This window comes from Amphibalanus amphitrite, unplaced genomic scaffold (genome assembly GCF_019059575.1).
Source record: "Amphibalanus amphitrite isolate SeventyFive unplaced genomic scaffold, NRLGWU_Aamphi_draft 000765F_arrow, whole genome shotgun sequence".
Classification (NCBI taxonomy): domain Eukaryota; kingdom Metazoa; phylum Arthropoda; class Thecostraca; order Balanomorpha; family Balanidae; genus Amphibalanus; species Amphibalanus amphitrite.
Window position 1 is genome coordinate 126,273 of NW_024882259.1, and position 70,928 is coordinate 197,200.

Genomic DNA, 70,928 nt, shown 5'->3' on the forward strand with positions numbered 1-70,928 from the left:
AGTGAGGAGACATGTTTGTGGCGGCATTTCGATGTTGCCGGCGAGGAGTTTTTGCCTAGGTGACTGTTCAGAATTCCAGCTTTTTTGACCCGATCATTGTAAACAGTATGTGACAGTGACTGCATTGCATAGTGTGAAGGTAGCACCAAGATTACGAGTAGCACGACGCCAGGTGACAATATGGGATACGGACTGCGGTCATCCGGAAATATACTGAGCTGGTTGTTAACGTCACCTGAGCGCATCCATGTCAATCTATTTATATATCTAATCTGCCTTATGCTTCTAAATATAACCACCACAGCTGCTCGAAGTGACGACATTATTTATACCCGTTAAGTCCGAGAATTCACGCTTCTCTGCCCTTATCGCGTCAAATCAGTCGCTCCGTCCCTGCAAGGTCGCTGCGGAAGCACCGGGTCGTGACCATTCTGTGACGCACGGAGCGATGCCGAGAAAAAGGTGCTTCTGGTTTTGGTGAACTGGGTCATCTCTGGCTCGGCCGGTCAGCTCGGTGAGGAGGGAGGGGGCGGGGCGGGGTCACCGTTAGCCCGCCGCCGCCGTGCGCGCCGCGGCGGCGCCGCCGGTGCGGTGCGAGCTGGTCACCACCGGCGCCGCCAGCACTCAGTCCTGTCGTGTCGGCCGACGGAAGAGGACGCGCCCGCTCCCGAGCGACTGACTCACACTCTGCACCGGACAGACTCCAGTGGACACACACCGAGATGACTCGCTCAGGTGAGAGACGCTCGTGGTGTAGGGATTGGGTGGATGTGGTGTGTGGAACTATTTGTAAAATGTGGATATCAGATAACGATCCACGTGACACCTGTCACAGCCATGTGAGTGACACGTGTCATGGCTTTTGTACCGATCTTACGTCAAATGTGTGATTTGGTCACGGAGCGTCTCCCAGCAATGCCTGCGAAATGAAAGATAGAAGCACTAAGTGATTAATAATTGCTTAGTGTAATTAGATATGGGTAGGTAAATTATAGACCATTACTGGATGATTTGACTTAATCGCTTATAAATCAAATCCGATTGTTCATGTCAAGTGATTGATTATTCACTAACTAGTGACTTATCAATGAGATTATCGGTCGTCACGTTTATCATTTCGGGAAAGCGGAATTCTTATAAGGCATGGTGCAGCCTTATATTATATCACATTGTTATTGACCATATCTGTGGCTGATTCTCCGTTACTGTCAAGCTATTCACGTTCTTACGGTCTATCCACTAACCCAGGGTGTGTAGCTGACCCAAAAATATCCTCTCCGACGTAAAACGTCAACTCATCAAGAGCGCGGTCTCCACTTAGAGCTGATGCATTATTCATCCCCGCCTATCCTGGTCGGGTCATATTTCCACCGCGTCTCCGCCTATCGATCCCATCTTGGAGACATGTGACCGGAGATGGCACGGTGTCACCGTGACTATCACAGGGGGATGGCAGAGTGACACTGCTGTCAGCTCGCGGCCCTCCGCAGACCGGACGGACGGGGAGGTCCCATGAACAGCGAGTACCATGAAACAAATACCTTCGCGGGGACACTACCGTCTCATCGCTAACCGGGCACTAGCGCCTCTCCTGGTCCTTTTGCGAAGCCAGACCGGTCTTCTGATTTTCCATGGAGCATACAGACCCTGGGTAATGTCGCCTCAATGGGTAGTGTCCCGCGTCCGTGCCCCGTCACCTTCACAAGTCCTGACGCTCGTCCGGACCAATAGCCTCCCCAGCGGTCGACCAGGTCATTGCACCGACAAGGGGTTGCGCCATGCGTTCCGAACGCGATGCATTTCATTTGCGGGCACGTGACAGGCGTTTGACGAGGGCACGGCACCTCAGCAGCGAATACATTATTCATAGGAAACGCCTAGTGCATTGGTGCTTGCATATAGAGGATCGGCAAAATGGCTCGCTCTGAGAAATGACGACTGGAAGTCATGATACCTTTCGGTGTTGAGTACCGCTGAGGGGCACGATGCGTCTTTCGTGTGATAAAATTTAATTGGATAAGCTGTTATTTAAACAGGAGCAATGAGCTGTCAATTTTTATGTCAGGTTTGATGGTGAGATAAGAATGATTTATCGTTATGGATTCATCATTTAGTCGGAATGAGTCATATTTGTGGCATGCACTTACTGGAGTGCTGAATAAGTTCTCTGCCTAACTGCTACGGGGGCATCTTACGACCTTGACTGGGTTTTTATCAGATCGAGTTGGCCCCGGCCCCGTGACACATAAATACGATACGATAGCTGTTATGAATGGTGTCCCGATATTCCAACACTCAGCGGGCGAGAAGGCCATCAGTTACTTATTGTCAATCACTCAACCGTACAATCAGATCTCAGGAGGCGTCTCCATCAAACGTTGTCACCCTTTCTTTATAGCGCTGCGACCTTGCGTTAGAGGTCCAGAAAGGTGGCAGTCCTTTGAATGTTTAACTTCAAAGAATTCGCTCGTACCAAACATAACAATATCATGATAACAGTGCTATATGTGTCCGATCATACGTTCGTCAACGCTGAACGCCGAGTCGTTCTCGGTTTGACTGACCGCCGTGTCTCCCTGTTCCAGCTGTCACTGTTGTGGTGGTGCTGGCGGTGGTGATGTCCTCGCTGCTTCACCAGGGTGATGGTGCCGTCATCAAACCGTCCACAGAGAAAGCCACGAGGTGAGTTGGATATCGAAGAAGAATGGTAGCCGAGACTTGCAGAGAAACGAAGACTTTTAGGGAGAACAGGGCCTAACCTCGGCTATAGCATAACCGGGGAAACAAAAAGGCGTAAATGGAAATCATGAACTAAAGTTTCTTGATCGATGGTGAACTATCTCTTTGTGAACTAAATCTTATTGCCAAAGTATGCCGTATTTTTGCTTTGTGCTATCGAATATATTGTAATATTGCCGTCAGTTCTTGTCTTGCCCGTCTTTTGCTCACATTCCTTCTCCTTCTCTCGCAGCTCGTCCAGCACCACAACTCCTGCGAAACAGACTACCAAAGCGGCCACCTCGACCACTGCCAGGACTGTCAGCAGCAGTTCGACGGAGAAGGGAGCGTCAGCGAGCGCCAGCGGGCAGACCGGGGCGCCCAAGAAACCCACCACCACCACCACCACGACACCGTCTCCCCTGGCCGACTTCGAGGCCGATGAGTTGATCCCCTTCAACGGCCATCTGTCAGCGTAGCCGTGGAGGTTATGAGATGGGTTGGCGCTTGATTGGAGTTGTTTTAGTGCAGCTCAGTTTCAACTCGGCTGGGGGACCGTTTGGCTGAGGGAATCGCTTTGTCGGGATCGTGAAAAATTCCGAACGGCGTCCTAAACGGTCGATGTGATCGTTCGGTCAACTGGTCGATGTGACCTCAAGACCTCGCCCACCAAGCATTACGAACGAATGAAGTTCACAGGGTTCCTGGATCGTAGAAGTTACGGTCCTTGAAATTTCCAGAACATCTTGAAAGAAACTGGTCATCTTTATATGATACCATGAACTATGGTTCTAGTATTATACTTCTTGACTGGCCTTGGGCCGTCGATAGGGGTTTGTCTGGGCATCAAACTGTTAATTGGTTACGTCCTATAGTTGTGTGAGCGTTTACAGCTGTGTAGGATGTTCCAAACACCGCCGTATAGGCTGTGTCAGTGCACTTGATCTCGCGGTTAGCCACCGGAAGCCGAGTTCTACGGTCGGGTGCCAACCGCGCTCAAAGCGACACGTCCGCGTCCGTTCCTCGCGGAAGTAAAAGTATCGTCCGCTCCTTCGCGTTTGCGTGAGTGTGATATTCGTCACAGGTTCGCTAGCCCAGCCAGTGACTGCCAGTGTGTTGTGATTTTGAAACATGGGCATCTTGGGTGAGAGCGGTATATGAGCGTGAGTTATTTATATATGTAGAAGACGGTCTGTGTGGATGAGAGAACTGTTACGGGTGAACTCTATGTACACTGTCACCTGCATTCCTTCGTCATTGACATTTTACTGCGGTTATGAGACGTTTCAACAAATAGTGCAGCAATGCTTCATGAAATTATCATTGTTCATTTATGATGTTCTTCTACGTAGTAACCGCCGTTCTATTCGAATGTTTTAGTCAGCCTGCTATCATCGTTTCAGTGAAAGTCTTTGAATGCGAACAGGGTGCTTGAATCAAGCCAATGTGCAGTATTGCAGCTAGAAGGGCGGTGTGTTCTTGTAAAGTGTGTGAACGTGGCATTTTGTTCAGGTTTTGGACCAGTTCTGAAGAGGAGTTGTGAACTGGAACAGTACGTTCTCAGCTCAATGGTCGCTGAGCCTCTGGCAGGCATGACAGCATCACATGACCATGAATATGTACTGTAGCCCTTGAACGTCATGCATACATTGTTCGTGATAAATACATATCGTAGATGAAGAAAATCAATTTGTGTGAACTTTGGAGATATTGGAGCCAATGCAGGCAATTTGTTTTTACGACCTTTCCTCGAAAAATGCAAGTCATGAAGGGTTAAATGAGATTCTAAAATACCACTTTGTTCATAAAGGTGGTTTGAACTCAAACATTTGAAGCAAGACAAAGTAAACGGTTCTTAAAAGAACATTTTAACTTTAAAACCATGCGACAATAAGGATACATTCATTTTGAAATTCTTTGTGTCCAATACATTTTCTAATCTACTCTGCTCTAATGAATTTCTTGGAAGCTCTGAGCTAATGAAGCTCTGAAAATCTCTGAACTGCTGAAGCTCATTTAACTCGCATTCGGTGCCGTTGCTGCTACGTTTGTCTAGACGGATTTTATCGTGGTCCGTGAGCTGAACTCGACTTGCCGCCAATGCTGTGAACAACACTTTATCGCCCGATCCATTGTGTTCCCCAGTCAAAACGATCGCTCGTCAAGGTCGAGTCACAAAAGCTGGCACCGCAGTTGTTTTGGCGTTGTTTGAGACGACAATACCTCCCTCACGGTCACCTCGTAAAAGGTCGAACTCTTGTTGAGCAATATCGTAGAAGGCTTGCTGATTGGATATTTCGCAAACGAACGAGGAAAGGAGCGCGCATCGACGGAGTAAAAGATCCATATGCTCCTCACCAGAACCAGTGTGGTATTGAGGCTTCGTGGCAGTAGTGTCTTCACCGAACATCAAAACATAGTATGTCTGAGGACTTAGTTTACACAGTCATAGCTAAGCATGTACATTATACGTACTCGAAGCGAGCGACACAATCGCCCTGACAGAGGCTGCCTGTCCCGGCCCGGCGGACAGAGGCGCCATTTCACCACGGTTCCTCGCCCCTAGGGTGAAGCAGGCTGGGGGGACCAACTGACAAAGTTCGCCCCTACAGATCCTATATTCGGCCGCCGCACAGTGCTCGAGCACCAGGAGCGGCAACTCACAAAGCTTGGACATGAAATACCAGCCTCATTTCTCCCGTCACTGACATAAAGCCCCGACACAAAGTACTGACTCAAAGTGAGAGCTAATGTGAATTCAAATACTAAACGGAACACAGACGTGTACACCTTCACTGGCACTTACATCCTAGCTCTTCAATGCGCCGCCTAGTTGACTTCTTTGGACTAAATGCAAGCCCACTGACACAAACGACCCGTGAATACACCTTGAACAAAGCTTCGGACGAGCAGACGTACCTCACAAAGCATAGAGCACACAGACACACAAACAGACGCTCGAGGTGCAGTAGCACTGAGACAATGCCTCTAAGTTTACACGTTAAATGCCGTTGTATCGCTCATCAAAAGCGACTAATAGACCACAGGCAGGCGGCGCTGAGGCTAGACATTTCCCCGAAACAGAGCAGGACGCGCTTGCCACTAGGACGACATTTCACCGGCGATTCTCTGGAGATTCGTAATCGAGATTCGTTACTGGATTTGATCTACACTCGAGGCACTGAGACTTCCCCGATCTTCGAGAACGCTCTTAATCAATGGCTTCGTTCGGTAGTGGTCACTTGTCAATATAAGGTGGAGTCATATTCCTACTTTACAGTTACTCTCACAAATTACAACTGACTGTAAAGCATCTCAGACCAACGAATAATCGGCTGTCGAATCGTTCCTGCACACCTTTTCAGCAGCACTGATCATCATCGATTCAGACTCCGACCCTAGACTGGTGGTTTGTGACTTACAGTCCTCTTCCTCCACACTCGCTATTAAATCACTTCACACCGACAGGAGATTTATCCAGCCCCTAGGCATCAGTCCGCATTGTCGCTGTGGATAATGCCTTTCGTACCGTGCCCTCGGAATGGAAGCCGTTAGCGGGGCTCAGGAGCTGATTTTGGTAGTCCCAGCATCATCCCGTTCCACACCAACTCACTAGCAATAGCTCTCTGTGAGCATCGCTACAAAGCCGCCACTACGCGTCTCTTTGGGGATCATCGGACCTGGCAGCTCGCGACTCGACCTGCGCGCCATCTACAGCGACCTGCGCGCCATGCTCGGCGACCTGCGCGCCACCTGTCGTTCAAAGGATGAGACACAGACCAGAATCTCTGGACCCCGCAGACCAAACACGGCCCGGAACCCCTCCCAGCTTAGACACCCACCGGCAGACCCAATTAGTCGCTCCGTAACTCTACACACATCAGCCCACACAAGCATTCAGTGGACAGGCCGGCACCCTATGCACCTTTCCGCCGCTTTGCTCATTCTTCGCACACACGCCACCCAGTTTACTCCACTCATCTTTCACACACATCACACCCCTCCCGGCCCTCCCCCGCGCTGCCGGTCGCTCGCTGAGACTGTTGAGATGCAGTGGATTCGCCCCTGACTGGGCCCGCAGCTCACAGCCGCAACATTGCCAGCGCGGCGACCAGGCACGCCACCGAGCCGGCCAGCGCCGCCGCCGATGACGCCGTGGTGACGTCACGCTGACGCATGAACACCGAGTCGATGACGTGGATGTAGCCGTTGGTGCACTCGACGTTGGAGCGGGTGACGCGTGCCTGCATCCCCTGCCACTTGACCAAGTAGCCTGTCGGGGGTGGGAAGAGTGGGTCAAATAATTGACCAAACTTGGGCGGTCTATATTGTGGAAACTTAAACTTGTATTTTGACGACTGAAACTTAGGTTTATTGGTCGGTTGGACAATTCTTGCTGAAGTTTCGAGCTAAGAACGGAGGGCCTCCGTAATCAGTGACCACCAATCATGAAGTAAAAGAAGTAACACTGCACAAGTGGCTGGTACACATAAGTTGAATGTTCTAAGAACGATTAAAACGTTGTGGGTTAGGTACTTCAGCACAGCCTAAGACATCCTACAGTCTGTATAACTCTGAATGTGTAGGGTGTAAATCCAGCCATTGATGTTACGACATGATGTAGGGAGACATTCCAATCAACAGATGATTAATCAGCTACTTGAAGCGATGGGATAGCTTTTCTGTTTCTTTTCGTGTTCGGGCTAAAACAACCTTGCTCAGGCGCCTCAAAAGACTGTCTACCGGAAGATGAAAAATACAACACCACAGCGGAAAACGAGCGCATGTTTACTGATTGCTAGCCGAGCATTGCTCTTGGACGTTAAGGGATCAGGTATACGCATACTGCATGGTATCAGTCCAATGCAGGCAACTAGCTACATGGAAAAGCAGCATGTTTGTAGAGCTGGCGAATTACCTCTCATTCGAAACCCAGACGCTGCAAAACACAACGTCGTGTAAAAACGAGCCACGCTATCGCAATCAGCCTAGGCATTGGCCTGTTATCGCAAGATGGTAATCACTAATCAGCAATCAGTTACTAAGCCCTTTCGAATGTATACCAACCTCTCCGAAACCATTTTTTAACTGAGGCGAAATATTCAGTGAATAGCACCAACTGCAAGTGAGAGAATCAACTCACAAGATCCTAATCGTGTCACCAAGTGCGTACCTGACATTCCGGGTGCATTCTCCACATGGAAAGTGGTCTTGTAGAACTTCACGCCGTCTTCCTCTTTGGACTTGTTGACCAGGTCATCCATACTGAGCGCCTCACCAATCAAAAAGTGACGCTCCAGAATCGTGTTGGCCTGTGAATGTAAACGCAATTTCAACAACGAGATCTGCAGTGGCGACCGGATTTCAGAGTGAAAATATTCAATCGTTCATTTATAGAGCTTACGATTATTTTCAAACTACTCCCGTAGATAGAAAAAGATCAATCAGACAGATTGATCGACTGATCTGTGATAGATCGACAAATACATGGATCGATTTGACAGGAGTTATCCGTACCGGGTGCGACGCTCGTCCCTCGAACAGCGACTTGTGCGAGGTCACGTACTCCATCTGAATCTTCTTCCACGCATCATTGGACGGGACGAGCATGGTGAACTTCTTGTCCATTCGGCTCACACCCTTGGAAAACTTGGTCTGCACCGCCAGGGTGTTGGTATCACTGAAAAACGGTAAACGTTCATTAAATATTAAACGCATTTTAAGTATTCCTGTGGACGATTAAACCGAATCGTTTAAGAATCACAATCAACTGCAAAGCACTTAACAAAACCAAAGAAAAAAGCATCCTAATAGCTGCGTCGAGACAAGGATTGTGCCAGCAGTCGATAAGTATCGCCTAGCATGCCTTTCATCCCCGTTTACAACTTGGTCCTTGATGACTGAGAAAGGAGAGTTATACTTTGGCGCTCTTAACTTTACGTTAATGCAACAACTTTTGTCTTACACGCATTACCTCTCGCCCGGGCAGACTTGCGACACGGCTTACATCAAGAGCACCAATTTATCAGACCGGCATTCCTCACCTCATCATGGCATCGACTGCCAGTTTCTCTCCGACGGAGCGGTACGGCACGCCCAGCAGCTTGTCGATGATGTGGATGACGCCGTCGCGGGCGGCGATGTCGGCGATGACGACGGTGGCGTTGGTGCCGCCACCCTCGACCGTCATCGTCTGGTTCTTTCCGGCCACTCCCCACACGGAGAGGTAGAGAGAGCGGCTCTGGTCCTCCGAGGGCACGCTGAACAGCTGCGGGGATACAGGAGGGTGGAGGGCGGTGAGGCCCGTGGTCGTCTGGGCTTGAAGATCATATAGGCTATGCATTGTGGCAATAATAATCTGTATTGGCATTGTGTAGCAACACACTTCAGATGAATCATAGCACAAGAATACCGTGCCCATACTCAAATACCGCATGGTAAGAAAGAGGTAATAGCTTTTACTCGATTAGGCGTTAAAGGAGCCTGGAATCTGACACCATCTGCCCCCTAGCGGTAGTGATAAACATTAGAGGCAGCATTGCGGCACAGCATAAATTCAGGCGCTGACTACTGTTGCCATCTGTTGGTAGAGCTGTAAGCTCCTGCAACGGGGCACATCGTCTCAGCTACGTAACTAAGTGTTGCAGCCAGATTGCTAATAAAGTGGCGTTTACTCATTACTGCACACATGCTCGCTTCCCAGTGCAATGTAGACATTACAAGTGTATCCTAAGCCATTTATCTTCTGATGCTTACCGTCGCTCCGGGTATTTTTCTGACGTCCTGAGTGGTGACCCGGGTAGGGACCAGGTGCAAGTTGAGGAGCTTCTTCAGCCTATCGGGCGACAGCTTAATCTCCGTCAGCCTGGGAAAACACAATCAGTTAATTGAATATAGGAACTGAAGCGTTTATGAGCCGATATTGACACTGTAATCATTTCATGAGAACGTAACGAAAGATGGTGATGATTAGGGACTTAGGCAACGGTAGCGTTACATGATAACCATCGCGGTGCCGGCACAAGAAATTGCACTCTTGTCAACGTCCTGTTATATTTGAGCTGCAGGTTCAAGGTGATCCGACTGGTTCCCATTAATCAATATTCATTAGGCAACTCAAGTTGTGTATATTACAGTGTGCATGTCAAATGATGCATTTACCGCTTCTGGTCGACGGTGTAGAAGGCGTCGTTGGACGGAATGAAGATGGTGCCGTCCGTGCGCTGCCGCAGCGTGTCCAGGAACTCGGGCGCATTGTTCTTCAGCAGGTCGAAGAACATGAAGAACCGATCCTCTGACCCTCGCTGGAGAGAAAAAAAAAACATTAAATTAGTGGAACCTGCCGGCGTTCATAATTAGGTTAATCGCTTCATAGCACGTATCTAATCACGTTTCTGACAGCCCCGTTGAAATACACTTGTGTCACGGATGAAGGCCGCTGAACTTTGGCTGAGTAGCGCCTTCCAGAAGAATAAAAACTCCACATAACATAACCAGACTGCAGACAAACGGTAGATTCACTCATTGTCAGGCGAAGAAAAACATCGCTTAGACTCTTGACATAATCATGTGGCCTGTGGCCCCTGGCCTATGACCACTTGACCTCTAGCTTCTGGCCTCTGGCCTCTGATCTCTGACCTCTGGCCTCTCTGACCTCTGACCCAGCAGCCAGCCTCACCTGGATGAAGTCGAACGCCGAGTTCTCCATCACCATCAGGGGCTTCTCGATCAAGTGGATGACGCCGTTCTCCACCGCGATGTTGGGTTTAACGATTTTGGCCAGCACGGAGCCGCTGCTGTGTTCAGCGTCACCGAGAAGGGTGCGGCTCTGAATTTCATCTGCAGGCGGCGCCAGAGACACGGGTCAGGGCAGGTCGGCGGCGTGGAACGGGGTCACAGGAGGGCAATTATTGTGAAACCACAGAAGGCGGCCTCGGTGGTTTATTGACCTGTTAACGATGCAGCTTTTCTAGAGGAGATAATGCAATGATAAAATAATCGTGTGCAACGGTATGGATGGGCAATATAATGAAACATGACGCAGGTACCAACAGGCCAGACCCAAATAATGTCCGATACGCCTCAGCCGCCATAAGATGCATTATGCATGCACGGAAATGACCATGAAAAGCAGCGAAGAAGACTATCACGTAACAGTGAAATAGCATATAGAAGAGATATGAAAACGATGATATAAAATTGAAGCTCAAATAAAGGCACAGTCTAGATCAACTACCTCTTTACTTATCTCAAAAAGTATGTCCAAGCACTCACAGAGCTTTTCCGGACGTTTCACCGGCGGTACGTACTTCTGGACTTTCAACACTGTCAAATAAAACAAGGAAATATAAGAAAAACGTGCGCATGCACACCAATGCCAGTCGTGTCAACACTTTTCACGAGCAAATTTGACCATGCTGCAGGCACATTGAGCCTCGACAGAAAACAGTCGTGCAATTGTAGCATTGAAAGATGAAGAGTGACCCAGGACCAGTTTGAAATAAAAATCAGTGGAACTTGCAAAATAAATTGAAATAAAAATAATGAGCAAAGCATCACTGCCGACAAATGATTGAAGAGACAGAGCTAAACAGCGAGGGAGATATCATCATGCCTCATCTCATCTTCCAGCATGCGTCCTCCCACTCACCGCCAAACTGTCCCCTCCTATATGTCTGGCACCCTCTCAATCGCCAGCGTTCTGACATCTTCACCCCCTCTACCTTCTCTCTCTCTACCTTCTCTCTCTCTCTCTCTCTCTCTCTCTCTCTCTCTCTCTCTCTCTCTCTCTCTCTCTCTCTCTCTCTATCTCCCCCTCTCTCTCCCTCTCTCTTCCTACTCCCTCTCAGTCCCGTCCATATCTGTCTCTCCGTCTAGCAGCACTCACAGAAGGAGCCGGGCGTCTTCTCCGGGTAGGGCTGGACTCGCAGCTGGCCTGTCACCTTCAGCATGTCGCCGAACGCCATCGTCTCGTAGCTGTCGTTACCCATGGTGCGCGTGAAGAGCACCTTGTTGGGGATCATGTGTCCGTCCACCACCACCCTGTCCACATCCGTCTCCACACCCTGTGGAGTGGACAAAACGAGTGAATGGTGGAAACAGCGCGAGCAAGGTTAGAGACTATCTAGTCTGCAAAGTTAATGATTGGTTGCATAGCAATTAGCTGTACGGCATTTTTACAAGCCATACCTTAACAATTCAGCTCTTATACTTTCGTTCTCTCATCAAAACATATCACATGATGTGCAATAGCATCATATAACACTTGGCCCAACCGTACTTAACCGGATAATAATGTTAAGCGATATATTCAGTTGCGTGGACAATCCACAACATTACAGTTCCATTTTCCACTACCGCACTGCCGTCCAGGCTATAGTAATTAACTGATAATCGATTCTGTCGGTCATCAAACGACCGCTTACGTAATTGCTACAGAGTGGGGACGCATATCAATGGAAACGATACGTCATAAACGCTCATTGCCATCACTAGACCGACGGACATTGACATTTTTGCGATTATACTGCGCAATGGTGATATTAGGTCGCTGGGGTAAGGCTGTAAGGTATATTGCTTGACAAAAAGTTTCATCAATAAATGTATTATAAATGAGACAACTCAATGGATAGGTAAATAACAATTATAACTGGATGTCTAGTTTTTAAGTCATTTAGAACAAAGCCCAACTCACCACTCACCAGCCAACGAATTACGAATGTACCAGCTCTGCATACATATTCCAGTGGATGTATGCTGCCTAAAGGTGCGTCTCACCTGCATTCCTGCGTCCACTGGTATAAAATAGGTGTGAAACTCGGTGGTTCCGAATACACTTGTCTTGTCCAGATCCTGCACCTTCTTGTAGAACTTTCTGAAACGCATAGTTATTGGGCGTTTTTATCACAGATATTAGTTTACATTTACTATTGGCACCTATCAGTGCTTGACATGTGCAAATTAAATTGATCATTGAAATGATATCTTGTTGAAATATTTCGTCTGGACGTGGTTAGGGCAAAAATTGTCATTTCACTCTCAATAAACATAGGTTTACCAATCAATTCCTCCAAGAGGCGTCTCAGGAAAAACAATATGACAATAAATGAATCATGCCATCTCTAAAGATTTGCGGCTAATGCAGTGATGTACAATTGTAAACGACTGGAAAGGAAACTCACTTGATGCTGGACTCTCCAAGACTGTATTGGGCGGAGTCGCTCAGTAACTTCAGTGCGTTTGGGTTGTAGTACCTCGAGTTCTTGTTGCTGGGAATGGTGGGCTCTAGAACTTCATCGATAATGTGAAGATACTGGAAAAAAAGATACAGGCAATAATAGTGTCTGTTGCTCATTGCTCGTCTCATTCTCGCGTGACCGTTTAGTATTATTCGATACGTTGCGTCTTTTGATGCTTAAAGTAATTACCCTCGGTATCTAATATTCATTATGTATATCTTATGAATATTTATATTTGTCAGGGATACAAATGCTGGAAGAGCTCCAAAAATTCCGTCATAATTGCACACCATTGGACAAGAAAAAGAAAATTTAAAGGGGCATTCAGTCACTATTTTCCTGGGAAAACCAGCGAAGCACCCTGATGTGCGAGCCTCCCATGGTGTAACATTCAATAAATTAAGTGTGCCTCTTATAGGAAACTTTTGCACAACCGCCAACGACGCTACTGAGTGCAGAATTTAGCATTGGAATGACTGAACCGTTTCTGAATTTGGCACAGTTACTCACCTGGTTTGAGCCGTCCTCTGAAGTGAAGGCCAAATCTCTGGTGACGATCCGGGCGTTGTTAACGAAAATGTCGTCCTCGCCACCCCGCCGCTTCTGCAGGCTGAAGAACAGCTTCTGATTGCCCTTCAGCGAGGAGCCCTCGGACTGTTTGTTCCGCAGCTGGGCTGATGTCATGGCACGGTTCACTGCCGAAAGGGATAGAGAGATCAACAAACGACCCAGGTGCCGGCCAGATGCATCCTCATTTCTGCGAAACTTCATACAAGTTTACATACTACACAGTCTAGAACCCAACGACTTCAGATAGATTTTACAACGATTTTACAAATTTTAAATGAATAGGGCTGTACTCAGCAGCTCAATCCCCTCCGGCTTTACAATAAGGCATGAAAGAAACGCTTGTTTGTTCAGAGAATAGTGAATACTGTGCCACAATACCCACAACATACATGATACTGCGCCGCCATACCCCGTCTGGCCAGGCGGCGCTGGTGACTGCAATCCAACATAGAAGGGTAACACACGTTCATCGGTGACGCCTGTGATCAGCGAAAAGGCCGAAGGGCAGACTTTATGCATGTTTTATATTGGAATGCGCGCAATATCAACACACTAATAAGTCAACACTAGCTGTTTTCACGACGGGCTATCCGGCGAATGCACCTAATTTGACCAAATCTGCACCTAATCTCTTTTACAGCAAATATCTTCGTTTTATGAATTTATATCAGTGTTTTAATCGATGATGCTCTCTGATAAAATGGCAAAGCAGGCATATAAGCATTTTGTGCAACCCTAGCTGATAGCTACTAAGAGACATACCTACTGCACCTAATTTGACCAAATCTGCACCTAATCTGCACCAGATGTGCACCAAATGTGTACCAGATGGCCGTCGTGAAAACGGCTATTGGCTGTGAGATAACCCTGCAGATGCTTTTTTTATATTAGGCATGGTTTTTCCTACTTTTCATTTGGTCATTTTGCTGTCAGTATATTCCAATGCGCTTAGATAATAGGGGAGAATGACGACGACCATAATATGTCTGTCACGCATCAATATCCTTTTTAAAAAGTTACTTAGACTGAATTATTACCTATTCAATCCACTTCACTTCTTTGTTATCGTAACTAGGTTCATACTAACTACATATAACCACGTGACGTTTCATAAACTGCCGTCGGCAGCTAGCCAGCCTAATGCACTCGCCTCATCACCGCGCCGGTCACGTGACCAGCAATGGCCGGAGGGCAAACCGGCTAGCCTGTTTCAGTGCGGCATCGACGTACAGGATCGATAAGTCCAGCCAACAAACAGAGTTCAGTCGGTATGTCGGCGGACGGCGGCGACTGGCCGGCGCCGCCCACGGTCGATCCAGGGGGAGGTGAACGCCGGATCGACAGGGGAGGGTCGCGGGGTCGACGGGGGAGGGCCGGGGGTATTTACCGACCCCCAGAGACTGCAGCTCAGCGGTTCAATGCGGGAAAGCAGATAAGAACCAGGGGACTGGGGAGATTATGATATCCCGCATAGTAATGGGGAAAACGCCTGGAGCTTTTTATGAGGTGATTAACTCATGTCATTCTATTCATTGGACGCTGTCTTGACACAACACCTGTCAATCTCTTTGATTTCCAAAATTATCCCCACACCTACACCAGACAGCGATATATCGCGAGCCGGCACGGTCAGATTAAGTTCCGCACTTCACGGTGACGCCAGTAAACTCGTGAGCGTCATCGCGGCGTCAGAGCAATCTGCGCGGTCGTTTCCGGCGGAGCCAGAGAGCGGAGCGGATCGAATCGATCGGCCGTGGACAGGTGGGCCAGCACTGACGGACACGGGCCAGTGGGTGGGTGGCTACGGCCGCGGGGGAGGGGGGAGGTAGAGACGATGGAACATGGACCAGTGAGCTGGGGAAGAGACCAAGGACCACGGACTAGCGGGCTGAGGGCAGATACTGAGCACTGAGCAGCCCTACTGTATGTGCGGAGCAGATGTTGCTGTAGATGGCTAGGATGATAGTGGAGTGTGGATTTGGATAATGAAACATCCTGACTGAGGAGCTGCCCTGGTTAGATACACCTACTCCCATATTTTACCAGGATCTTGACGGCACCAAACAACATTTATTTTGCTGCAGCGAGTGTGTGTTTTTTGTGAGTAGAAGGCTCAATCCTGGCCGAAGACAGATACATCTTGTCGATTTACATTCACACGCCTGGTTCTAATTTGCAGATCCTTGTCTTATTTCTAACTAGGCCGGCATTAGCCATTACAGCGCCGTATTTGGCCATATTCAATGAAATCTCCCATGGGTAAGTTTATAGCCTGAACGGCAAACTTCTGGCAAGGAACGGGCCTAATGCATGACATTTCATCTATCTGTCAAAATAACCATAGTTCTATCTAGTATCTAGATGAAAAGGCTTATTTGATCTCGGAATGGATGCATTTGAAACCACTGATCTTGAGCTTGGGCTTCTAAACTAAAAATGCTAACAATAATTGTATCAATTTTTAGCACAGCCGTTACTTAGAAAGTTACTTCCTCCCTCGTTATAGCGCCAATAAAGCCAGTAAATGTACAAATATTAGCCGCTTTCACGACGACCATATGGTACACATTTGGTGCAGATTAGGTGCAGATTTGGTGCAGATGTGGTCAAATTAGGTTCATTAGCCAGATAGCCCGTCGTGAAAACGGCTAATATGTAGATTGTAGACTGTAGAGGTGTTGATACCACGAAGAAGCTCTCAGTTCAGACACTCACCCAGGTGGTACTGGATGTTGACATCCCCGCTCCCCCGGACCTTCTGCAGCGCTGCGTTTGTGGGCGCGAACACAGTGCCCTCAGCCCGCCTCAGCGTGATCGAGAACAGTTCGCTGGCGTTGATCAGCTCGAAAAACTGAAACACAAAACACAAAGGGAGTGTTAGTAGCTGCGGTACGCCTTCATCATGTCAATGTTGAGCTTGTATGTTTACTGAATGATCTAACATGCCGCGCTCATTACGTAAATTCGTAACTTTACGTCTAAACAATCTAGACAAGCAACGATGAACATAAACACTATTACGTTTGTAACAACGACTAACTTGCAATTTACGAGTATTAGGAACTTTTTTGCGTCCTCTGTTAAAGCTCTTGTAATTGTGTCTAGCGTCATTTCTTTTCTGCACTGATATTGACAGTGCGCACGCACATTGCACAATCAATAACAATTTCCAGTAATTAGCAGTCTTCCATATCCATCATCCAATTACTGGTGCGGAGAGACACAGGTGTGTTTATACAGCGGGCCAATCACCCAATCACCGTTCCCCGCCGCAGTTTGGCCGCTCAGTTACAATACTGCCGACCGCAGGGTGCGTGAGGGCTGACAGCGCGGTCCGTCACCCTACCCCGGCAGAGGAGGGCCGTGTGTGTGTGTGTGGGGGGGGGGGGTGTAATGACTGGGGTCGGCAGAGGGAAGGGTACGGCTGGGAGCCGCTGGCCGGGCTTCAGGTGGTGCGGTGGCCTAACCATGGGTGGACAGCGGCCATGGCAGGTCTGCAGCGTCGCTCTTACGCACGACAATAAATGGGAGCCTAAGCGGTCTAAGTGACGAATAGATGTTCATATATCGCGAGAAATTTAACAGCAAATAGGAGGCTTAGTTCCTCCTAATCAGGAACCCTGCTTTTATGATTTTATAATGAACGTGCTTCCATATTTATTTGCAACACGTTTTTTTAATCAAAAATGCAGAAACGCGATTGCGCGGTATTTCGTTCCACACAGGCTCATGTTAGACGCGAGGCATTCTAAATTTCTTATAAAGATGTCATGTGTAATTCATCTTCTAAGTCAGCAAGTTATTCTTCCAATGACCTTCTATTGACCTTTCGACGAGCGTCCCACCCGACCTCCGAGCCGCGGCCGTCTGTCAGGGGCTCCGGGCTGCAGTTCGCCCGGTCTGGCCGCAACCGCTGGCGAGTTTGGCCATAACCGGCGAGTGGGCAGCGACTGCCGGCCGCCTGGTAGTGACGACGGCCGACCCCATGGCGGCCCCTGCACCCCCCCCCCCCCCCCCCCTACTGCCGACGATGCCAACTGGCATCGATCGACCTAGGTCGGCTGAACTCCGTCCTAAAATGGTCGACAAACGAGCAGCTCAGCTGAAGCAGCGCTGGAATGATGGTCATATTTCCATGGAGCCACGAACTAAAACTCAATGCCGCTTTGGCGTATTTAAACATTTACAGCTGAAGGATCACGCATGTGCGCCCAGTACCTATTACCCGTAGGTAAAACGGTACTACAAAACCATGATGAATTTCAAATGCATAGACCTCTTTAGAGTGGGGTGCAGTGCAGTTGTCTTTGAGATGATCTTACAAATATATTGATAGTCACTTAGCTCCTGAATTCACATAAAGCACTCCACCGCTGCGGTGTCCCAAAATTTGCCAGTTTAGGTGGAAAGTGGCATTTAAATCAAAATAATTTTCCACTCTCACCTCCAATTTTCCCAAGCAATTTTTCACTCCCTATATACCTATATTACCAATAAAGAGCATCTGCGAGTACCTACCTTTTACCTCCCTCCATATTTGATTAACCTATCTTACCTATAAATCAGCTCCCACATCCTCCGAAATTCACAAATAAATTGTTGATCCTTGTTTCCGCTCTTTTTCTGTGCAATTCTGACAGGCAACTTTCCACTCTCAACCCTCTTTGTAGTGACAAATATTCCCCTTAGACACCCAAGGCAAAATATAATTTTGGGACACTGCGGCACCGCACCCCATCCTGTTCCTACTTCCTCCATAGCCGGCGGCGCCCTGGAAGCACCTGGCGGGAGGGGCCGTGGTAGGCGCATAGGAAGCACCGGAACGCCTCAGGGCACAGCTGCACCGGTCGAACCGTGAGCACTCTGTTCCGGACGGCAGGCCATCCGTGAGGTGGTCACGTGACCGGGGCCGTCGGCCGCCGACAGAGTCACGTGGTCGCTGAGGCGGCGCCGATGACGATGATGGCGGGGGTAGCGAACGGAGGTTGACGAGGGTATGACGGATGACACTCGATGATGGACGGCTTTAGACGATACTCCCGGAAATATTCCATCTCGATGGTCGAAGTAATCCTACAGTAAATTTCGTTGGATTCATTGTCTTCAGCGAACATAAATACCTTATCAAGTTCAGCGGAATGTCATGTGATACCCGGGCAAGTTTGCCTTCTCCGAAAAGCCTAACCGATTTGCCAATGCAGACCGAGCGTGTCTCCGAGTGTCCAATACTGTGAACAACAGCAAGCATTACCCTGAAACCAATCACCATAGTGTTACTGATAGTGACGTCATTGACGTTTGCAGTCAGTGACGTCACGTCAGCAGACCGGTCTCGACAGACCAGACGGCGTCGACGACGGTCGGAGACGACGCTCCCGACGCGGGACGGCACTGAAGGGGCCGTGGTCGTGGCTGGCAAAAGGGCGTGGTCGATGGCATTAGGTCATGGTGGTGAAACCCCTCTGGAACGTGGGTCACTTGGTGCGAAAGTTCGGAGGATCATTCGAAAACAAATTTTCTCGGGTAAATGGTATACCTACGCTGTGGTTTGCCTCTTCTGCTATGCTAATGAGGCAACATACTTCATTATAGCCGTGTATCTGAATCCTGAAAGATTTTGCGATCTGTTGATGTGTCATGTGTAGGTACTTAACCCTCGCCCGCACATGCCATTTTCCCATCCTAGAACGCACATGGGGGGGGGGGTGGTTGCCACCCCCCCCCCGCGCCATTTCGTTCCTGTTGGAGATAGAGCTTAGCAGTAAAGACCAAAAAGATTCTTTGGGAAGAGACGAATCCAATGATACCCAGTTTTACCTTCTCAGGTCAGTCATTGACCTTCCAGGTCAGGTCAAACTAAAAAATGTTGCTGTTTTGGGCCACCGTTGGATATCAAGTGCGCTGCTTATCAAATACCGATGACGATGCTGTTTTCTGGTGCCAAGCCAGCTAGAACCTCTTTGTCACACTATCCGACCAGAATTTTGCTGCTGAGGTCATTTCAGGTCAAGCTAGGTCAAGGTCAATTATATGTGTTTGTATGTCTGTGTGTGTCTGTGTGTATACTGATGTGTGCACCGATTGTTTTTGGGTCCATATCACATGAAATCATGATCTGAGAAGCTTTTACCAAAAATGCAGTCAAAAACTTCACAAAAAGTAAATTTAGCTTGCCTAAAACGCAATTATCTTAGATGACCTAGGTTGACCTTGACCCTGACCTTGACCCCTGTACATCGTCGAACAACGTGTTCCATAATAGGTGGGAGGTAAGACTGGCAAAAAAGGCCGAAATCAGGGTGTCAAAAGCTCACAAGGCCCATGGCAAACGCAAGATGTTGAGAATTGGCCATTTGGGTCATGACATGACCTGAAAAACAAGGTCATATCTCCGAAACCAAAAATCACAGAAACTTGAAATTTTCAGTGGACATCAAGAAAGGATAGACGAGCAGCTATACGAAAAATCAGCCTTCTAGCTTTAAAAATGTTGAGTGCAGAGCAGAAAGACTGCCTGGGGGGGTGGCAACCACCCCCCCCCCCCCATGTGCGGGCGAGGGTTAAGGTCTCACAACATGTTCAAGAGGCTAAGTAAGGGTGCTTATAACCAATGTAGATGCAGCGGAGAACGGAGATCGATGCACAAAGAAGGGAGAGCCTGGTAAACAGACAGCGAGACATTCTCTCGTTCCATGCGCCTATTAGGTCTTGTTTGGAGAGCGTCAGGAGCAAATAGACAGAAGGAAACGAGACAAGGACTGATCGCACATGGAATGACCTTATTGTTCTTGGTGGCTTTTGGTGTAGGGACGGACGTAAGCTTAACTGATCTCAGGCAGCTTTAAGAAAATTGTCAGGGAACTCAGATTTATTTTTCAATAGAAAAACACAATTCTAACGAATAGTGTTTTAACATTTAACAATTGACAACAAACCTTCGATTATGAAAAACACGAATTTTCTCGTCTTTTTGACATCTCGTCGTCTTTTGACACCTCACGACATTCACTATCAGTAATTAACCACGCATTATAATATCTAGCTCATTGGCCATTGCTCACAGTAACTACAACAATCGAAATGTGTTTACTCACATGCCTCACATGTGTTCCATCATAAATTGCCGCTCAACAAACCAACGATCGCCTTGACCAAATAATATCCACCATCGCTCCAGGAAGTCGGCTCAATTTCACAGATAAGACGGCGGCGTGTGCCTTCCGCGCCTTCCCCGCAGGGAAAAAACTAGCACCTCTAATGACCGTTCAGGCGACAGTCCAGCACCTCTAATGACCACTGTTACGATCCGTCCCACCCACTGTTTCATCAGGCATAATTGCCGCCTTCCTGAGCCTATCACGCGACTGATTGGCTCTGATAACGTGTATCTTCGATCATGGTATGCACCCCTGCCCGAGGAATGGACGGAAGGCGGGCTGGGAACACAAAAACACCTCCGCTCCGGCCCTTACACCCACCGATCGATCGGGGAGAATTTGTTCTGCTCGCTGGCACTCAGCTCATCCTACCGGCATTGCTGTCTAACCTCTCTCCAAAACTCCTGTACACTGCGCCCAGACCTGGTTGTCGGTATGTACTCATTGCTTATGCCCACTTTGCTCACATCCTCCCATTCGGACGGAGAAGTGTCTTCATCACTCAGGCTGCATGTTTGTCCAGACCTTGTGTCTGTCCGGCACTCTTCACGACTGGCAATCTACTTGGACACGTCTGCACACAATGCCACCGTTTTTACCCGCAAATGGCCGTCATCAGTCCACCGTGTGGCGCAAAAAGTGGACACCGTGACACCCCACTGGGCACCGAGTCACCTGACGGCCTCAGGCGCTAAGCAGGTGACGGACCGGAAGTAGCCAGTAGCCGGAAGCGTTTGGAGTTTCCGGTCAGTGAAGGCAGGCGAGTGGAGTGGTTCGTTTTCCGGCAGCTACCTCAGTCAAGGCGATACAGGCGTTATTGATGACGGTCGATGTGGATGATGGAGGTAAAGATAGAAGAGGAGAGGAAGGATACAAAGAAAGAGCGCGAGAGGGAAGGAAAACAAGATGGGAATCGATTGCAGCATTAGCGGACAGCATGTCAGCGGGAGCCTGGCGGAAACGATGGGTGCCTGTGAGACTTTCGAGCGGGCTACGGGACGGACTGACCACAGTAGCCGACACGGAACGGACGGGATGACCACAGCAGTCAGCACGGAACGGACGGGATGACAGCAGCAGCCGACACGGAACGGACGGGATGATGGCAGCCGATACAGAACGGACTGAACGTGCAGCTGAAGCGGACTAAAGTCAGTGTTACGGCTAAGGCAGACATCAACCTCACAAGAGAATTGTGCATAAGTACCTCGTTGGTCGTAACCATTCAACGATATAGCATAACCGTCAGCATAGACTACTGCATTAGATATGGAGTAGTCTATGCCGTCAGGTCCTAAAAGTGGACTGACCGCAGCCATGGCCGTAGTCATTACCCCAGGTGCCGGGCCGGACAGCTTTTCAAATAAATTGGAAATGTTTTTAGGATTAATCTAGAAATTGCTTTCACAAGTACAGTGCTCCCCAGCTTCTCGAAATAGCAATAAGCTCGGTCTTTCGAACATAACCGGTCCGCAATTTTCTGTAACACAGCTTATACTTGTGGACCAAAAATACCGGACAGAACAACGCTGAAGATATAATTTCGCCCAATTTTCCACGGAGCGTCCAATTTGACCACGAGCGTGATGGGTAAAAACGCCGGGTGAGGCACCCATTATAAGACCGTTTAAAGCTAAAAACATCCGCGCAGCCTGCGGTAGCGAGTAACGCCACCATGAGTGTTCAGCTTGAAACGCCTTAAAACGCGCTACTCGCTGGTCGCTTCACAGAGCAACAACTGCAACATTGCCGATATTTTTCAGACAGTGACTTGCGTTGAAAAATGATCGTTTCACTGAAAGTTTTGCAAAGCAATGATAGCGAAAAGGTTTCCCTGTGTCATGTGTTCACAAATGTTCAACACTGCGTTCGATCTAAAACTGGACAATCATGAAGCATCTTCGGGAAACTTGGCACCAAGTAACGCCCTCAGACCTGTCGCTGTCCCTATATTTACGCCACCGGTCTGTCCGAGGCTGAATCGACTCGTGACAGTTTGGAACACCCACCGCGATGGATGCTCCCATTCGCTCTGGACATCGCCTCCTCCCTCTGCCATCCGCACATTCCAGAGCGGCGTGAAGATAATGGCTTGCTCTCATCCTCTCAGCCCATAGAAATCCCTGTCGGCAGCTGTCCGCGGCGAAAGGAACAGTCCCCTTAGCCAAATATCTCAGTCTGTAGCACCTCAGAACACTGACATCGCACATCATTCCCCTACTGAATAATGATTTGATAGAGACTGCAAGCTGTCTCATAACACGCGCCAGGCTCGGGTGAATTGATCCCACACGCGTTGCGCAGGGTGAAATTTGCATTGACGTGTGAATGTGCAAGCGGCCGATTGAGTCAGTGAACGCAGAGTGACAGCACGTTCGGTGAGCTGGTGTGTGTATGCGTGTGCGTTATCGTGCGTGTATGCACAGATGATGTGTGGCAACTGATATCCGGGTGTCCTGCTAGCTGTCACGAGAGAGAGAGAGAGAGAGAGAGAGAGAGAGAGAGAGAGAGAGAGAGAGAGAGAGAGAGAGAGAGAGAGAGAGAGAGAGAGAGAGAGAGAGAGAGAGAGAGCAAAATAAATCCGAAACTGGGATCTGTCATGTTGACTGTTGAGTTAGTTAGCTGGATCAGCGATGGAGCAGTCATGGATCGTGACCCCCGGACCTCGAGATGAGTCCGTGACCTTTGAATTCCGTCAAGAAAAGTTAGGATGAAATGACCAACACTTATAAAAGCATGTAGTTAGTTTGCAGTATTTAGATTTTAGCCATCTAATGATTGCATTTCGTGAATGCTAGATGTCACTTTTCACATGCCTTCCCTTATAGACATAGCGTTTTGAAATTTGCGAACGGTAGGTACCTATATCTTATAAACAGAAATACTGCTGACTAAAAACAATAAATACGACCACCGTATCCCGACTTTCGTTGCTCTCCGCTCACTGTCGACCCACACTCCACAGCACCAGAAAGAAGCAAAGGCATTCATCATTCTGCTTGAGTTGTCGGCCCACAATGGTTCCCTTCCTGCCACTGACAGGCACTCCTCTCCTCTGCCCCACAGCCCTCTCTACTCTCATGTTTCGTCCCGCGCCGCGCCCGACCGCCGGCCGCGACTACCCCACCCCCTCCCTCCCTCACCACACCCCTCGTCTGAGGGGGCGGGTCACCCAACGGCCGCGCCTCATCGACCACCAGCTCCTCCAAAACCGATCTATCACGCACCAGCACGCAAGAACACGCACGTCGCATATCATATCTGCTTGCACTGTTAGCCGCTCGCGGGCACCGCGCCGCTCCACGGGACATCGTTATCGCCGGCTGCCGATGCCGTGCCCGCTGCTAACGGGGGCACCCTCTCCCCCCCCCACCGACGCTGCCCCCCTCCGTCGCCACCGACGGGCGCCATCGATCCAGCGACGCGCTGGCCTTGGCTGCCGGCGCCGCCTCCGGACCGGCGTCGGGCGGCGGATGGCGGCGGAGGCCGAGGGCGCTGTCCGTCCGCCCACTGGAGAGGGCCATCGGGGCCAGGGGTCCTCTGCCGCCTACACGTCAGACGCAGAGCTGGAAAATGGCGGCCGATAGTGGGCTCGAGGATGGAAGTGGGGAAAGTGTGGCGCTCAGATGATGGAAATAGAACGGCGAATTCGTTTGCTCTTTGCAAGGGACCGAAATTCATAACCACTATCGACAAGTAATGACGGAGGGTAAGAACGGTGAAGGTTGAAAGACATTGCTCTCCGGCCTCCATCGCATATATGAACTAAAAATGGAGCTTTGAAGGCCCTACAGATCTTCAAGAGAACAAATTCACCATGTAAATGAGGACTGCAAAGGGACTGCAAGTTTTGAAAACCCTCCAGGGATTCTAAGCCACGGCCCACATGATCAGACAATTGAAGAAGATAACTGTCAGTAACCTGCCACAGCCGGCAGCCACACATGTGAAAGACTCCCCTGGGATTTCACATTTGCAGAAGCATGGCACGTCGTTCCCATCTTCTCCAATCGGTTTGTTCTATTCAGCGCTACTCTATCCTCCAGTGTTCGCCACGGGCCGGGCCAGCCCAACGGGCCATGGGCCGGGCTGGGCTACGGGCTGGGCCGGGCCCCCAAATATCATTAGTTAACGGGCTATGAACGGGCCGGGCCAAGAGCTTTGTGCACTATGGGTTTTGCGACTAATGTCAATTTAAGAAAATTTGGAAACTGATGCAAACAAAACCCACTGGGAAAATACAAAAACTAAACCAATTTTAAGGAATGTGAAAGAAAACCTACTTGATATTGAATTTTGGGAATCTTGAGAATTATCCAATATCACATCATGTCACACATAGGAGGGTTTTCATAAAAATTCCGCAACCAAAAAGATCAGAGCATCTCTAGCATCATTAGTTTGTAATAAAAGTTAAAATGTAGTCATCAGAATAACTTACTTAGCACTACAACTCCAAAAACTAAGAAGCCACTCAACAATGATGGGCCACAGGGCTACATTAAGTTTAACACTTATATACGGCGATAGTGAGACAATTCCAACACAGTCTTTTTTCCTTCACCGACGGTTTTTTAATGAACAGAACCTTAAAAGGATACTCACAAAACACACTGTAAGTAACGAGGAACTCTACAGAGTATTTCGCGATGAAAGCTTCTTTAAATGTCCATAAATTTGTCAAAATAAATCACAACAAACCAGCCCCTTCTCAACAAAATTTGCAATCATGGCGGCGGCCCTATGTTTATGTGGCGGCATCTGGGTAGTATACACAACAGTATATCAAATAAATACGTTTTTAAGTAAGTATCAAGGTGAGAAACAAAATTAAACAAATAAAAAATAAAACCTTAATCACGAAGTCTGAAAACTCGAACGAAAAACAAAACAAAAACTTGATCATTTATGTTTTATTATACAATTGGTTAAAATCGCTACCTGCCGCAGCTGCGACAATAAAGAAGTGTTCGCTCATTTTTGATTGATTATGATGATGCGTAAAAGTCGCAAAAGTACCCAATGACATTTCCAGCTTACCATGTTTTTTGCTTACGCTGCTAGCGATATCCATATCTTGAAAAGAGCCTAACATAAAATAGCAAGGAAAGTAGCAGATAGTTGTCCACAGAGATTTGGTTGACACGTGGGCATGAATTGAAAATAGATAAGATCAGTTTTGCTGATAAATGGATGGATTTTCTCTTTTTTTGGAAGACAGTGCTAAAGTTAGTGTCACCTATTTTGTATGCTTTCTCAGGCTTTTGATATTGCAGCATCTATGGAGTGAATTTAACAGCAAGGTCAATCCCAGACAGATTCATCAATTCCCATAAGTCAAGCTTTTTTCTGCTGGTAAGTGCTGGGAAGTATAGAGTATGTGGCAAATACTTCCTTCAAGTATGCATTAGAGTCACCAATTATGAATGATAATGTTCACACACATCAGCTTGCAAGATAACTTTACTCATAGAATGTAGTTAATATAATCATGTAAACTTTTTATAGGTGTGTAATCATGACCTAATTGACTGAGGTGCTTGCTGTTACTGTTAAAATTTGTGCCATAGGTGCTTGAAATGATTATATTCATTGAAAAGAGGGGAGTCATGATTGCCATGTTAATATTCATGCAATTTGAATTGTTCTCAAAATAGTGTAATCAATCATGCTTATTATAGCAATTAGCAATAGACTAAGACAATAACTAGATTGCTATTTTTGCCGGGCCGGGCCGGGCTGGGCTTGGAATATTTGCCAAGAGCGGGCTACGGGCTGGGCTGGGGATTTTGGGGCCCGTGGCGAACACTGCTATCCTCCCACATAATGCAAAATATGCCAGAACACAGCCGCAGAATTTTATCTCGGGCGATGACTTATTGACCTTTCTGGGTGGACCACCAAGGTTCACCCGGTTCGACGAGGGCGTCACAGGTCAGAAGTCAAACGTCGAGGTCAGAGGTCAGCCGCCAGAGGTCAGGGGTCACTCATTGACACTCATTAGCGATGGAGGGTCCGGGTGTGTCTCCTGGGCGCGCCCATTATCAGGTGATCACGAGACCTACGTGTGGTTCATGGATCACGCGACACGGACGTTTCATCCGCGGATGGACTTCAGGCGGTGAATGATACTTCTTTAACCCGCGCCCCACTGGGGTCTGTGTATAACATGCCCTACTGGGGGGGGGGGGGGGCTATTCATAGCCCCCCCTCCTAACTCCGAAACTACTGGGCCGATCGTCAAAATTCAAACGGCGTCTGATAGCCCCGGAAAAACTGTCGAGCGAAACCTAATTTCATTGACCTCGAGGTCACCGATGACGTCACAGGTCAGGTCAAAGTAAAAATTATTAGCATTTTGGCTTGTGCACATTTTGGGCTCTGGCCGCCGTCTTACAAGTCAGATCAGGCTCATTTTTGGTATCCACACTCTTGAACAGATGCTCTAGATACCTTGAGGGTACCAAACTTGTACTTTGATTTTCAGGTCAGGGTCAGGTCATCACAGGTCACGAAAATATTATACCATGCGTCGGTCACGTGACACATGTTTTATGGTCCATTTAGGCCATAGATTTCGAATTTGATGTCGTCTGTGTCATTCGAGGTCATTTTGAGTCGATATCAGCTTAGGTCAGGTCACTTTCAGGTCAAAAAAGGTCAAATTTTGAAGGTAAAATTTTTCAACAAAAAAGGTGTCTATTGGATGCAGTTTGAGCTCAGGAACACGATGGTGCCATTTATATTGGTGTACGATGTCAAATACGTACTGAAAAATTGATTTGAAAAATTAATAATTGTGAATTTTTTGCAATAATGCGTATAACTTGGCCATTTTTGAAGATATTTAGCTAAAACTTGCTAAAGTTAGTCATAATCATGCGTTGTGTCACATATATTCCGGTTTTTTCGAAAAGTCAAAAACTTTTTGAAAAAAAATATAAAAATATAAATTTTGAATATTATTGTATAAAATTTTCGAAAATTTCAAAATTTTGAAAATCCGAGATAGCAGTTTGATAGCGCGGTCAATTTTGAGTCCTTTCATGCAAAGAAATTGGATCTAGCTTAAAAACTGAGCTCTTGGGAGCGATTGCCGCATGGTTCAATGTTTTGCGTCGAAATCGGACGAACATGACGTCACTCTGACGTCATTTCCGGCCCACCTATGGTAGCTACGAAGTTCAAATTTTGACACAAGGTGTCAAATTGATGCAGCCGAAGGTACTGAAAGTTTGGCGTCGATCCGTCAAGCGGTTTGGAAGTTATTGCAGAAAAACGGGAGGGGGGGCTATAAATAGCCCCCCCCCAGTGGGGCGCGGGTTAAAGTGCGATGGAACATTAATATATGTGCCTTAGGACGGTTAAAATACCAATGCTGTCCTCTGCCGAACTTCCTTGAGGCTGTGAGGCTGTGAAAAGATTTATACTGGAGCTTGTAATTACGAACTAATCACAGGCTATCCTGAATGTCATAAAAACATATCTATGTTAGCAGCATTCGCATTCAAACCTTCTCTAAAAAAAAACGTTTTTTGTTTGTTTGAACATTTTGTTATTATTGTTTAAAACTGAGCACTTCATTATTTCCACTGACCGCAGCGCTCAGTGCTTCAATGTCGCCAATTGACGTATCGGTTGAAGCCGGGCGGTCCCTATCAACCCCATTTGATCGCCTCCTCCTCCGGCAAACACTCATTAGCCTGAGTGGTCGGACGCCACACTGCCGCTCGCGACAGCCTGCCCGACAATCCCCCTCCCTCCCCTGTAGTTAGGAGTCTCTCGGTAACAATGCTCAGTACCTACCACCCTGATCCTTCGCGCAGTTGGTGTATCATCACCGGGCACATCGCGGCCCGCCGGGGCGGATCAGACCCGCTGAGACCATCAGGTCCGCCCCTCAGTCGTCCCCGTCCCCGGCCCGGCGCCGGCAGGGCGCCAGATAGGGGACGACATCGATCGGCTCTCAGAAGACCAGACTCCGTCACCCTGCAGAGCCAGCCGCTAATCCAGACGACACCAGGCAACTTCAGAGATGCAGATATGCGGCGGAAGGGAGCTCGCGCGGCGACGAACCGCCAGTGGGAGTTGTTTACAGCCGAGATAGGCGAACACGGAGTGAGCGATTTTGGGTGCAGATCCACTTTCTCGTAGTCTGTGCATTTTTGCTGACGCCAAAGCTAAGAAGGCCCTTGAACACTTAAAAAAAAAACTTTTTTTTTAAACACTACATGACACGATATCAAGTCGCTATAAGTAGGCGGCATTTGAACTCCATAAAATAATTACAGCAATCTGAAATGCGAATGTATCATCATCTGAAAAATGCGAATGTAGGTCAGAAAATAAAATTATAATGTTCCCAGACCCTTATGGTGACGGTTCTCATTTCTAAGTTCATAAATGATTCTCATACCAATAGGAACTAACTAGTTACCTTGTGAATAAAAAAGCCAATCGAAACCAGTTGGAAAGAAAATCAAAGGTGACATCAAGGAAATCAAAGGTGACCTAAACTAGCAATCCTCGATCTTTCCACCCTCCTATTGTCAAACTTCGTGGTTCGTGCAAATATTTGCTTTCATCAAGAACAGCCCTGGGGAGCGGGCTGAAATTGCAGGGGCGCCACCCCAGTATTTGTTTTTATTCAATCAGAGCTGTACTATTTGATTGGCCTAGACGAGACAGTGTTTGAGCCTGGGGTGAGGGAACTAGCTAATTTAGCCACCATCAAAGAATCGTTCACACTGATATTGTGAATAAAGGTAGGGTATTTTACTGCTAAGTATTAACAGTATAGCAGTTGCACTGCCTGGATGTGGGCATGTTTTGTGGATGTGCTATTTGTGGGCAATTTTTGAACTTATTTCAAACCCCAAACAGATACAAATCGTTTCCCAAAATGCATGTTATTTGTGTGCTCCAAATAAAAAAACAGCCAGTCATGGATTTCAAATCCAGCTGTTCTGCGTTCCTTATACGCAACCATTTTATATCAACGCTTTAGTCGAACCCGGTCAAATCCCCCACTGTGGTCAGGGGAGAGATGGAGCCGGTTGACTGTCGGCCTCTGTGCTGGTTCAGAGGAGAACACTCTCTGCCGAATGGCCCTGATTGAATAATGGCGTGTCCTGACCTTGGTGCGTTTTACTCCCGGCCACGGGCGCGGTGTATGGGTCGGTTCGAACCAACACCGGCCACTGGACACGGGCTGGAACGGTTTGTGCGGAACAAGGAACAGCTGCTTACGGTCTCTCCGGATTGAAAAACATCTGAGTGCAGATTGCCCAGAGCAATAGATAGTAAAGTAAGGCGTATCTGGGAGATAAATCTGAAGACTCAAGGAGACTCAGTATAACTGACTTCCACATATTCATCCACTATTCATTCTTGCCGCACTGAAAACAATTTCACCCAAAACTGGCGAGTAAACCGGTGCCTCGCGGGTACCCCTATCCGCAACCATTTTTAACCACCCTCCCAGGAGTCAATTTAGGACATAACACTTTCGCAATTCACTCTGGAGAGTAGTAACCCTCCACGACTATTCGCGCACCAGTGGCTCGCGACCCCTCCATCGAAAGGTATTCATCGACGCCTACCTGGCAGCAGCGCCCCATCAAACCCCTAGGAGATGGGGTTACCCTCCACGCCTACCCTTCGCCGACCAAGTCACGAGGGCCAAAAAAAACTCCCACGCTTGACCATATTTGCGGGAAAATATCTATATTATAGCAATCTCACACCTAGAAAACATCGGTGAGAAAGTTTCACATTGGTGGGAAAGGTCAAATCGAATTCCCATAGAAATTTCGATATGACTTGTCACCGGCAATCATGCAGACCGCCCGAAATCAAGAAGATGTGTCGCCGCTGCTTTCGTGACCTATATAAGAATCAAAATGGTCTCACTTGGTAGTTTCGGAAGAAAAAGCGTTGCCAATCGTCCCGTGATGAATATTGCAGAGGTTTTAAAGATGCACCCTAACAATTGTACTTTCGCCCCCACTTGAAAACCGCGCCAAACAATGTGCCAACATATCATTGGTTCAAAAAAAAGTTAAAAAATTGTTGTAGTTTCAAACTGTATAAGACAACGCCATCTAGTTGTCACAGTAGACCCAACTCCTTCAGGGCAGGTTATGTAAAGGTTCGCCATCCACGGATACGCGTTTACGATACCTCGAGTAGTTCCAACTCTTTCAGTGAGGGCTGTGCCAATGACTCGACACCCGCGGGGACAATATCCGGTGCTGGGTAGCTACCTTACTGCAGACTGTGGGTACAGTGCATATTTACGAGTAATAAGGCAGGCAAGTCTGCTTACCCTCTAGCTAGAATCTGGACATGGCGAGTTAATACACATATACCACCCGCAGAGCAACGCTTAATTCGCCAGCTTCGGGTGAAATTGTTTTCAGTGCGACGAAGAAAACAGCTCTCAAGCATCGATTTCAGGCTACTTGTATTTATTCGTGACCCTCCATAACGCGTTATATATTCTCAATTCTAATTCCTCCCTATCATCCCAGCAATCTATTGTGAGATCATGTCGACCTCTGCTGTAGCATGTGGCTGTGAATGTCATTGCTAATCTGACCCGCATCAACGGCATTTGACTTGCATAAGCAGACACAACAGGCGCAAGGTCTTGATTAATTAAACCCTCGGGTGTTGAGTAAGACAAAATAAGGAAGTGGATGATAACCTGATGAGCCAGGAAAACTGCGCATGTGTGCAAACTACATATACTGGATTCAGAGGCCTGAATCACTCGGAAGCAGAGCCTGGTGATCAGTCTGCCGATCAGTCAGTCTGCACCGATAATCGGTAATGCTCGCTGATACCGATATGGATGAATATGGATCATAATGATGACTCGAGTCGTTTATTGTTTTATATTGGTGCACTATGCATGAATCGCGAAATATTCAAATGTACGAGATTTACCTCTATTTCCGAATGCAAGAAAATGATGTAGGTAAATAGAGTAGGGGAGAGTGGGGCAAAGCGGCCACCCTAACGCTTCTCACGATGCCAACGCTTGATTTTTAAACTTGGAAAGATTCTTTCTATACCAATGTGATCCCTATTAAGTTGCCTTTTATTTCAACTGCGTTTTATTTCCAAAGGCGTTCACATATGAAAGATATTGACAAAACTTTAAACCTATGCATATTGGCCACTTTGCCCCATACCCTGGGGCAAAGCGGCCACCGGCGTCTTCTCAAGTCCCGATATGAGAAACAAAATAGTTGCCTCGTGTACGACTAGGGTATTTTATGGTGACAAGGTTAAGCGAGGATGGATGTTTACTTTATCATCTTCCACCTGTAGGTGAACAAAGAAAGGATTTTTATGAAAAAATACATTTAATTGCATTATTTGGTAACTCATGCAACTGAAAAGTGGCAAAGATAAATGCATGACGACACATTTGAATATAAATAATGTTTTTTATCCAGATGGAAACAACTTATGACCAATTGGGGGTGGCCACTTTGCCCCGGCCACTTTGCCCCGCGCATACCGTCCGATACAAAAATATTCCAGCTTAGCTATTAGTGGGGTAAAAAACATTAAAATTGGTAGAATACATGTACGATAACCATGCAATGCATGGACAAGAACGCTTATAAAAATTCCAAACGGTTATGGAAAAACATAACATTTAAAAATTGTAAACATAGTTGGTAACCTGGCAAGAAATGCTTTTCCGTGTTTCACAGAACAATGGTGATGGGCCTAAAACCCCGGTCTGGCTCATTCGAACGACCGCGAAGAGAAGTATAATTGGAAACCATAAATTGGAACTGACGCCAGTTATGAAGGGCCGTAAAACGATGGGTGGCCGCTTTGCCCCGGGTGGCCGCTTTGCCCCACTCTCCCCTACATACTCACAAGTTATCGTCCTGACACCTATTGCCGGTCCTTATTTCTCCCCATTTCCGCTCGTTCCACCAAACCATTTGTAACGGCGCAAATCGGTTTGCCGGATACTCATTCGCTGCATGTGATGAATGGTCAGCCATTCAAATGCGGCTCTATTGTTCACCAACGGAGCAGTTGTGAGGCCTTCATTTATCCAGCACCGGAACTGCACAGTCCGCAGCTCATGAATTATCAATGCACCGCTCAATACTCAATCCATAACACAGAATAGTGCATGAGCTACATAATCATTGATTTCGTTCTGTGTAGCAAGCATCGATTGGCCGTCGGTCACTCCCAGATCAATCACTCATCAAATCCTTTGCACATTTCGACAGCCTATACAATTCAATACTTACATTGCCTTTTGTGCGGTAATCAGAGGACACTGCAGTCCTCCGCGTACAATATCCGTCGATTTTTAACATCCTCCATCAAATGATAGGCTGATTTGACGGACACCGTTTATCGTTCGGTCTTCTCAACTGACACAGTTGCAGCAGTTTCACTCCAAGCTGAATCTTAGCCTGCACCGAGGGGACCAGCTCCAGTGAGCAATAACCTGCAGACCCTCTGAGCGGCCCCTGGCCTGCCTGAGCAGCACGTGGCTGGTCCCGGGACGGCACGGATCGATAGCCCGTCTGCCCAGGAACCCTCGACAGCCAGAGGTAATCGCGATGACAGCGAGGATCTCAGCCCTGCGAGCTAAGCGATATCCGTCCCGATTCTCGGCAAGTTAGCAAACTGCAAACTGCGAGCAGCTAAAGGTGATGGCGCTGATAGTGATTGAACACGTCTCGTTCGTTATCAAAGCACCTTGAAAGGTGCGGCTATTATCTAAGAGCCTGCCCAACTTTTAGAAACAGCTGATGAACGCATGGTCCAAACAAAAGACATCAGCAGCAGCACGTCCAACTTTGTAGACAGAGAGTTGTACTTACCACCCGGAGCTTCGTTACCATTCAAACTTTATGAAGGCGTACTCTTTCACCTGTGTGCAGCCCGCGCAATTGATTGCGATATATGACAATCCTATAGGATTGTCGCTGCCATTATCGAGGCGGTAAGGATTTCAGACCTGCAAACTAAAGGATTTCCTCCCCAATTCACTAGATGTTTGGAAATGCCTTCACCAGATGCCTTGCCCACACAGACATCTATAACCCACTTTTCCCAGTACGGATCAGCCATGTCCATCAACCTAGCACGATTCTCAGGGACCCCAAAGCCGCTTCCTGCTGCTGAGATCATGCAGTGCTTTCTGACCCGTCACACACCTCGCCACGCGCCCAACGCCCGAGGGCCATATTATCCCCTGACCCTATTGCTGCTCACACCCCGACAGCGGCGCCCATTGATGTCGGCTGCCATTGTGCCGGCAGAGACGCAGAAACGCAGACACGGCAGCTCAGGACTCACGCACCAGTGAGCTGTGAGTGAGCGGGAATATGGATGGCGAGCGCTCACTGCAAGAACAATGACACGGTGAAGCGAGCTGTGAGTGGTGTGTTCGTTTTAAGAGGCACACAGTAGCGGTTAGTCAGATACTTATGCAGACGTGCGGAGAGACGGTAATGGGGGTTACGGATGAACTGAGAATATAGGGCAAACTGCAAACTGATCGCACTCATGCAAGAAAAAGAAGCATCTGCTTTTCATTGCAAAAGTACAGAAATCATTTTGATGCTTATTTTCATAGCTTCCAGGGGCTCGAAACTGTCGTAATTGCCGTTGCCATGTGGATGGCTGCACAATGCCCAGAAGGCCAAGTGAGTAAGTCATGTCCAGTTGGGGTGTGACACTCGAGACGAAGTTTAACGAGCCAGACAAATGAAGACTTCCTCACACTTCCCGTGCCAGCGCTGGCCGATCGTGACATTTGAAAACGAGACGATTTATGGCGCAACGCCGCGTAATCATTTGAATGAATCGGACAGTTATGCAAATGTTTGTACAGCGTAATGTTTATTGTCGTTGATATTCCATGCTGCTCTCAATATTACATGTGCAACTGCGAAGAAGCAGTATTGAGCAACCGGTGTTAAAAGTCGAGTAAACAATTGCATGCTTCTGTTTGACGTCTGGTGTTTTATGCCATACAAAACGTTTATTTTGTGTCAATGACGCTTAACATGATTACTTCGAATAAATGCCAAAAATTAGAATTCATTCATTTTAATTTCATTCCAAAAGGCTATCAAGAAAATGCATAACATAAACTGAATGTATCAAGCTTCTCTAAGCGATAAGGCGATGGCCATCATGGGAAAAGTAATCAAATATGCAGTCTGATGTGTAATGGATCATGCATGAGATCATACGTTAGATTGGTATGCATTGATAATAATAGCAGCAAATAGGAAAGCACCTGTGCGGTCGACCCGTGTAAATATTAATATTCGATGAATCCATTATCACTGACGGTACCAGAAGCACCGACATCGCTATCAGTGCTCCTTTTCCGTGGCACCCGACTAGGCACGTGCGCGCTGCTGTTATCCACATGAATACAGCCCCGCAATATCCACCGGCGTAGAGACAGGTGGGCAGGAGAATTACCTGCGGCTCATTTTCAGTCCAATGCACGCACAAAAAGGCCGCCGAACAGCTGCCGGCTGCTGCTCTAGCACGCGCTACGGGCGGTGCCATAACTGTCACATCTCTGACGCGAGACACTGCCAGGGGACAGGGTGAGAGGGGACCGGGCCCGACGGCGAGCCTGGCCTGGCTGCTGTGTGCGATAACGCGCTTTTTGCGCGGGTCTGGCACATTTCATGATCGACAAACAATGCGCATGTCGCGTGGGCTGATCGGCTGGGCGGCTGGTGAAGCACGCATCCCTCATCAGGACTGAAAGGGGACGGAGCAACGCGCGCAGACGGCCTGGAGGGGATCAGGTTCGGCGCCCACTCTGCCGGTGCCGTGACGGCTAACGCTCATCCAACAACTCGGCACGAGTCAGGCTGGTGGATTTGTTTCGTTTGTTTTTCTGTGTCTTTGTTTTTACATGCGTTGACTTGTTACTTGGCATTACACCCCATATGAATTTCGCGTTTTCCAACAGAATGTCAGTGCACCCAACTGCTTTTAACTAGAAACCCACCAATTTCTACCAAATTCGAAGTAAAGAAACACGGGACACACAACCGGGCTCCACGTTTCCAAATCAACATCCGTCGCTAATTAGCCGTTCGGTTGCACCATCGGTGCCGATCGGTGGCGGATCGCCCAAATAGCACCAACAGTCGTCTCCAGTTAGCCGTGAAACACGCCTCGGGGGAGCTCAACCGACCGGTCGGGGGAGAGGCAGAGCACCGCGTCCCCCGCCAACGCCATGGCGTCCCTCCCCCGTCCCCATCACGTCCCTTTTCCCTGGCGCGTCCCCCGTCTCTAGTAGGTCGCTGTTCACAGCACGTCGCTACTCACAACCGCTCGCACTGACTGACAAATCCCAGCAGGGCGCGCTCAGCCCGGCGAGAGGTGGGGTAGCAGCAGGAGGGAGGGGATGGGCGACGGCGCGTCCCTCAGCACCAGTTTGCCGGGCAGAGGATGGTTTAATCACCGGTCCCCTCTGCTGGTTCGATGGGAGGAGAGGTACTCCATCACGATCTGGGCTGGGGATGTCCGCGGCGGTGCGCCGCTGCGGGAGGGGGGGGGGGGGTCTCCGCCGAGCGAGCAGTGGCTAACAGGGACAGGCACGGAGGGACAGGGAGGCTCCCCTGAGCAGCCCGAAAGGGTAGTCGGCGCGAGGGCATTGTTCGGACCTGTGACCAGAGGCAGTGGTTACAGAATGGTTGTAGGCACCTCTACAGAAAGGTAACCACCATTCAGAGCCAGTGGTTGCTATGACTCGCGGCTGACGTTCCCAGTTATACGGGTTACCGCTCGCACTAGGCCTGGCAACAGTGCTGACTGCTGCTACTGCTACTGCACAACTTTATGTAAAAATGCATTACAGCAGATCAAGGCCGTGGCGATACTAGCGATGTATTGTGTAATGGTGGTGATCTGATCAATATAATCCTTCAACTGTCGGGAGCGCTAAAAATGGGTTGGGATTATCACTCAATTAACAATGTGCAACAACAGTTAGCAAGTAAACATACACAACATTAATGCCGACTAGTGTGCGCTCCTAGCGAAGTTTGACATTTCAAAGCCGACGGGCCATCTCAATCAACGACCCGGCGCGGCGAGCCGACATGGAATGTGCAATGTGGATGCCAACTGCCCGGCCCAGCAGAGTGGCAGCTAGCGAGCAGTGCGCTGGCCACTGGGCATGCTGCTGGTATTGATCGCCATCTGACAGCCCTGGAAATGTCATGGACGTATCAAATAACCATGAGGCCGCCGCTTCTTGCGCCTGTAAGCCATGTCTGTCTGTGCTGCTGTCCGTCTGTCTGTGCTGCTGTCCGTCTGTCTGTCTGTATGTCCGTCTGTTCGTTTGTCGGTCTGTCCGTCAGTCGGTCACTCGGGCTGTCGATCTGATAGTCTGTCGGCCTGTCAGTCTGTTCGTCAATTCGCCAGTCCTTCTGTCGGTCCGTCTGTCTGTCCGTCTGTCCATCTGCCCGCGAGTCCGTCATTATTTCATTCGTCTCGGATCTCTCTGTGTCCCAGCATCTCACGGGCTTGCTAAGCCTCAAACCACGTCACATTGCCGGGTAACTATCAATTTTAGCCGGGACAAAGAACCTCTGCAACCTCAGACATCGTCCAGCGTGCCGCTCACCCTCCCCTCCCCAGGCACGAGCTATCGAGTAAACCAGCTGTTTACCACCAGACAAGTGAGTCACTCACTTAACACAGACAGACTGCCGAAGTATAGCACGTCAGGAACGGCCGCTTCAGGAACGCGACAGCGGAACACGAGAACTCGACTAAATCACTTCAGAAAAAGCACCGGACGCTTCCGAAAAAAGCGTCGAACGGGCCACAAAAAGCGCCCAGGCGTGGACGGAGAAGGGAAGTGAGCAATGAGCTGAAATCGGCGCGGCGTGTCGACGCCATCGACGCTGGTGAAGGCGGAGGTAGTGGCCTGTTCTGCGCCGTCGATCGATATACGCGGGCGGACACCGGAGGCGATGCGTCATGGCTCGGTGTGCGTAGGAGGGAGGGGAGAGGAGGTGCGGGTGGGGAGGGGTCAGACGCGCGTGCCGTTCCGGCGGGTCGGTTCGCCTCCCCGGGGGGTATCGAGCGGTGACGGTGGCAGAGGCAGCAGCCGAGGGGAGGTGTCCTGTGATCAGTGATAGCGCAGCCCGCCGGTGACAGCCGCCGACACTGTCCAGACTGTCAGCGACGTGCGCCGCATTAATCACTGACGATCGATAATTGAATGGGATTGGAACGGAGCATGTCCAACGCCAAACGAACAGCAGCCTGCCTGTCGACAATACGGAGGGGATGTATGAAAAAGAACAAACATCAGCTGACAATCACCATGTCCACAGTATCCTGCCCACACTGACAATGTCAACATCAAACCACCAGAAACCACCAGCGAGCCATTGACATGACGTCACCCAGTCGATGACATAACATGACGTCACTGACCCGTCTGTCAGCGGCCTGTCACGTCCGTCACGCTGACAGCTCGGCGCGTCCGACGGGCCACGGGTGGCTCGTGTCGACCAGGGAGTGTCGGTGGGGCGTCTGATTGAGTTAGTCGGCACCCCGCTGCTGGCCGCTGACGAGGGCACCTGCGGAGACGGTCCCGTGTGCCAGACCCGGCCGGACCGGGGCATACACAGGGGAGGAGACGGGAGGTCGGACAGGGGATAGACAGCTGGTGAGCGCCCAGTGTGCACTGTTGCATACTCGATGATGATACGACCGTCGTACAGCCTCGAATTAGCCGTCAAAAAATGGTAACATGATAACATAAAAATGGTGATTTAAAAATATGACTGATATGCAAGGAAAACATGGAAACACGTTGCTCTGAGAAATTTATAGCCTGTTGGTTCATGCAAACGGTACTGGTGAGTGGTGCAAACGGCATGTGGTCCTTGTCCCACAGAACCAAGACACGAAATAAATCTTCTAACTAGCCTATTGGATGTCAAGGTGGCTATTTATAGGCATTACAGCGCGTTCCGTTTGCCTACAATAAATTGCGATCGGCCAGTTTCACACCAGCAAGTTCTCTCTAACGTCATGGAATGGCGCGGTGTTCCATTAAGCTCCTGTAGGTGTATGCGACAGTTCTCACCAAGTTGCCAGAACCGCCGGCAGGCTGTAAGCGACGTCTGGAGCGCTAAAGACGGGCTAGCGACCGTCGAATTTATTGGGAACCATGCCCGTGTGAACGGGTCTTTACAGTGCCCGTCTGCAGCCGCGGGAACTATGGTGAAGCGGGACGCAGCCATGCATGCATGGTGCTGATTCGCAGTGGTATGAGTAGAAGCGTTACAGCTTGGCTTTTCATCGGTGCCGTTACATGCCAAACGTTTAAAGGATGTGATGCTTGTTTACGGTTACACATTGGGACTGCATAGATCGGGTATTTTGTGGACAAAAGATCAGATTCTTTACAAACTGCTTTGCTATCTTCATATTGCATGCAAATTTAACGTCGTGCGAAAAATTAAGTAAAATTGCCTTTGTAATATTGAAAATAAGCTTTAGCTTGAAATATTCGAAAAATGAAAAATTTAATTTATTACTCCGTACTAAAAATGAAGAGCACTCATAAGTAGCAGCTTTCACATATACGGGTTACAGAAAGTGATACAGATAATCACCGCCCGCTTAATTAATTAAAATTTCAGCTGGACAAAGTTGCAAACTGGATAGTTTCGTCTCAGTCTCCCCTTCGTTACACCCATGCCAGCTGCCGCTAACTCCGCCTCCAGCTGCCGCCCTCCCCTCTCCTCCCCTCCCACCCCTCCCCACTGCACGTGGCACGCGCACCGGATGGTCGGTGCGGAAATTAAGCCCGCCACGGGACTCGAACAGCAATCAGACGGTTCAGGAGGGCGAACAATTTACCCGGCCATCGGCCCCTGGCTTTCCGGGTCCGCTATTTTTACCGGGTACCTACACTTTTATTGGATAGTGGGCGCAGAAAAGACGGGGGCGGTGCACGAGTCACGAAATCTATTTTCAACGGCAATTAGCTGGTTATTAGTCGTGATGAACGATGCCGATAAAAATGTATGTTTTGTGACAATGGGCAAAAAGCTGCACACGAATTGCGGCTTGTAGCTATTATCCGCGCATGATGATAAAAAGGCGTATTGAAACGTCGAAAAATATAACAATTCGTCACCCACCACTTGATTGTGACTTCAACGCCCAAGTCAAATATTTCACACAAAAAAAAAATCAAGTCACTGATGTCTTCAGACATGGGACAGTCTTTTAAAGCATAAGCAGAGATGATAACCACTAAGCAGGCGACATATTTCCCGTTTACGGCTTTAGTCTGATTATAGGTGGCCTCGACAATGTATACCGACAAGCTCATTCGCTTCCTTCCTGTCCCGTCAACGTATGTCTGCAGCAGTGCAGGTATGAGAAGCTCCGGTGAGGTTGTCGCACTTGTTTCAACGGCTGCAGAGGGCACAGGCATGCATCCCTATCTCATCCATCTATTATCTCATCCGTGCCTTCCCCCGACTCCCTCCCCCATGTGCACTCAGCACAGCACTCAGCAGCCGTATCAGCACAGAGAGCGGGGCGAATGGGTTACTCACGGTCATCCTGCCCTCTCTCCACTCTCCTCCCTACTCTGCAGCGGTAATGGCCCAGTTCCACTCCTTCCCCTGTTCCGCCCCACTCTGTATCATTTATCTCATCAATCCATCATAGCCCACCCGGTTTTAATAAGTGATATCCCTATCCCACACACAGAGAGACACTGCAGCTTCCATTTTATTTTATTTTTTGGGGGGGGGGATAAACGTGAACCAAACATACTCGCACAGTCGAACATGTTATATCGTCTCATATCCGAAGCAATGCAAATTATTTTATGTAGGGATCGACAAAAAAGATTCAACTTTTTGGGACGATATAACCGATAAGATATTAATTATTGATCGATGATCGGCACATTTCTAACGTGAAGGTGGAATTGAAATTTTAACATTCGTTTCAAGTGCATTGGAACATCAAATGGGCGGCATGAAAATGGATTCAACAAAAATATGTACGCACTCATTTAAGCCGGGTAACTCGCTCTCAGCCCCCTCCATTTCGAACTGCGGGACCTGCCGACATGCCGGGACCCCTCGTTCGGGCCATTGTGCCCTCTGCGCTCAGCACAATGCACATTCACCCTGTGCAGCTGCCCCACCATCGTTGACATTCTATCACGGGAAACACGACCCGGGTACCGGGCACGTCAACTGGGGGCCACTCGTGACGGCCTAGATCGGGGTGAGTGGGGTGGGGACCTGGGAAAGGACAGCGGCCGCCGCCATCGCGGCCACCTCTGACCTTTGGAAAGGCGGCCTTTCGGGTGACTCAGGGGAGAAACTTTGTCACGGGGACGAGCGATATATGGGGGCGGTCGTGGGGCCGCTGGGAAGCGGTGAACGCAATGAGTCGTAAGGTGAAGATGGATTTGCACCATTTAAACTTTCAAATGCCGCGCTTTTATGTGCATCGCGTCTAAGCCGTCGCAGCCTCAGTCAGTTTCCAGTATCCAGTGTCCATCGTGTACTGCGATCGCTGAGACAGAGGACAGCGAGGCCTCTCAGCCGCCCTCTCCCACTCTGAATCACACCCCGGTCGCCTAATTGACTTGCATGAGCTCTCTGTTCCTGCACACATCTGCGCGCGCTGCGCCTCCTATGGTCGCAGAACGACCGTTCTGGAGGTGACGACCCCACACCCTTTTCCCATCCCTACCCTCCTCTCCTCTCTATACACACCCCTCTCCTCTCCGAGCTGGGTTTTCAAGGTGAGCCGAGGCCTGTCAGACCGGTCCCCGCACGTGTAACTCATAGCTAGCCGGTGGGACGGCAGGAGTTGGTATACCCGCTCCGTTTGAATGTTACCGCGCCGGCAGTCCGGAACCGGGCCGGGCAGGAAGGGGGCTGCTCGCGACGCGTGACATGAGGCTTGGGCTTCAGATGCCGGGGTCGGGTGTAAAAACGGACACGAAGCTGACAGTTGGGTGTGAAGGCATGAGTACCTAGACTTGGAATAGGAGCGTGCATGTAGTGCGTTGTGTTTTGACGGTTTGTGTAGTTTTGTTTTGTTAGTGATTTCGGGGGAGAAGGGCGTGCCTTCCCACTCAAAGCGGAAAACAGTCAACCGTAGATCTCGTCAAACTTGAATGAATCATGCAATCAAATGTAAATGCTTCAAATAAAAATGCAATTGTTATGTATTGACTCGCCGTTCAATATTCAGTTATGTTGCTCTGGCTTCCGTTTAAAATAAAATTGACATCGGATTATTAGCGGCTTCGATACTATAGAGTATAGGTAGGGGCCTGTGACATTTATATCGTAAAAAATAATTCTATGCGGAGCCGATCATTTACAACATCCGTTGTCTTCTCGGGTCCCAAGCGTAAAACGGTCCGATTAACTACCGCCGCGGATATCAAACCGTGCACCACTTCCAACGCCGCCGAATAAATGTCCCTAAGCCGGTGAACCCTTGCCTAACCGTGACCAGTCAGTAGCCGCTGCGAGGTAGCCGCTCGTCGGAGGGACGATCCAACACAATATCGACCTGACCGACCCCGCCGCCCACTCACTCACTCAAGACGGGCGTCTTACCTCGCTGAGATCCGGTTTCTGCTCGATCGCCTGATACAAGTTCTCGGCACTCGCCACGGCCAGGACGGCCAGCACAGCACAGAGCGAGGTCCTCATGGTGTCGCCCGCGACACGGAGAGTCACTGATGGTCACCGAGTCACTGGAGTCTCGGTCCGGTTCCCTCCGCACCGACCAGCCCACTGCAGAGAGGCGACTGAGGGCCGCCCGCCGCCGCCGCCGCCCGGTCTAGTTGCCGCCGTGACCGATAGGTGGCAGGAGCGGCGCGTCGCACCACTGCCGACCCTATCATTGATGGACATCGACGGAAAGGGTAGGACGATGTCCGTGCGGTGAAACTTACAGGTTCGATATGGTTTTGATCTTTCAGTTATCATGTGACCGTTCATTGGCACCCCCCCCCCTCCCACACACACAAAGTACCATCCCATTTTGTTTTGTTCTGAATTTGTAGTTCGTGGAATGGCTGACTGTTCGATGTGGATGTTATTGGGCTTCGCAGAGACGTTTATGCAAATCGGAATGATCTCGTTATCTTCCACTCGGACAAACAAGTAGCGAATGGCCTATCCTCAGGTAGGTTCACTGCGGTATAAATCGTTCGCGGGACACCTGTAGGTTATAATACACAGTTGGGATAATGTTACAAAAAAGGGAGCTGTGGTGGTGTGCATCCCCAGTCTGTACCTGGGGTTTGCATCTCTACGTCCGTGTGTGCCCTCGGGGCACGGTCCGGCGGCGGCTCCCGGCCGGACCGTGCGGGGCCGCGGCAGTCTCTACTGGGTCCGCGCCACGCTCGCTCGCTGTGAACACAGGGGCGTAGGCAGGGGGGGGGCCACTGGGCCATGGCCCCCCCCCCTTGGGCGCCGAAGGCGCCCTTTGCGATTGGAGGGCGCCGAAGGCGCCCTCCAATCGCAAATGCAATTGTGATATAATCGAATCGAAAAACAATCGCGACTGGAGGGCGCCCTCCAATCGCGAATGTGTTTACAGGGAAAATACGGATGGAGGGCGCCTTCGGAGGACGCCCATTCCAAATACGCCCTCCAAATACGGTTGGAGGGCTCCCTCGGGCGCCCTCCAACCACATTTGTAGGCTGTAGCTCTCTAAGCGTAACGGTGGTCGCCTATGTAAGCCGCTGTCCCGTAAATAAGCGCCCTCTCACCCGAAGGCGCCCTCCTGTAGGTCGCCACCCTGCTACATATTGCCGCCCTTCTGCTGATCGGCGTCCTCATAATTATTGGCGCTCTCCTACCTATTGCGCCCTCATGTGAAATTTTCAAGGCCGCCTTTCTCCTTTTTGGCACCCTATTGTTCAGTGCCGCCCTCCTACCTATTGGTTCCCTAGTCCTTCCTGTTGAATGTTAATCGGGGCCCTTCTCTTATTGGCGCCCTCGTGTTGATCGCCGCCCTCCTAACCACTGGCACCCTCCTGTTGATCACCGCCCTCCTATCCACTGGTACCTTCCTGTTGACCAGCGCCCTCCGCACAGACGCCCTCCTGTTCGTGTCATCCTCTTGAGCAAAGGCGCCCTCCTCACCATTGCCACCCCCATTTTAATCGTCACCCTTCCGCTCATTAACGACTCCCAGTTGATGACCGCCCTCCCACCTATTGGCGACCTCTTGTTGATCGCCACCCTCCTATTGGTGCTCTCCTGTTCCTCGCCACCCTCTTACCTGGTGGCGCCCTCCTGTTGATTGTTGATCGGGGCCCTCCTACCTATTGGTGCCCTCCTGTTGATCGCTGCCCTTCTATCCATTGGCGCCCTCCTGCTGCTCGCCAACTTCCTACCTATCGGTGCCCTACTATCGAAACTCGGGATGTTGATCGGGGCTCTCCTACCTATTAGCGCCCTCCTGTGGATCGCAGCCCTTCTACCTATTGGCAACATCCGTTGATCGCTGCCCTCTTATCATTTATTTACTCCTTTGGCATGTTTTTCAACTTAGTCGTTCTATTGCACATAGTTGATGTCTTGCCTGTGAAAACTGCCACAAATGAACGTGCATTCAGCACAATGAATGAAGTACCTATACCTACCAAAACTATCTACGCTCTACGATGCATAAAACACGTCTTTGGTCTTAACGGATTGATCCTACTTTACGTGCATCATGGTATCTATATGGATTACGATTAAGTATTGTCAACAGGTTCGGCCGCAACAGCAGGCATCTGAAGTTTCGGTGATTGAAACTGGTTATGTGGGTACACTGTATGCATCTGTGAGAAGGCTATGAAGGCTGGTCTGATGTAATTTGGATGATGTTTACGCATCTCGCGCTCCGGTATCAATCCGATACGGTGATCTGGTGCGTAGATATGCCACCGCCAATAAACTTTTATACATCGACACCCATGAGCCAAGCTTTCTATACAGTTTGTGTGGCAGCGGCCCGACCAAACCTTAGGTATTTTTTACACCTTCAAATTTGGTAAAAGAGCGAGAGGAGCTTTGAACGGTGATCGTATAAAAGGCGTGCCTAAAAAGCGGAGGAAAAGGTTGTTTTCAAAAATTTCGCGCGCCTTCGGCGCAGCATTTCAAGAACACTTGACCTTTTGTGACCTGGAGTATAAAGAATACACACGATGCAAAATCAATGCAGCACGACCTATACGAGGTTACGCAAAAAAAAAAACTGGTGGCATGGTAAAAAACGCCTCCCAACCCCCCAACCCCCACCCCGCTGAGCGATTTTTTATCTCGCGACCGTATGGCGCCCTCCTTGGGTGAGGTGGCGCCCTCCAAACCCTTGGCCCCCCCCTTCGCGATTTTCTAAATACGCCGCTGTGTGAACAATACACCTGCACCGGTTCAGAGGCGTCTTCACATGGCGCAGCCTGCAGGGTCGTGAACGTGCGATTACCAGTGCAAGTGTGACAGGGCGACGTGCATAATTATTGTGCATTTTCGACCCAGCAATGGGGGACTCTGACGCCGACAGCGTAGCGGATGCGTCTCGGGAGCCGGATGCGTCTCGGGAGCCGGCCGCTTCCGTCGCGGTTCGGGCTGCCGCGCCGCGGCAGCGGGCCGGCCGCGGTCGTGCGTCCCGCAACGCGCCGGCCCCGTGGGCGGGCCGAGTACGAGCACCGGACAGCCTGGACCTCTCCACGGACCGGGGTGAGTCTTTCCTGGTGTGGAGAGAAAGCTGGGAGGACTACGTGCTCCTGACCGGCTTGATAGACGCTGAACCTGACATTCAGCTGGCTGCCCTGAAAAATGTCATGACCCCGGAGAGTCGCCGCGTCCTGAGGAACCTGGAGCTGACCGAGGTCCAGCGTGCCGATCCCGAGGTTGTACTGGACGCGCTGGAGCGTTTCGCAGTGGGCCAAGTAAACGAGGTTATCGAAAGGAAGAGGTTTAACGAAAGGTTTCAGGCTGAAGGGGAGGTCTTTGATGATTTTCTAACCTCCCTGCGTGAATTGTCTCGTGCTTGCAAATTTTGTGACGCGTGTAATGATTCGCTAATCAGGGATAGGATTGTGATGGGTCTGAGATCAGCGGAGACAGTCAAACGTCTCTGCGCCGTCCAAAACCTCTCGCTGTCGCATGCCATCGCTGTTTGCAGGGCTGACGAGGCGGCCGCCAGAGACGCCGTGGAGCTGCGGGCAGGCGGACTCGCCCGGGCCGCCGCGCACCGAGTGGACGCCGCCGAGCGCCACCGAGCGCCACCGAGCGCCGCCGAGCGCTGGACCGAGGCGGCGCGACGGCGGCTGGTGCGCTGCGTGCGGCCGGCGACGTCACCGGATGGGAGACGCGTGTCCGGCCCGGGGTCAGCGCTGTCGCAGCTGCCGTCAGCTGGACCACTTCGCGGCAGTTTGCCCCGACGCATCTGGCGACTACGATGACCGCCGACCGACCACGTCGTACGGGCGCCGCCGGCTGGCCCCGTCTCGGCTGCGGAGCTCGCCACCTGGGCGGAGCTACAGGCCCGACCCGTACCGCTCGTCGTCGAGATCGCCGTCCCCGTCGCTGGACACGCGGCGATCGCAACGGCGCCAGCCGTGGCGCGGCACCCGGGTCCGCTTCCAGTCGTCGGAGGGCAGCAGTGACCGGAGCCCGGACGGTGCGGCGCGGCGACCGGCCGCGTCGGCCATCATCGCGGTCGCTTCGGTGCAGAGCGCCCCCCGCGTGCGCCTGGATGTCACGGCGCAGCGCCGCGCCTCGGTACTCGCGCTGCCTGACACCGGGGCTGACATCTGCGTCGGAGGACTCGACTTCCTGAAGGAGATGGACGAGTACCCGGAGAACCTGCTCCCCCCGGAGCAGCATCCTCGGACAGCCAACGGCGAGACGGTCAAGTCGCTGGGAGTCCTGCCGGTCTCGCTGAATCTCGGCCGCGTTTCGGTGCAGGAGTCGGTGCACATCCTGGAGGGCGTCAGCGGCCTGCTGCTCTCCTGGAAGGCCGTGAAGGGACTTCACATCATTCCAGCCGGCTATCCGCAGCAGATAACCGCCGATCTACCGGAACCCGCCTCTGGCTCTCGCACCAGGGACGCACCAGACCGCCCTCGGTCGGGGCCAGCGCGGCATCGGCACCGGTCTCGCGCCGCGCTGCCCGACGGTGGCACGTCATCGGACTGCGTGGCGGCGGTGTCGCGCGACGGCGCTGCTGGAGAGGCGACCGCGGCGACACCTGTCGAGCGGCCTGACAGCAGCCTTCCGACCGGTGCACCTGCATCTGAAGACGGGTCAGCAGAGCCGCCTGTGGACCAGGGAGGCTCCTTCCCGGACATCACGTCCGAGTTCCCCACCGTGTTCGACGGCCACATCAGAGTCATGCCGGGGGAGCAGTTCAAGATTCACCTCAGGGAGGAAGCCGTGCCGTTCCGCGTGTCGAGCCCACGACGAGTGCCCCTCTCACTCCGCACGCCGCTGAAGGACGAGTTGCAAAAGCTGGTGTCCGAGGGCATCATCGTGCCCGTCACGGAGCCGACTGAGTGGTGTGCACCGATCGTCGTTGAACCGAAGAAGGAGGGAGGAATCAGGCTGTGCGTGGACCTGTCTCGCCTGAACAAGTTCGTCCGCACCGAGCAGTACCAGGCACCCACCCCGCTGGAGGAAGTTGCCTCTATAGCGAGCTCGGAGGCGAAGTGGTTCACCGTCTTCGACGCGGCAAAGGGCTACCACCAGTGCCCTCTTCATCAGGACAGCGTGCTGAAGACGACGTTCATCACGCCGTTCGGCCGGTACGCGTTTTTACGCGCGCCGTACGGGGTCAGCTCGATATCTGACCACTACAACAGGCGCATGGACGAGGCGTTCTCCGGCCTCACCGGCTACAAGAAGATCGTGGATGACGTCGTGGTCTACAGTCGGACCAGGGAGGACCACATCCGTGACGTCCGTCGCTTCATGGAGCGCTGCGAGGAGAGAGGTATCTCCCTGAACCGGCGGAAGCTGCAGCTGGCCCAACAGAAGGTGAAATTCGCCGGCTTCATCATATCGGCGGACGGCTACGAGCCCGACCCTCAGCTGACGTCGGCCATCTCGTCGTTCCCGACACCGAAGAACATCTCTGAGCTCCGAAGTTTCTTCGGCCTCGCCAACCAGGTCGCCCCATTCGTCGACGAGCTCTCGGAGCTCCTCCTGCCTCTCAGGCCGCTGCTCAGCACCCGAAACGAGTTCGTCTGGGACGAGCAGCAAGAACAGGCGTTCATATCAGCCAAGAAAGCGCTGACATCAGTTCCGAACCTGGCCTACTTCGACCCCAGACGACCAACCTCGCTCTCGACCGACGCCAGCCGCCTCAAGGGATTCGGCTTCCTCCTACGGCAGCAGCAGGAGGACGGCAGCTGGCGGGTTATCCAGGCGGGATCGCGATTCCTGTCTTCAGCGGAGTCCCGATACGCCACCATCGAGTTGGAAGCCACTGCCGTGGTATGGGCCATGAAAAAATGTCACATCTTTCTCTCCGGACTGACGAGCTTCACGATATTCGTCGACCACAAGCCGCTCGTCCCCATCATCAACGGCAAGACTCTCGACGAGATCGAGAACCCGAGACTACAAAGACTGAAGTTGAAGATGGCATACTACGGACCATTCGTAGCCAGCTGGGTGCCAGGATCCCAGCACAAGGCGGCAGACGCTCTCTCCAGGAGCCCCACCCAACCAGCAGCTGCTGATGACGAATGTGGGGAAGACGACGACGCACCTGTCCTCCAGAGCGTCTTGGTAGCTGAGCTTCGAGCGTGCGACACCGACATCATGCTGGACCGGGTGGAGTGTGCGACGTCAGAGGACCCCGAGCTCCAGATGCTCCGAGACATCATCTCCACCGGCTTTCCGGCATCCAGAGCGGAGCTTGCGGAACCCCTCCGGAAGTACTGGCCGGTGCACGACCGACTGTCGGTGGAGGGCGGCATCATCTTATGCGGCATGCGCATCCTGGTGCCGCTATCCCTCCGTAGATCGACCTTAGCGTCTCTCCATGCGAGTCACCTCGGGAAGGAGAAGACCAAGGAGCGAGCTCGGCGGGTGGTCTACTGGCCGGGAATGGACGCCGCCATCGACGACGTCACCAGAGGATGCAGTAGGTGTCAGCAAGAGCTGCCATCCCAGCCGAGGGAGACCATGCTGCATCATGAGCCTGCCGCCAGGCCGTTCCAGGTCCTGGACATGGACTTCGCAGACCACGCAGGAGGCAAGTACCTCGTCGTCGTTGACGGCTACTCTGGGTGGAAGTTCATCGAATGTACGGGCACCCGGTCTGACACCAAAAACGTAATCAAAGTAATGCTTAAGATTTTCAGTGAGGTCGGTGTGCCAGAACTTGTCAGAACCGACGGGGCCCTCTGCTTCACGTCTCTTCAGTTCAGCACGTTCTTGAGCAACTGGGGCGTTCTGCATCGCACATCATCCCCACACTACCCCCGATCTAACGGCCTGGCCGAGTTTGCTGTTAAATCTGCAAAAAAAACTTCTCAGGCGATGCTGGGTAGACGGCAGAGGACGGCTCAACGAAGAGGAGTGGACGCGGGGCCTGCTTCAGCAGCGGAACACGCCGGGCGTCAGCGGGAAGTCGCCCGCCGAGATCGTCTACGGCCGGCCACTGAGGGACGACCTGCCCACGCACCCGTCGCACTTCAAACCATCGGCGCGCTCGCAGCGGGCGAGTGGAGGCGGAGCCCAGCAGCGGAGGGGGACGCCACCGCACCAGACTGTGGACTGCGACGATCGCCGCGAGTCACGCCGCTGCGCCGCCAAACGGTGGTACGACCAGCATGCCCACGACCTGCCCGAGTTCCCCGTCGGGACTCGCGTCCGTGTGCAGGACGTCAGGACAAAACGATGGGACAGGTGCGGCGTGGTGACGTCGGTCGGCCCCCACCGACGCTACAGTGTACGCTTCGACGATGGAGGGGAGGTGGATCGGAACAGATGCCACCTGCGCAGGCGGCACGCTCTGTGCCCGGTGCCCGGAGTGGAGCCTCCCGGGAGAGCCGGCCCGCGTGTCGTCACACAACCGGACACTGGTCGGATGAGTCGTGACCATGCATCTGCGAGCGAATCGCGCGCCTCCACACGGCCGGATCGCGCGCCGCGCACTGAGCCGCCGACTGTCCGCCGATCCACCCGTGTGCGGAGGCCGGTGCGTCGGCTCATAGAGGAGATGTGATGGTGTACTACGTTTCTGGTTATTTTCGCTATTGTGTTATGATTCCGTCCTTTTCGTTATACCTCGAGCGCGCTGGGGGCTTAAGGGGGGAGATGTGGTGGTGTGCATCCCCAGTCTGTACCTGGGGTTTGCATCTCTACGTCCGTGTGTGCCCTCGGGGCACGGTCCGGCGGCGGCTCCCGGCCGGACCGTGCGGGGCCGCGGCAGTCTCTACTGGGTCCGCGCCACGCTCGCTCGCTGTGAACAATACACCTGCACCGGTTCAGAGGCGTCTTCACAGGAGCAGTTGTAAAGGCGACTGTGAAATATTCCTATCGATAAAGCCATTCATCGAGCATTCCGTCACATTACTGACTCTCCATGCATTTATCAGAAAACCGTTTAAGCAGCGGTATGAGCCCGGTTACTTTATTTACACCCGCGAAATAGGTACACAAGACATGTACAAGGACGGGACAGCATTTACAAAAATATCTAACATTACATCGAAAGAAAATCGCCCGAAACATATTGCAATGATCATCTAAACGCTTAGCATATGGACAGCACCGAAGCAACTATGCCTAAGGTACGCTACTCTTTTGAGCGACATTTACATACATCAGAACACGGTAAGGTTTGCTTTTGCATGAAGTGTCTTGGAGACTATCTCAATAATAACTAATTATGTCTGGTCACATTGAATAATCTATAGGAATTGTACATCGAGTGAAATTGGTGGCGACAGAGGCCTGCACTACAACTCGTCATTCTATGCAATGTATCGCAAGCACAACTGGTAGTTTAACTACCTCGAATACTGAGCTAATTTGAGCTATTTCGAACTAGCACAACATTTCACTAGGTGGATATGGAAGTCAAAATTGTAGAATGATTGAAGGCAAGAAAGGCTCTAGTTACTTTACAGGTCACCGTATTATTCCGTGAAAGTTAACTGTACGAGGGAATAGCGAACGTACACACGTCTCAGCGGCAATCGGGACGGCTCGAAGTCAAAAGTTGCAATTTTCCCGTCTATTTGCACTCATCGAATATCAGTCTTTTTTTGCAGGTTGGCGCTCTGGGTCTAAGATTAACTGAGTCGTACTGAGTCTTATCCACATATTGCAAAGACACAACCCATCGTTGCCCAAGATTTTGCCAAAATTGCTACAATACTATTGCACAATCTGAATCCACAACCAATAATAAATGTGGTGAAATACAAGCTAAGTCGTCTACATGTTTCGAAGACTTTATCTGTGGCAATGGCGCAGCCAGTTTCGTACCGCATCTGAACAAATACAAGAGCGTAAGCGCACATATGGCAGCAAGAGACGATGCAAAAATAATCAAAATACTATCAGTAGCATAGGGCTCGATTCACTTTGAATAAATCACTAATCGATATGACATCCGGTCTTCAAAAATAAGTGTCATTCAGAAAGAGCATCGCTTCAGCGATTACTCGGAATGTAGCAATACTTATGTCTATTGGCACACAGGTCTGCTACAATTAAGGACAATGTCGGTACGTTCAACCCGCACACAATATGAAGCTACCGCCTACCAGTATTGGATAATATTGCCAAGATCATCTAGGGTAATAACACACTACAGCGACCGGGGCAACTGGCCCGAGCGGGACAGGGGATTCCGAAATCAGCGCAGAACCTTTAACCAAACCGGGCAGTGGGTGGCACAAATTAACAGCCTTCCATCCAAACCAAACACGTCCAATGAACCCTCCATTCGTTCTATGTCGTTTCGAAACTAATCCTCCATTTCTGCGGGAAAGAACACAAACAGGAGTATTTTAATCATGTCCCACCGCTTCAGTCACGTCGGTTCTTCCGTCCCCGTCCCGCCGGACGCTCCGCAGTCGCTCCGCTCACATGGGCGTCAGCCGCTCACATGGGCGTCAGCCGCTCACATGGGCGGCAGCTCCTTCTCTGCCGGGATGTCGGAGGTGGGCGTCTCCCGCAGCCCCTCGCTGTGCATGCCGCCCTTGACCATCTCGACCATGGCGGCGCCCTCCGGGTCCGCGTCCAGAATGGACGGTTTCGCCGCCTGCCGGACACGACCGGGGAAGGGTGTTGGTGGGGCTCTGCGTGCGAGCTACAGTAGGGAGCTGTGGGAAAGGGGCAACGCTGCAGTAGGCTTAGTGATGCGAACTAGCTATCACCAGGGAATCAATCTTAAATGGTACATTTGGTTCAATTGGTTTTTAGCGTTTTTGGTTGCAGGTTCCCTTACAGAAGATATCAAATTTCTGGCGGTGTTGGAAAGCTGACGAGGTGTTGCTGCCAAACTAATTAATAAAACGGATAGGTAGAATTGGTCAATAAAATGCAAACAAGAAGTTAGAACCGCAAAGTCATCAGAATAAGAGATTCGGGGCGAAACCATGATGCCGTTAAATGTAGTCACAGGAGATAAAGAACAAGCTGAAAGAATGAAAGCATTGACGATCGAGTCACAGACGCGGCTCCATTATTGACACGCAAAGTGCAACCGTTCACCCGCCCTTTGACACTGCTAGAAAAGAACGTGTAGTCCCTCAACCAATCGAGATGTAAATAGAGATGAGGTACAAACAAGCTCACAAGGGTTGATTAAAACACCGTCGCCCAAATAACCGAAGTAACCGAAGACCAAACCATCTAGACATGTAAGAAGGGAAGTGATAGCCAGGTCTATCTAAAGTCACCTAACCACTGTTTGAAAGTCCCTCATGCCACACATTTAAATAATCACAAGCACAATCTAGCAGCTTTTCTATTGAAAGCGGATTGCAAAAATGCACTGCAGCCGAGCACAAAGCTGTGCGTTTTTACCTTTTTATCACTAAACTAGCCTTTTTACATCCATGCCGATTTCCGATAGTCGCAATGCTCACACAATCACAGGATGGCAGCCAAGGCATGCCAAGAAACAACCCGAATTCTCCTAATGACGCATCGTGGCGATGTTTTAGCGTGAGTAAAAGTATGTCAAACCACACAATGTACGTTCTAAAAGGTGGAACCATGCCTAGGAATAAAATTAAAGGTAATGCAGGACAATAGATGACGACCGTCTGTCTACTCTTATTGATATGTACATATCTCACCATATAATATGCCAAAAGCTTTAATTGAGGACGAAGGTCGGGTGTGAGCAGCTTGATTGAGAGTGGAGACCGAGCACCAGGTTTAACATGAGTTCTAACAAAGCCGAGCCCAACTGACCCGGTTAATCAAATACCTATCCCACCACACAGTCAGTCACCATAACACTGAACAACACAGACATAATGCCAGGCCACCATTAGCGTGCAAACAGGCCTGCAAGCAAAGCAAGGTAACGAAGCATATTGGGCTTACCGCGCGTCTTGGAGGTGGCTGCAAAAATAGCGCTTTGTGAGTGGGCTGTTGATGTATCGACAGTTACCATACGGATTAGCCTGCGTCCCCACGGCACGACATACCTCAAAAATGCAATAAATGTGTGCTCAGACGGTCACTACCCTATAACTAAAACTAACAAGTAAAACACAGACAAGAGACTCACACGACGAGAAAAGACCGAAACTAAATACCCGAGACGAATGACAGCTGGACGGACTAATGATCCGAGCTTGATAATCAACAGCTGCTCAATACTATTTGTCATACTGTCCTAAACTCCTTATTTCAAAAAGTTCAGCGGCTAGATCTTATGTTTATATTAAACACAATGATACCGTCCGGGCTATATTATACCGTCCGGACAGCAATGGCAAATATTATCACATTAGCCCATCCCTGAACTTCCAGCAAACTTCCCATATCAATTTTGAGCCAATTTTACCGCGATAGAGTATTCATCACGTTTTTTTGTAAGCATGTGGATTGAAATATGTACCTATCTAATAAAGCTATTGTTACTCCTGCCACAGATTCAAAACCGATGAACGAACAATACTCAACGAACCCCTTGGTGTAACGATAGTCCCTGGTATAGAGGCGTATGACAGATCGACACACATGCACCGAAAGTTATACACCTTTGGTGCCGATGAGAATATCACACTACTAGAAAATGACAGCAAAGCACGATTATCCACAGGCGTGCCAAACACACGTAACCACACGTCATGGACGTGATAGATGTCCAGGGTTCGGTCTAGGCAGGTAGCCCAGGCGAGGATGAAGGATAACAAATGAAACCCTTGGTCTTGCAGGGAAGATTGGCCGGTCTCAGGATTGATCCTGGTCGCTCTCAGGGATGATGGTGGATGATCGGCCGCTCCAAGGGCGGCGGTAGGACGCAGGATGGCGGTCGGATCATTTGGAGAGGCGAAGGATGTGTCGGATTCCAGAGTGGCAGTGTCTCTGGCCGTGCGGCTGACGCCAGATCTGTAACGGTCAAACAGCACTGATGCACGTGTTTTGGACCTTTCTCATGCCTGTACAATGACAAGGATATCGGGAACGAATGAGGTTTGCTCATATCCTCCACATGGTTAGGAAAAAAGGCTTGCTGGGCTTCATCTACAATATATGCTATACTGCACCAAAAAGTGCAGTTGCTGACATCGCACATGTCCCACTAAAACATCAAGGACTACCAAAAACGGACTGACACCACCCAGCATGTAAGTACTTCCATCGCAGCCGTTAAACGGTGACCAGCTGGACGTCCTACCGTCTAGTGTCCATCCGCTCCTCTCCTCAACCCAATCAGCCCACTTACCGAATCATCGTCCACCTTCTTGGGCTTCGGGCCGACTCCCCACACCTCGATCACGTCGATCTGGAAGCGTTTCTTGCCGGAAAGCTGTCGCGACTCGAACGTTGTGCAGGTGGGCGCCGTGAACCCGTGACCAAAGTCGGCGCTCACGAACAGACCAAAGTACTCGAACTTGCCACCGAAACCCTGCCGACGTAAGTTGTTCGTTTAGCTGTTCGATAGGACGATTACAAACGACGAACATGCGAGCCGATAAAATTGCGCAATAAAATATCCTTTATTCGATACTGGACATGTCTCCAACCACACTTGATATTATTATCCTGTAACGTTTTTAGTACGATTTCAACGCAAATTTTCGCCAAATGAAAACATGATGCACGGCAAAATTCCTGTCATCTTAGACCTCAAAAGCAAGCATCGTTCATGACACTCATGACCTGCCCGCCACCTAGCGGCAACCGTCCTGCCGCCTGCCGGCGATCGGCGATACTCACCATTCCGTTAGGCAGCGTCTGCTGATTCACATTCAGATACATGTAGTTTTCGTTGAATCCCGACGGCAGGAAGATTTCCATCTTGGGGTCCAGCGCGTACAGGAAAGTCTGGGCGGTGCCTGGGAATGCGAGAAAACATCGGAAATGTAGCAAAGGTGAGGTGATCAGACAAAACCTGGGTTGACCCCCTGGGTATTTATAGTCACCGTGGGTTGACCGAGCTTAGCCAGCATCCAGTTCTGAATCAACGATACCTCGCACGTGAGCGTGACTCATAACGGATCAGTGAAGCAGTCAACTTTCTCAGCTGTTAAAGGTGAATAGTGTGAAGGTGAATAGTGGCCCCTCCTGTGAGGGGCCGGTCGGCCGGCCGGGCGTGCGGAGCGCCGACCTAGACGGGTCGACGCTTCGCTCGCCCGGTCGGTGGTTAGGGGGCACCGTCCGGGGTTGCTTGCCGGGCGGTGCGGGCGGGGGCTGGCGGCCCGCCTGGAGCGCCGGGGAGGTAGCCATCAGATCTCCCCGGCTGGGGAAGCATCCCCCAGCTCTCCCCAGGGCCGTGGACGGCACCGTCCCGGCCTGGCCAGGTGGGCCGCCGATGGTGAGCAGTGGGGACAGTCGTTTGGGCGATCACACTGCCCCGGTGGTGGCGTGAGGGGGATGTGAGATTTCTCCTCAGCTGCAGCTGCATTCACTGTATGCACTGTGTGACTGTGAATCTAATGGCAATGGCGCTGCTCTTACCTACAACCTACTTAACTACTAACACTGACTGACCACTCTAACAATACTAGCATGTACATGTCCTAAATCCAACCCCCTTCCACGAGCAGCGCCATTTATCTATTAGAACTGCCATGTACGCCATCTGTTTTCTGTTCCATGGGCTGCTCTCACTCGCTTTCTTTGTACCTGTTCAAATACACCACCGGTGGGAACCGGAATGAATGATGACACGAGACAAAGAAGCAGTGGCGGCACTGAAATAGCGATATCTGACAACGCAATAGACAAAGCAGCGGCCCCAGTTGTTTCCACGTCAGCTGTTTTTCTCATACTCTCGTACACTTGGCTCCATTCCCACCCTCTCACACCTCGAAAACACGGCGCTCACAAGTGTTTCGCTGACTCACTGATAAGACTCGACAATAGCGCATCCTAAGAAACTCGCTTATTGTGCACGGCTCACTCACTCACTCACTCACTCACTCACTCATTCACACACACACAGCCACCCACTCACTCACTCACTCACTCACTTTCACTCCATAACTCACCGTAGAACTCGCCGTTGCAGTGCCAGCTCTCTGGGGCGTATGCACCGAACACGTGCCCGTCAGTGTCCCGGATGACCACCAGGGACGGGCCCTGGTCCACGATCGAACCCAGCATCGTGCTGGGGGCGAAAAAAGACGATAAAAGGTCAGAGGAGATACGCCAAACAAAATGGCTATGAAGAATACTGTAATCGGTATAAAATAATACACCAGGTTCAGTAAAATTATTCACACCTCTTTACGATAAATGCACGCCACGACACAATTTAAATTGTGTTCGTTTCAACAGCTGTCTCAACCAGTAACAGATGTGTCGTTTCTACTCACGAGCTAACTAGAACTTTGACCGATAAGTCCAAGAAGATAAGTAAACATGCGTAGAAATTTCGTCACACTAACAACTGGGCAACGTTCTTTGCATCATCTCCGGCGCCAATCACCTGAAGCTCTGGCCGTGTATTTTGTTGGAGAAGAAGAGCCTCCACTGGTCACGCTGCTGCTGTGGCAGCGCGTAGTTGACGAACATCCTCTCCAGGGGGCCGATGGCCGGCTCGTAGCTTTTGTCGATGTCGGGCATGTCCGGCAGGATGTGCCGGTAGTCGTGCGGGATGTCCAGATTGAATGCCGAGCGGAACACGTTGGTCTGGATGGCGGCGAACAGCGGGCAGCGCAGCAGCCACGACTCGATGTCGCTCTGAGGCGAGACGGAGGGGTTAGAGCGGGGAGCGCACGGTGCAGCAGAGGTAGACAGATCACGCTTGCGAACCGTAGTGAAGACGCATTAACTGAGCAAAAATAAGTCGTAAACCGGCCAGAAAAAAATGCGATGCCACAGATAAAAACCTGCGCTTATTTTCAAACAAATCTTGATTTTCCGAAAAGCAACATTGCCTAAACCTCCAACATAGACCGATGCAAGATGCATAATTTTACGGTATGCCCCATCCACCAGTCCCGAGCCCGACCATCCCCAGTCATTGGCACCCTCCACTGGACCCTCCCTCTGACTGAGCACTGACCTGTGTGACGGGCACGGAGGCATCCTTGTCGCTAAACTCGGCCAGCAGTGCCGTGGTCAGCCGCTCCAGGCTCTCCATCTTGGGCCGCTTCGTCAGCTTCAGTACCGACACGTACGACAGCACCATCTTCTCCACGTACTGTCGGAAAAGGGTAAATTCCATCATTATCGGCTTCCGTGATTTGACGTAAGCGAATGTGCGAATATTGTGAATGCTTAGATTAGTAACCGCGGACACGGATTCTGAGCAGTAGTCGCCACGCAATGGAGAATGAGGATCGCTCTTAAATGTACAATACAATACAATGCTATAACTAGATTCATCCTAAGCTTATATACATACAGGCCTTATAATGTCGGTATGTAACGCCTAATACAGGCAGCAATATTTCAGTCCATTTTTACGCAGCCTATTTTTAGCACACCACTTGAGGAGAATGCCCAGCTGACGCGAGCCGTTCTAACGGTATTTGATTTCCATGTCGAGCGATCGCCAATTACCATACGACCCGCGGTATCTCCCCGCTCGCGTATCTCATTTCCTGCTACATTTCCTCATAAGGTGTCAGACTCAGCGGTCCATTTCTATCGAACTCCCTTCCTCTCGGCGAGTTCGATTTCTACATCCCTCAGCCGTGTCTAACCGAGGCATACATACGCCGCGGCACGGTTCACACTGCGTCATCAGTCGACAGACTGCATACAAAGAAAGAAACTGCGCCACACCTGGCTAGGCACGTGACTGTTCTCGTGACTGTCCGCCGTGCGGCGCAGTCCCCGGGGCGTCCGCGTGACCGACGGCGGATATTCAGCCACCGGGATATCTGTGCGCGTGCACTGGGATCGGGGGTCTCCGATAACACTTATCGGAGCTCGAGTAAACATGCAACTTGGATACGGTAGAAATGAGCGCATATGACTATCGGGGATGCAGAACGAATAATGCTGAGAGGTGGCGGTATCAGGAAACTTGTTGATACTTGATATGAATTCATCGTTGTCGTAACTCGCAAGGTTGCCGAGCGTTTCTTTGGCATCATATGATCACTGTACGTATCAATGAATCACTGTACGTAAAACGGCTGATAGCCGAAACAACTGGTGTCGATTACGATGCGGGAAAATCGATCGGCATAAATAGCATCCATCTCGCTGAGTCCTCCGATGAAAGCAAACTTTCACAGACTAATCAGCTTCCTAATGCGATTCAAGCTTGAATGAGAGTTAACTCTTTGAAACCTTTTCCAAACACATTTAAGCAATCAAATCATGAGTACGGCAGCTGGTATCCAACCAGCTGGTTGGATACCAGCTGCTGTTTTCCGTCACTCACGTGTCTGAGGTCGAGGATGTCGACGTGGTCCGAGTCGCCGCGCGCCAGCGTCTCCACCAGAGCGCTGCGCTGCTCCAGCGTGGCCTTGAAGAGAGCGTTGGTGAGGAACACGTACGACTGGTAGTCGATCTTGCCGGCGCCGTCCGGGTGCATTTGCTGACACAGCCGCGCCGCGATGGTCGAGTGCAGCACGCGGCCCAGACATTCCTGAGAGCGAGGGAAGAGACGACGGCCGATAGTTAACAGTGTCTTTTTTGTATGCAGTTCAAACACCCAAACATTATAAAGTTGGTTTCTACTAAATAACTAGCTGGAAAAATGAATCAATAAACATATACCTATTATAAATTTGAAATCATACAAATTCTTACAAAATGTCTTATTAAATCACACAGACTTGACCACTGTTTTGACCAGGTTAAGAAGTGTGGCATAGCAATAAATTACTATCAATATGTTCATCCGAAAAAAAAACTGATTTTCTGATAAGATTTTCTGATAAGATTCTTCTTGACCTTTTCCAGTCAGGTAATCTGGAAACCATTTTGACCATCCCCAGATGGCCAGCAGGGCATGAGAATTGAGGGATCCTACCAATGAAAGACAGCTACAGAGCATCTCTAACACTACCAAGAGCCTGAAATAAGTAGGTATCAAGCAGAAAAGTAGATAATTTGAATTATTGCTAAGAAAGCTAGCCCACTGGGCATCAGACCCTCAAGCCATTGAGCTCTGGAAGGGAGGATCGCAATCCAAGAGAATGCAGGGAGCATAATTAGAAAGATCCCAATTGATACCTAGCAATTAACAAAATTATTGATAAAAAGCTAATGGGTTTGGTAGCTAACCACAAGCATAAGCAGTGCAATGCTTAGATGTAGCTGCCAGTTAAAAGTTATAGGCAATGATGATGTATTGAAAAATAAATCAGATAGCAGTTCTGAAAAAAGTTGACTTACCTGTAGTCCTTTCACCAAACAAACTTTTTCATCTCCAATTGAAGCATCCAAGAAGACCTCCTTTAGTTTATCCTGAGATTCAGGTGAGAATAGGAGCTTCTGGTCCTTCTCAGTTTGCTTGCCATGATGTTGTCCCATGATTTAACTGGAAAAAAGACAATTAATAGATAAAACTGCATGCATGAAGATCTCATCTCAAACAGGCTAGGCTAAATAACAGAGTAAAATAACCCTTTGGGAGTTAAAGAAGAATTACTGAAACAATTAACCACATGTACACTATCACTATCATCTGTTGAATAAGATGTTTATTTTAACCTGTTTCAACTCTCAGGTAAATTCATTCTATAACCAAGAATAGATGCCAATGACTCAAACAGAATGGCACCTCTCAACTCAAGCTTTCTGGCATATCGTAATTGTGACAAATGCATCTTTATCAATTTCCCTCGACAATATCACAAAAGACGAGAGAGAACAGGGAAGCGATCTGAACCTGTTCACCCAGGGTGCTAGACCCAGACAGCCAGTGGCTCAGAAACATAAATTAAAATAATGCACTTCATGATGGAATCCCAAAGCAAACTTATACCTAAATGAAGGCAACTTTTCACTTGACTTCAAAAAGAAGCACATGGGCATCTATTTCAACAATTTAGATGAATATTATATCTTGAATTATCTATAAGTGATGAAGAAAAGAACAAGGTTGAGATAGTAACCAGCACTGACACAGGTCAAGGTGTACTTCAAAAAATATATAATTCAACTCAAACTCAGGTAAAACTGACACAATCCATAGGACGAGATGCTACAATGTATTGTCAATATACGTCAAAAATACCAGGACGTAACAACTCACTAACCACTCCAGTCCGCTCAACACACTCCAACCCTTTTCAGACAATGAGCAAAACTTCGATTGTTTGATTTTTTATATGTAGCAGGTGCGTCAGAAATGAGCCGTACGTAAATTCAAGAGCTTTGGTAATTGGACAAAGAAATTCGGTGGAATATGACGGATTTTTCTTACAGTTCTCATGTCAATATAATTCAATGACGTTGTTCCGATAAAGAATGAGCCTCTGTCTGAAATTCATAAGGAGGAAAAATTCGAATTTCGAAAGGAGTCGACAAGAAATAATGTCTTTTTAAATGTTCCGGGGTAAAATCATATGATCGCAGAATGGCAGACAAATAAGTCACAAAATAATGTATTTAAAATGCCGCTTTCAAGTATCATTACCGTGTCTTTTATCCATTTTTTAATTAACATTTACAATTCCAGGTCATATAGGCCTACTTATATTGATGAAACATTGGATAAATTGATGGATGAAACTATGGATGAAACTATAATGGATGAAATACTCAGATCGCAGAATAGACAGGCGACTTTTGAGTCTATGAGCCCGAAGAGCCCGAATGACGAAAACTACAGAAAAGCGGAGACGTATCGTGCATGAATTGCATTTCAGTGACAAATTTCATGATTGAAGGTGTTGCTGGTATAAACTTTTAGTTTAGTGGGCGTTGAAATAATTTTACCACCACGCCATAGCGAATGAACCGATTTGCGTCCGCTCTTACTATCAGCTACCGATCCAGTTCTGCAGAGTTAGGAAAGAGCGACTAAGGGGCAAGGGCAATATAATGGTGCTCACGAAATTCAATTTCCACATAAAACTTGCTATCCTGGACAGCAGAAGGGTGGCGTGTAACCGAGCCAGGCGCCTCCACTCTAGTAGCGTCCCTTGATATCACTAATCGCTAGTACAAAACAACAGATAAACCCAAAACTGACGTCAGCTCAATGGCCAAACACTCCGCCAAAGGTAGATAACATGTATTATTTAACGTATACAAGCGTCCAGCAACAAACAACTGAAAGCACGACACGTCGGGGCGCGACTCCGCCTGCCTCCGCGAGATGTCGCCACCGGCGCCTCTGGGAGGACCACCACACCGCCCCGGCGGCACACAGCTCAGGGAGACTCATGGGGAGGGCACAGCACTCCGGGGAGCGGGCAGGGCCCGACAGCAGCCTAGGGTTGCGGGGGAGGGGTCCTGGCCGGCCGGCCGCCGGGTCACCCTGTGAGGTCAGGGGTCACGGCTCGGCGGGTACACAGACGGTAAAGGCACCAACACACACAGAGATACGAACCAGTCACTGTCGCGGAGTCACGACCGGTACAGCCAGCCGCCCGCAATGCCCACCGCAGTGAGAGTTAAATAGTCGGAAATAGTACAGCCACGTTTGAGACTAAACACAGACACTGCCGACCTGCAAAGGAAACGTCAATTCCCTGAGCGCCCAATGACCGGCTCCCGAGTTACAGCGCAGCGACCGCCGGTATATTCAACAAACCATAGCAGCTCTACGCAGACATATGCACAACAACCGCTTATAATATCCCAACACTGGATTAGATCATCCGCACAGCATCGATTACACAAATTAATCCGTCAAAATGACACCCGTCAAAGCTCAGGATCCGGGCCGGCCGGCCGGCGGCTCACAGCACACAACAGTGAAGACACGTTCTTGTTCCGTTCGTTGCCATAGCAACCGCAGCGGTGTCGGCGGAAATCAGGACTAGACAGAAGAGAGCTACGGTCTGTGGGACCACTATGGGGCTGAGTCCGGCTAGAGGCAGAGTACGGAGGTGTCCCTGGCTGGGGGCAGAGTAAGGAGTACCGCAGCCGGGGCGTCCTCCGCTGGTACCGGCGAGGCGTGCACTGACTGAGACCACTGGCCAGCTCCGCCAGCTGGAGCAGGTCCTGTCGGGAGGGGAAATGATTTAGTTTATCATAAAAGATACACCGATGAAATCGCAACTAAATTAGGCCGAGACAAACAAGCAAAGGTGTAAGCCGTATCTATCCAACCAGCCTTAAGGACTGATCCATCCGCATGACTCATGAGCTTCACTAAACTTATCACGAAGAGAAAACGCATAAAACTAAGATAAAAGCACAACAGTTTTTCACCATGCCAAGATGAAAACATAAACATAACTTACAAAAGGAGAGTTTACTTCAGATGCATCATGTCACAATCCCCCCCCCCCCACATTCCTACTCGCACACGCCATTCCACAGCACACGTGTACCCACCTGGGTGTTCAGGCGATCCGGCAGCGGCCGCCGCAGGAGGCTCGGCGCGCGGCGCCGTCCCGGTCGGGCCGCCGCCGACCGCCGGCCGTCTGCTACAACATCTCGTCCTCCTCCTCACTGGTCGTGTCCACACAGCGCTGCACATAGCGCAGCACGCAGCTGGGACAGGCGCTGCGGCAGCCGTCCAGCTGGCGGTACTGGGCCATCAGCAGGGCGGCCGTGCGCGGGATCGGACGGCCCAGCGACGACAGGCCGACGCGCAGCTCCGGCAGCGCGTCGTCCCGCAGCGCGGCGCTGCTCAGAGAGTGGCCACAGGAGAAGGCGACTAACTGTGCCGGCGGCGGGTCAGTCAGGGCCAGCTCGGCGAGGCGAGATTCGGTGAGTTGCACTCCGCCGTCCCGGTGCCGAAGGAGCTGACAGATGACAGAGTCGAGTACTGCGTCAGCCGGTACGGGCTGCGCCGACGGCGGCAGGACTAAACGGCCGAGCGCCGGCAGAAACTCGCGGGAGATGCGGCCGGCGCTGATCTGGGCGCACACCAGCGCGCACAGTCGCACACAGAAGCCAGCCGACAGGCGGGAGAAGAGCGCGCTGATGCGAGAGTCGGACAGCTGCATGTCGGCGCTACCACCGAACAGCAGTACGGCCAGCGGGTGGGCGAGCCGCTCCAGCTGCGGCTCCAGCAGCTGCTCCAGCCGCGGCACCGGCAGCTGGCAGTCCAGCCAGAAGGCGACCAGCTCCAGCAGCAGCTGACGCAGCTGCACGCTGCCCGCCACCGAGCCGTCCACCGGCAGGGCCAGGTACTCGGCGGCCACGGCCGTGACGGCGCCCAGCAGCGCCTCGCCGCCGCCGCCGTTGGCTGGCTCGGCCGCCGCCTCCGCGCGGATCGCCGCCAGGTGGTGCTGCAGCGCCTTGGCTGGCTTCCCGGCCACGCAGCAGACGCGCGCCGCCGCGTACAGACAGCCCATGTCCAGACACTTGGCCAGCAGCTGCGCCGAGTCGTAACTCCCCTGGAAGAGGCCGATGATGGCGTGCAGTCGCTCGGCGTCGCCGGAGAACTCGGCCGGCCGGCTGAAGGCGCACTCGTGCCGCTCCGTCAGACTGAAGGCCACCTCGAGCGGCGTGCGCCGGCCGCTGTCGGTGGCCACCACCGGCTGAGGCGTCTCGGACGAGTTCTGGCCCTGCGGCAGCCGCAGCAGGCGCCGGTTTTTCAGCAGCACCAGCTTGGCGTCGTCCAGTTTGTCGGCGGCCGGCAGCTGGCCCAGCTGTCCGTAGCTGTTGCTGCCGCAGCCGAGCACGGCTCCGTCGTCGGTGAGCAGCAGGGTGAAGTCAGCGCCGCACGCCACAGCCACCGTCTGCGCGCCGCCCGGCACCGTGACCTCGGAGAGCCGCGGCGCCTCCTGCCTGCCCCCGACCCCCAGCTGGCCGTCCAGATTCCGGCCCTGCGCGTACAGCCGGCCGCTGGAGCTCAGGTAGAGCGTGTGCTGCGCGCCTCCGGCCACACTCACCACGCGGCCGTCCACGTCTGACGTGTCCACCTCGGATGGACTGAGGTGATCGCGCGTCTCCGGGGTGAAGGTGCCTGCCTGGGAGGTGGCGGTGGCGGCCGGCGGTGGCTGTGGGCCCGGCGGCGGGTCAGGGGTCGGACGGCCGGCTGCCGGCACCGGCGGAGGCGTGGCGTTGGCGAGTTGAACGCGAATGGGAGGGATGGGCCGGCCGGCCGCCGCTGGCGGTGTGGCGGTGGTGAGCTGCACTCGCACCGGCGGCGTCGCCTCGCCGGGCGCCGCGTCCCGTAGAAGGTCCACTGTCTTCTGACTGCTGCGGGCCTCCGGTCCGACCGGGCGCGCGGGCGTCGACACGGGACCGTTGGAGACACCGTTTGTGGTGGCCGCTGCCGCTGCTGCCGCCGCTGCCGCCTGAGATTTCTTCTTCTGCGCCTGAGCGCCGAGCCGCACACTCTGCGGGTCCAGACCCCAGCGAAACACGCGGCCTGACCGAAGCACCGCCACACAGCAGAAGAAGCCACACGCCAGGTGCACAGCCGGCTCGGGCAGCTCAACCTGTGTCACGCGGCAACTCTTCCGTGTCGATCCGTCACCCAGCTGTCCGTACGCATTACACCCGAACACAAACACTTTTCCGTCGTCAGTGAGCGCCGCCGAGTGCGCATAGCCGGCGGCCACAGCCGATACACGCCTCTTGCTCATTCCGGGGACCGGTCGCGGCCACAGCACGTCCTCGACACTGGACCGGCCGCACTGACCGAACACGTTCCAGCCCCAGGCCCAGAGGCGTCCGTCGTCAGTGAGCGCCAGGGAGTGGTACTGTCCGGCCGCCACGCGCACCACGCGTCGGTAGGCGAGAGTCTGCAGCAGCCGCGGGTGAGGACACGAGCCGGGCGCACCCAGGCCGAGCTGGCCGTACCGTCCGGCACCCCAGGCGTACACTCCGCCCGTGGTGAGCGCCACTGTGTGCGCCCGACCGCACGCCACCTGGATAACGGCCACACCGACGGCCGAGAGGTGCTCCACGGCGCGCGGGGTGGCCAGCTCGGCGCTGAGCTCCGGGTCGCCGAGACACTGCGAGCTGTTCTCGCCCCAGACAATCAGCTCGCCGCGCCGGCTGAGCGCCGCGTGAGAGAACCCAGCACTGAGCGTCGGCGGCCAGTCGGCAGCGGCGCCAACGGCACGACACGGCGCCTCGGCCTGGGCGGGCAGCACGGCGGCGCGGCCCGGCCCGGCGGCGCGCACCAGGTGCAGCAGCACGTGCAGGTGCAGGTCCACCAGGTCGTCTGGTTCCAGAGGACACAGCTCCTGACTGCCGCCGTTGGTGAGGGTGGTCCGGGACGGCGGCTGAGAGGTGGACAGCGTGCGGCGGGACGGCTGGTGGCCGAGCAGGCCGTGTGTCAGCGGCCGCAGCTCCGCGCTCAGAGGGTCAGTGATAGCCGCCAGCCGTCGGAGCACCGCCGCCGGCAGCCGCGGCACCCGCTCACACACCTTCATCACGTACAGGCCGGCGAGCCGCGGCCGGGCGAGCAGCACGGCTCGCAGGCCCGGGTCGTGCGCCACCTCGTGGTCGAGGACGTCGTCACCGGGCGGCGCCGGCGCCGGCTCGGGGCTGGTCAGACAGGCCAGCAGCCGCTGCTGCTGGCGCCGCTCGGCCAGCAGGTACCGCACACAGTCCCACTGACGCGCCAGCAGGGTATACTGCAGAGCCAGGCCAGCGTCATAGTGCCGGTTTGTCCTCAGAAACTTGGCGAGCGCGGCGTCGTCGTTGGCGGAGCCCGATCGCAGGGCCATCTCGCAGTGCGCCAGCAGTGCCATATCCGAGAGCCGCCGCCGGTCCGAGAGCAGCAGGCCCTCGCTCACACCCGACAGCAGGATGGTGGCGTAGTGCAGCAGCTGTGACGAGTACCCGAACGCGGCAAACTTGTGCACCACCGCCATGTGTGGTTTCTTGGTGAGACGATAGTAGGCCAGCGCTAGCGTGAACTCGCGTTCCTCCAGCTTCAGATCACCCAGCGTCTCAAACAGCCTGCCGACGGGTACGTTGAACAGTTTGTGTACCCGCTCGAGCAGGTGAGCTCCAGCGCCGGCCGACGTCCCCAGCTCCAGCAGCGCCGCCTCCGGGGTGGTCAGCGGTTCACAGATGGCCAGCCCGCGCCGGGTCACCACCAGACAACCGCGCATCGGTGTCGGCTTCAGAGTCTCCAGGTGGGGACGGAGCCGCGGCCGGGCCGGCGGCGCGCTCTCGGCGGTGGGAAGCAGCGCCAGCAGCCCGTCCGCCGGCTCCAGGTCGAACACCGACAGCACGCAGTCCTCGTTAAACCGACGCATGTCCATGTCACACTGAGAGAAGTTACTGGAGATGAGGAACAGCCGCGCGCCGTCCACGTCCGTCACGAAAATCACGGCGTCCGTGACGAGTAGTCTGCCGACGGACGGCGGCATTTTGTGGATAGACAGCGGCACAGACTCCAGGTCGGCCATATGTACCGACAGTGTTCCGGTGGGCTCGTAGTACCCAGCCAGCACATCTCCCGAGCGCAGTGAGTGCAGCGCCACACGCGTCTCCCCCACCAGCCCGGTCAGGCTCTCCGGTTTGGGCGTGCGCGGCGTGTCTGGCTCGACAGTGACGATGGGCGTGGAGCCGGAGCCGGTGGAGGCCGAGTCCGAGCCGCTGGCCGTACCGCACGCGCCCGTTTCGTCCCTGGCCACCGAGCGGCGAAACAGGCGCGAGTCGGCCCAGCGCTGCTGCAGCGAGCCCAGCTTCTCGCGCGACAGCTGGCGCAGGCTGTTCAGTTTGTTCCTGACCAGCTCTCCGGGCGAGTCTGTGCTCTCCGAGGACGGCGCCGCCTGCAGCGCGTCCAGAGGCACGATATACCCGGCCACCTGGTGCTCGAGTAACAGCCGCCACTGCTCACCGCCGCCGGCACTCGAGATGAGGAGATACACACGCCCCTCTATGTCCTCACGCACTACGTCCAGTCTCGCGATGCCGCGTCGCACATAGGTCCCGCCCACTCGCTCACCACTGGCCAAGTCTACAAACTCGATCTCCCCCTGTCGTCCACCGATCACCGCGAGGTCCGCGCTGCCGTGGCGCCACCAGGCGACGGCTGTCGGCTGCGGCGGGTGCGCTGCCGGGGGGTACGCCGTCGCGTCGTCAGCCCGCAGTCGTCCACCGGGCGAGGGTCGGGTGCCCCTCAGCGCGCAGCCGGCGGGCAGCACGAACAGCGCCCCGGCAGACACCGCCACTAACAACCAGTCACCGGTCGGACACAGACACATGGCCGCCACGCGTTTGTCCGTCTCGGCCGGTAGGTCCACCTGGCGCACTACGGGCCGGCGGCGGGGCCGCAGCAGCACCAGCATCAGGGCGCCAGAGTCCAGCAGCAGCGCCAGCACCGAGTCGGCGCCCGTCTGCCGAGCGGCCACCAGCCGGACGGAGGCGCCGCCGTCCAACCCCAGCAGAGGCCGCAGCCGGAACAGCGGCACCGGCAGCATGGCGGCGGAGCGGGACCGTCTGGGGGAGAGCGGGGGAGGCGTTAGACACGGAGCGGGACCGTCTGTATAAGCACGGGGGATGAGTTAGACGCGGAACTGCACCGTCTGCCGGAGTCCAGGGGTGGGGGTAAATTACGGCAAAGCACTGCCTGCTAGAGTAAAGGAGAGAGACGTCAGTCACCAGCAGAGGGCAGTCGTCCTGGGAGAGAGGGACACAAAACAGCCGACGGACGGTACTGTGATCCAGTAAAACACGAACACGAATGGCAGCGTCAGACACAAACCGAATGGAAGGCACGCGAGCTACGGACCAACGTTGAATGTCGACGTTATCAGACAGCCTGAAATAATCCAGTGGTAGGCAAAAAAAGGTACAGAACATCTTATGTGTGTCGCAATATTATCGTTTGGTTCCGATTACAATTCCGATACCACTGACAGACATCGCGGACAGGCTTCCAATGAATAAACACAAGCCATCCAGTGGCCTACCAAGTTACGTAAGCCGATCTCAAATAGCCAGACTCTAGTCCAACATATACAATTTCCAAACAGTCACGTCAATAACGGACGCATTCAGGGATTGGCGCTCCGAAAATTTCCATCTGGAATCACACTCGGTGCCCGCTCCCGCGCCCCGCACACGGCTGGCACGCACCGGAAAAATCCCGCGCCGCGCCGGCCGGGCGCGCGCGTCCGAGCGGCGGTGCCACCGCGGAGGCTATTTCGAGGGCTGGGATAAGGCCGTCACTGGGTCGGCCGGGCCGGCGGGAGGCCCCGGCGCCCACCAGAATAGACGCCAGCGTCGGCCTGTCACGACCCCGGCGGCATCAACAGGTCAGCCGCCGGCGGCCCGGTCGGTCCAGCGGACTGTGTGCCTCGCACCGGGTCACTCAGTAGCACCGTGCTGCAATCCGAATCCACTCAACTCTACAGCATCACCCGATCCACTCCCAATCCACCATCCAGTCCCCTGCCAATCAATACAGTTCAGTGCACTGCCAATGAAACATCTTCAATTCACTCATCAGTATCAAACAATCTTCTTCAGTCCACCACCAATCAATCCACTTCAGTTCAACGTCAATCAATTCACTTCACTCCACGCCAAGTCACGCCGCTCTCCCTGGCTGATCCAAGCAACTCCACCGTTCACCTTACCTAAGGTATAAACACCGCCCGGTATCGGATCAGCTCACTGCGCTGAAGGTACTCACACCCTCCCCCTTGGGGCCCTACACGCCACTCCACACGCACTCGCCGGACCACACGGCACTCCAGGCGGCGCGGTGCCTCTGTCCAGTGTCGAAGGCCGACTGACGGCCGTCACGTGGGCCTGTCGCTCCCTCGCTAAATACTGTATAGGGTCCGGACCGCCGCCCACTGCTGACCGACAGACGGACGGACAGACAGACAAATAGACTCACAGACAGGCAGACAGACTTACAAACCAAACCATTACAGAGACATACAAGAACAGGCCAGGAATACGGACAAGACAAACTGGCCGACACACACAGGCAAACAGACATACTAACGCGACAGACGAAACAGACATCCCGATTGACCGACAGACAGACCTGCCCTCACCAGCCCCACCGACCGACCGACCGTCTGTCCGTCTGCCGGGGCGCACGGGTGCGGGGAGGGGAGGGGAGGAGGGTAGCTGGCGGCCGCCCAGCGCCGCTCGTACACGGGGAGCGAGCCGCGAGCCCGGAGTAAACAGAGCGGCCGGTCAGTGCCGGCGGGCCGTCACTCCGAGATCAGAGGCCGGCCCCGCCGCCAGCAAGGCACGGCACGGCACGGCCAGAGCAGGGCGGCTACGCCCGGATCGATGTGTTGGCGGGGTGACTCAGGCGGCGGCCGCGGGTCGGTCGCGCGGACCGTCCGACCGGACTCGGTCACCGGTGCCACCGGGCGGCGTGGCGTGTGTGGGAGCTGTTTCACACTGGACAGAAAACATATGGACCAGGCGGAGGTGCTAGGATGGAATAAAATAAACACATTCTTAGTGCGACAGCGTCGTTGACAGATTTTTTCACATAGCCGAGCATGGGCTGATAAAGTACAAATTGTATGTCCGCTATTAAGCTTGTTCCCTGCAGTAATCGATCACATGATACAGCCCAGCTCATCGGAAGCAAAACACCAAAGTACCAACACATTTATAAATATGAGCTATGGTCACGTATCACTACACCAATCACTCAGAAGCTCCACATCCAGCATTCTGGCCATGTCAACAACACAGGCTGTTTGTCAACGCACCCAACAAAAATATAAGCACACAGCAGACAGCTGGCTATGCATTGTGCACTGTGCAACCACCCAGTCAGGTTCAGTTCAGTCACACACCGCGCCCAGTCGATTAGACCGTGGGTTTACAATCGACCCACGGACGCCCACCGCGGTTCCAGCGACTCTGCAGGTCACCACTCGTGCATACCACGGTGGACGTGGGACGTCTGTGTTATGTCCCAGCGACCGCCAGGAACGCCGGATAACAGCAGTTCAGCAACTCGTGTTTAAATGTGCAGACAAAATGGTTATATCAATCATGTCGTTTAAAACACACAAAGTCTGAATATAAGCGAACAGGCCGTCCTTGGCCAGGAATTTAGTATAACACTGACATATTTTCAGTGTCTATTTAGTTAGGTAGATTCATGCACTCTTTGCCTTTGGCAGACTTAGAGCATTCATTTGGTTAGAAATAATGAGGGAGGATCAATACGCAGGAGTATTGAAAAACGACCTTCTTCCTGGACTAAACACCATGCCCAGTTGACATTTTACCGGCAAAGGGCGACGCTCTTCCAGGCACGTCCTAAGAATATGGACAGTTAGCTGGGAAAACGGCCCAATGCCGTGCTAAAATAGGTAGTCCGTGCAGCTGTATCTCTGAGCTCTGTTGGGGCGAGACACTGACGTCACAGCCCAGAAATGCGCCGCCATACTACGGGTGGTCGTTACTGGCAATGCTGGTAATAAAGCTTTGGTGCGACCACCAGGCAGATACTAGAGAGATGAAAAAGTCAGATAGGGATGCGGAAGCAATA

The 70,928-nt window shown here is 51.7% G+C and overlaps 4 protein-coding genes across 11 annotated transcripts in view; 1 reads left to right on the top strand and 3 right to left on the bottom strand.

Annotated features, from left to right (window-relative positions):
- Positions 1-603: 603 nt before the first annotated feature.
- On the top strand, positions 604-4,412 carry LOC122365821 (zinc metalloproteinase nas-14-like). Its single transcript, XM_043337392.1, has 3 exons — positions 604-735; positions 2,586-2,682; positions 2,972-4,412. The coding sequence occupies exons 1-3, from the start codon at positions 723-725 to the stop codon at positions 3,195-3,197; spliced, it is 336 nt and encodes a 111-aa protein (XP_043193327.1). The 5' UTR covers positions 604-722; the 3' UTR covers positions 3,198-4,412.
- Positions 4,413-5,066: 654 nt separating this feature from the next.
- LOC122365826 (fasciclin-1-like) lies at positions 5,067-42,544 on the bottom strand. Of its 2 annotated transcripts, XM_043337403.1 has the most exons (14): positions 42,349-42,544; positions 16,242-16,377; positions 13,467-13,651; positions 12,900-13,030; positions 12,496-12,592; positions 11,606-11,783; positions 10,993-11,043; positions 10,397-10,557; positions 9,880-10,022; positions 9,475-9,583; positions 8,763-8,986; positions 8,236-8,398; positions 7,892-8,030; positions 5,067-6,991 (listed from the first exon to the last, which is right to left on the bottom strand). In XM_043337403.1, the coding sequence occupies exons 1-14, from the start codon at positions 42,442-42,444 to the stop codon at positions 6,801-6,803; spliced, it is 2,004 nt and encodes a 667-aa protein (XP_043193338.1). In that variant the 5' UTR covers positions 42,445-42,544; the 3' UTR covers positions 5,067-6,800. The 2 variants fall into 2 exon arrangements, with proteins under 2 accessions (XP_043193338.1, XP_043193339.1); XM_043337404.1 differs by lacking the exon at positions 10,993-11,043.
- A 7,809-nt stretch (positions 42,545-50,353) lies between these two features.
- On the bottom strand, positions 50,354-60,671 carry LOC122365819 (MTOR-associated protein MEAK7-like). 7 transcript variants are annotated; one of them, XM_043337386.1, is made up of 10 exons: positions 60,613-60,668; positions 59,747-59,891; positions 58,788-58,994; positions 57,456-57,593; positions 56,877-57,130; positions 56,437-56,555; positions 55,163-55,281; positions 54,669-54,851; positions 53,318-53,335; positions 50,354-52,022 (listed from the first exon to the last, which is right to left on the bottom strand). In XM_043337386.1, the coding sequence occupies exons 2-10, from the start codon at positions 59,882-59,884 to the stop codon at positions 51,882-51,884; spliced, it is 1,317 nt and encodes a 438-aa protein (XP_043193321.1). In that variant the 5' UTR covers positions 59,885-59,891; positions 60,613-60,668; the 3' UTR covers positions 50,354-51,881. The 7 variants fall into 7 exon arrangements, with proteins under 7 accessions (XP_043193321.1, XP_043193320.1, XP_043193322.1 ...); XM_043337385.1 differs by having other exon boundaries at positions 60,609-60,668; XM_043337387.1 differs by lacking the exon at positions 60,613-60,668 and adding an exon at positions 60,065-60,084.
- A 905-nt stretch (positions 60,672-61,576) lies between these two features.
- LOC122365829 overlaps positions 61,577-70,928 on the bottom strand; it is a 13,165-nt gene continuing 3,813 nt past the window's right edge. The window contains exons 2-3 of the mRNA XM_043337405.1: positions 62,864-67,888; positions 61,577-62,527 (exon numbers count right to left, since the gene is read on the bottom strand). Coding sequence (XP_043193340.1) covers positions 62,956-67,869 — 4,914 coding nt within the window. The 5' untranslated portion in view covers positions 67,870-67,888 and the 3' untranslated portion in view covers positions 61,577-62,527; positions 62,864-62,955. The remainder of the gene's footprint in view (positions 62,528-62,863; positions 67,889-70,928) is intronic.

What these genes read in the sequence shown, in the direction of transcription:
- LOC122365819 (XM_043337386.1), bottom strand. Translation starts at nt 59,884, where the DNA reads ATGGGACAACATCATGGCAAGCAAACTGAGAAGGACCAGAAGCTCCTA. An exon ending in CCTCCGTGCCCGTCACACAG is followed by an intron (nt 57,131 to 57,455) that starts GTCAGTGCTCAG and finishes GTCTCGCCTCAG; the next exon opens with AGCGACATCGAGTCGTGGCT. An exon ending in ATACACGGCCAGAGCTTCAG is followed by an intron (nt 56,556 to 56,876) that starts GTGATTGGCGCC and finishes TTTCGCCCCCAG; the next exon opens with CACGATGCTGGGTTCGATCG.
- LOC122365826 (XM_043337403.1), bottom strand. Translation starts at nt 42,444, where the DNA reads ATGAGGACCTCGCTCTGTGCTGTGCTGGCCGTCCTGGCCGTGGCGAGT. An exon ending in CAGTGGACGCAGGAATGCAG is followed by an intron (nt 11,784 to 12,495) that starts GTGAGACGCACC and finishes TCCACTCCACAG; the next exon opens with GGTGTGGAGACGGATGTGGA. An exon ending in AGGGACGAGCGTCGCACCCG is followed by an intron (nt 8,031 to 8,235) that starts GTACGGATAACT and finishes TTACATTCACAG; the next exon opens with GCCAACACGATTCTGGAGCG.
- LOC122365821 (XM_043337392.1), top strand. An exon ending in TCCACAGAGAAAGCCACGAG is followed by an intron (nt 2,683 to 2,971) that starts GTGAGTTGGATA and finishes CTTCTCTCGCAG; the next exon opens with CTCGTCCAGCACCACAACTC.